Here is a 72,089-nt window from a genome sequence, read left to right as displayed (position 1 = left end):
ACCTGGTCTAGTAGAAAGTGTCCCTGCCCATGGCAGAGGGGATGTAACTTAAGGTCTTTAAGGTCCCTTACAACACAAACCCATCAGGTGATGATTCAATGAATATCATTAAGGTCCACCCTTCAACTGGACTCATCAAGACTGTCCTTGTGAGAGCAGGACAAAGCCCTTTGTTCATGCACTCTTTTGACACCTAACTACCCAGTGAGGAGCCATCTGAAGTAAGTGGCTGGGAGGGGTTATTCTCCAAATCTGTGGGAACTTGATTCAGAAGAATCCTCATCCCTTAACTGTCCCTTACACCTCTTCCTCACACACAGTCAAGGGGATCTGATTCCCCACGGGCACTGTCCTCTCTGGAAAGGTTCAAAATGGAGATGGAGGCAGGCAAGGAAAGCTGCTCTCACAAGTTCCTGGCAGTACTGCTGCAATCTGCAGGAAACTCCATAGAGCTGTGGAAGCAGAGTGGGAATCAGAAGGTTCCTTGCCTACAAGACAGGCAACGCAGAGGCCCTGTGAGACTGAGGATCATATACAGGAGGGAGCATGGGGAGAGAATACAGATGGGTTTTGTGAAGCTGTCCTCTGCTATTTAACAGCCTCTTCTAAACACTCTGTGCTTAAAATGTCCTTAAACTGGAAACTGTCTACCAAATGTAGCCTGAGGCAGCTCTCCGGTTCCTTGTAACACTAATCTGCTATCAAGACAAGGAAAACATATAAAACAGGTTTTACAATTAGGAAGGTAACAGCTCCCCCAGCCCCTTGTTCAAGTGGGAAAACGAAATAAGAGACACTGGTGGGCCCAGGCAGACGCTCCTGGCTGGACTGAGTTTCCCTCTGGGGTAGGGCTTGTGCCCAACAGCAGCTCTGCCACAGGAGAGGGGCACATCCTGGCCTCCTGACCCACGAGGGGTGAGCCTCCAGGGCAGCCAGGTTTCAGCATTCAGACATGTGAGCAGGAGCACAAAGAAGCCATTTATGCTGCTGCAATTGCAACATTAGATTTCAGTTTTATTCCCAAACATGAGCTGAGCTCTCAGTCATAGACAGGCTTTTTAATCAGCCCTGGCAGAGATGAAAAGCCCGAGAAAGAGAGGCAGTGTCTGTGCAAGAACAGCTCATTTACATTAAATAATTATCCTGGAGGAAAGAAACAGCAAGGGACTTAATTTTTTTTAATTATAAGGAAATAATTGCAGTATGAAGGAGCATATAGAGTCCTAGATTTCCCTGCAAGTTACCTGTTTGCTGTAAAACCCAAACAGTAGTTCTGAGAGGTAAGAAATATCTGTTCATTATTATTTTGAAAACAGTGTATTGTATGAGAAGAAAGACAGGGAAATACTTCTGCATCCCCAAAAGGCTGCTGCTTTTATAATGTCTCCTCTGCAGAGCAGGATAGAAAATCAGTATCACAAACATAAATGCTGAAAATACAAGAGCTGCCACAGAAACACATTCTGTAATCTGTTAGGAATGACTCTGTCAATGAATGTCTGTGTGTGTGTGTGTGTATGAGAGAGCAATGCAGTGGTCTCCTACAGGGGTGTCTGACTGCTGCACAAACTGCTTGTGCAACCTGCTACGGGCTTCCTCTTCTTCAATTTTGCTTATTTAGGAACAAAGAGAAAGGATTCAACTCCAGTATTTCCCCATAAAAATTACTTCTGAGATGAGATGAATCATAATAATAGTACCAAGTGTCCAAATTAGGAACTTTTGTTTTTATTGCCAGGAATTTACGATAGGGGCTGCAGTCTCTTCTGGTCTTTTTGGATTACTTCCCTGGATGGAGCTGAAGTCCTGAGCCTCCTGGCACATAGCTCAAGAACACCATTTTTTGGAACATGAGCATTCCACTGCAGGCTCTATTGCTTGCACTGAGGAAAGTGCCAAAATCTGTGAGATCCTTCCTGTTCCTCCTGCAGGATCAGGGCAGTGCTCAGCACTTCACTGCTGCTCCTCAGCACAGGGCAGTGAGCACGCTTTAGCTGTACCCGGGGAGCTCAGGGGCCAGCCTGGGGGGTGACCAGCAGTACATCCAGTACCTACGGGAGGGTGGCAGGGGAGAGGGAGCTCCTGTGCTCCCTGCCGACCTGGGCAGTCACTCTGCAGCACATCCCCGGCCATGCCATGTGCCTCAGGGCCACAAACAGGGACAGGCCTACAGGCACAGCAACCTGCAGCACCTCAGGGTGCCCTGCTCTCCCAAGCCTCTCTCCTGCCTGGGCTGGAAAGTTTGAGGTGTGCCAGATTTCTGCTCTGTAGGGATCTGCCTCCTGCTTTTATCCACTGCACCTTACTGTGCCTTCTCATCCTTGGTTAAAGACCTGCTTGGTAAATGTATATCTAGCAATGGTGGCAGCTTGAAATTTGAAAAATATTATTTCACTTTGAAAAGAGAGAGAGTGCAGTCATAGGGGAGGCCAGTAGAAGTGAGAGGCTGGAGAGAACAGGCATGGCAAGGGTCACTGGTGGGATAGGGCAAGGAAGGACTCCCAGAGCCAGGAAGATGGGCAAACAAACAAGGCTGGACTTCCCCCTGAGGGCACATGGCAGCTGCTGCTTTGCACCTTAACTTTGCCCGGTCACCAACACCAGCTGATGGCATGGTTTATCAATTCACATGGCCTGACATAAATTTTACACTGGTAAAAAATCTGAAATATTGGTTTCTCTCTGTAAGTGAGAGCAGGCTGTGAGCTGACAGTTGGATACCATCTTCCTGTGATGATCAAAATGATTGCTGCTGAGATCACAGCAAATGTAATCATTGCCGAGGTTTTGTGTTGCATACAATTGCATAAAAATATATCAAAAAATAACAATCTATACAATTATAGAATAAAATTTACTACATTAATTCCTTCAGATGCCAATTCTAAAATTTTCTTGCTGTCTTAAATTCCCAGAAAATCTCCGTTTCAGGCCCTGCAAGCTACTATGTTAGAAAATTTAAAGGCAACAATAGCAGATATAGAAATCAGCCTGTAGTGCTCATCTATACAAATGTCACTGGAACATGACCATCAGGAACACTGATTTGCATTTACAGCTCTAGAAAACTGATTTGGTATCATGCACTGTGTCAAGCACCCAAGACACCATAGCAAAAGTTAATGTGCATAATACATTAAGCTAATGGGATTCAGTCAAGGGTGAATATGTCTCTTTGGGCTAAGAAAGCATCAAGTCTGCTCACGTCTTTTGAATGCTCTGCAGCCTGCTGAGTGCTTCTGCCATGGGCATGAATGTGAAACCAGAGCAGGACAGGAAAAGACCCAGGGTGTATCTGAGAAACAGGGATGAAAAGATGTCAAGGAACACTACAAAACACCAATTCTCTTCAGCTGGGGAAAAAAAAAGAAACAAACCCCAAAAGTTTTGTTCATATACCTGTTTTGAACCAAATCCAGCCTTGAAAGGCTGACCACTGCCTCAAAAGAATATGCTCAAAATGGCCTTGTTTATGCAGAAGAGAATTTAAAACAGCAAACTCTTTTTGATAAACGTAAGTGAAAAAATATTTCCCTCTGCCCTCTGCTCCTTTAGACAGATAACTTCCTCCCACCTCTACCATGCCATGAAAATTAATAGGGAAGTAAGTTCAAATAAAAGACTTAAAATTAAATCTGAAGAGTAAAGATAAATACTATTGATTTAAAGGATTATATTTTAACCTCAATTTGTACTATTTCCACAGATTAATAGAAACAGCACCACCTCCCCAACCCTTAGCCAAGACTTCAAACAGACCCTTCCTTAGCTTTGTCCTCTTCCTATGAGGAAGCAAGGAAGGAAGAATTTAGCTTTACTTACAGGCAGCAGATGAGGCTGGTTCCCAAACACAGAGAATAGTCCAGGGCACAGCCAAGAGCTTCTCCTGCAAACTCTCTGCTTGAAAGGACTGAATCAGCACTTGTCTTCAAACATCTACACATCATTTTTAGGTCAGCTCTCAACACTAGAGCTGCTCAGCTGTTTTATATGTTAATATAGAAATATGTTTCCTCTGTGGCTTGGCTCAAAACTTTCTTTTATGGCAATGTATTTTATTTCAAGACTTCAGATTTTTCTATTATTCTCGAAGAAATCACATTTGAAAAGCTGAGGAAATTCTTCTTCATAAGGTGTGAGATAAACCATGGGTAAAACTCCCAGCAGAGAATATTCATCTAAATGAAGCCCCTCTCTATGTCTGTGTTTGTATGCAGGTGTCCAAGCTCACTGTGTCTTCAGTTCCAGCTCCTTGCATCCAAATTCTTCCTTCTGGGTATCTCATCTTTGTCTTGTTCACATCCACCAGCCCACCCAGATGTGCCTCTGCTTTCCCTCTTTGATTGCCAGCCTGACGTCAGGCACTACATTTACCTCTCCTGTGCCATCCTGCCTGGTGGAGCCTTTCAGGAAAGGTTTTGTCACACAGTGCCATCACAAAGACTTGTAGGATACACAGGACAGGAGAGTATTCTCAGGCACACCATATTCACTTTTACATCAGACTCACAAATACTCAACACAATGAAAACTGTGCAGTATTTTCCAGTGGACAGAGATATTTAGTGGGCAGTGTTTTCCTGAGTTCAAAAAGGCCAGAATAAATTAAAATATGATAATAACTCTAAGCTAAACACAAACTGGTCATTGGTCTGCAATGTAGTTGTATATTTATATGCTTAAATATTGGTGTAAAATAGTTTTCAGAAAACTGGTTTTCTCTGGAAGATGTAACACATTATCAGTGACCTCTTCAAGAACTCAGGAAAAGCTTGAAAGAATGATAGATCTAGCTTTGTGATGTAGCAGCCAAATTCTAGTCACATTTTAAGGGAAGATAGAGCTATCAGAACTGAGACAAGCTATGAAATATTCAAAATACTTGGAGGATTTGAGCAGTAAAGGTTCCTTGTCAGCAGAAGATATTAAATCATAAAGGTCCAGATTATGTTGCACAAAGTCTTGCCCTGAAAGAAGATACACAGAAATAAATTAAAGGAAAGTAACAGGACTATTCAAAGACTTCATTATTTTTCACCAGAAGGATGTCAAAATCTGGCCTCTAATAAAGTTGAATTCATTCCTTCCCCTTATTCCTGAGATTGTTTGCAAACTATAATCAATCACACAGGCCAGTGTTTAATTGAAACCCCAATATTGAGCTAATATGAATACTGGTCATGACCTGAATGGCATCAAAATCTGAAACAATAGAAGAAATGAACTGTGGTGGATTAAAAACCTGGGCAGAAATGGTAACCCCCAGTGAAAGCTGGATGCAGGAGAAAGCACCCAGGCATGTTGGCAGGACAGGCTAAGTTCTTGCCACTGGACTTGGTGAGCAGCTCTGTGTTCGGAGGCAGGCTACCCATCAGCTTCCTGCAATCCTACAGAATCCCTGAATGAAATTCAGCCCTAATTACAGGCGGTGGTGCACAAACAAAACCCACTGAAAGCCGGCGAGTAGCAGAAGATTTTTCCTGGAAGCACGTAACACCCTATTTTAGCGGCCCATTGTTGAGACCAATGCCTGATGGACGAGGAAATGAGCGTGAGATAACATTTTCAAAATAGCCCGTGGCACTTCTGCCGCACGGGGTCCGTGGCGTTGTGATGAGTAATGTCCGTGCTTATCAGGGACCTGGGCCGTGTGACTCAGGCCCAGGAGCCACGCAGGGCCCGGCGCCAGCCGGAGGAGCCGTGCCCGCCCCGCTCCACGGTGGCGCCAGAGCTCTGCCCCCTCAGAGGGCTGAATCCTCACAGCCCAGCTACTGCTGCGACCAGCACAGAGCCCAGGGCGGCATTCTTGGCCAGTTTAAACCCTCTGCCTCTGGAGACACATCAGCTCTTCCTCATCGCCAGGATGTGCGAGCTGCTGCGGAGAGAGAGGTCACAGGGCAGAGGCCTGCGGAGAAAGGCAGCACGACTGGAAGGGTGGCTGCCATGTTCAGCAGGATTTTGTTGTCCTTGCACTGATAAACTGCCTGAAAGGCCTGGCACCAAACCCAGCTGGCCCCATATGAAACGTGTCTTCAGGAAAGGCAGAGCGGTGCCGAAATACTAACAGCAGCCCACATTCCATGCCGTGAATGGAGAGACAATGATTCAAGATATGAGAAAAAATCATGGCATCTTCTGATTAGAAAGATATGATTCGTGTTTTCAGTGCCACAGTATATGTGTTCTTATTGTCAAAGTTTACAGTAGCAATAGCAAAATTTCTGGCACCAAAAAAAATTGATAGCTTACATCAAAATAGTTATTTCTTTTCTTATTAACATCTTTTTTCTAAAAAATCCCAATTTTTCCTCACTCAATCCTAGCCTTTTCTTCTCCCATTTCCCTCCCATTTCCCTATCCTCACAATAAAAAAATTATTGTGGAGAGTAAGGAAAATCAGGTAATGTATATAAATAGATGGACAGCTGCTCAGACCCTTTCTCAGCCCAATCAGGATTCTGGAGTAGGGTGGAGGGGGATGGAAGCAGTTCAGTCCAGGTTACTTGTGTCACATTAAGCTCAGGAATTACTTTTTTCTTACTTGAAAATAGTTATGAGGTAAAAGGAATTTCAGGGTATACCCAGAGCCTTTACAACCATATACTGTTCTTCATGAATCATTTCCTCTGAAGTTAAGGAGATGAGGTACACAATCGTATCATTGCACATGCTTGTATAAAAGGTACAAAAGGCCTTTTCTTTTAAAGTTAATAGCAGGAGAATGAAATAATCTCTTCCTTTTTTACAAGAGAATAGTTTCATTGTTCTGCCCACACACTTTATTTGTTGATGTGACATCTGTAATAGTGAAGTGGAAGAGGAAAGGGAAGCGGATGAGAGAAATAAGTGAATTAAAATATTTGGGATAAGCTTTTGGAGAACACTATACGACTATGCTTGAGTAAACTTGACGTGATCGAAGTAATAGCACAAATAATCAAACACTGAAGGAAAAAGTCCACTCTGATCTAGTTGCAAACATTGACCTCTCCATACCATCACTCCTTCCTAGAGTGTTATTCTAATTTGCTTCCAAGGCTGTTCCCCGAAGACCTAATTCCCCTTTGTGCATAGACAAAATTTCCACTGCTGCCTCTGAGAGTTGTTTTTTACTATGATGTGTTTGTTTCTGACAGCAGTTCCTTGTGCTGAGTTAACTCTTCCAACTTAAATTTGGTTCTTGGTTTTAGATGTCCCATTGGGTTCACACCATACTGCTGTGGAAGGTGCTGAAAATATCAATTCCTTGGCAGGGCTAGGGAGTCTTGTCTGGAGTCCAGGTGAGGGACAGCCCCATGGCTTTGCAAGGTGTGAAGCAAAATGTGGGTGGAGGGAGCCTTTACATCTCACTTCTGCCAGAGAACACCAAAGCTGGCACCTCCAAGCCACCACAGGCAGGGGCTGAGCACCCTCCTTCAGGGGAATAACTCAGACAGAACGGGGCTGTCTGGAGGGCTAGCAGCTACCTGACTTGGTAGCCCTACTCCTGTCACTAGGCAGTAGAATTTGTGCTGGAGAGGAGGAGGAGACTGAACTACATAGGAAAAAACATACCCCAATATTTGCAAAGTTCTGCTGGTGAAAGCAGCAGTCCTTATATTCCTTCCTTGTGCCAGGGACTTGTTGCTGAACCAACAAGACTAAGGACCTCGAATAGCAAGTTAGAAGAATTTGGCACGATGCAAGGAACCCCCTCAAATTTTGTCAGTATTCCTCAGCAATGTCTCTGCTTGTTAAATATTTTCTGGGTGTAATGGGAGGGATAGGTTAATTACCACGTACATTTTTATGTGGACCAGCTGTCTACTCTGTCTGTTGTCAGAAATGAAAAGTCCTCTGGGAATCCCTCTGAGAAAACACATTTTGTCTTCTAGGAATAGAATGGCTTTCTTTTAATATCCTCTCCAACTGTAACTCATTTAGCTTATAAATCTTGACAACAGATTCTGGCCACTGATGTACTGTTTTCTTATCTTAAGCCCTTTTTTTCTCTCCTTCCTCCTTGGATACCTTATACTCTGTGTTTAATGTGAGACACAGCTGTCTCTGCCAGCAGGAGTTCACATTCTGAAAATCACCAAGATTTATTCAACAGGTGTTCTATGAACCCACTGTAATAACATTTTCTTCATGCAATGAAACAATATACTGGGCTGGGATAAAAAAATAAATCAAAATAAAAGAAGAAAAGGTTTGCTGGCTGGAAATAAGATTTGGCACAACTTCAGCTTAAGAGCTGAGTTTTTCTTTTTGTCTTACAGGACACCTAAATAGCTTCCATATAAGTGGATGGGTGAAAATAGGCAGGTAGAATATAAGTAAAGGATTGACAACCATGGGACAAGGCTTAGTAGCAGAAGGATAATTGGGAAGAATCTTCTTTTAAATATATGCATCAGCTGCCCCAATGCCTCTTCTTTGAGTAGTCTGGGTACACTTACCAAGCAACAGAAAAAGGTCATAGACCAATGCATTTCAACCTCTTACAACTGTCAGTCCCATAATATTTTTTCAGTCCATGATATGTAGAGCCCTGTGTAGAAACTTTTAAGTCTAGTGGCTTTTGCTTTTGTCCTGTCGTCCCATTTTGAAGATCCTTCAGTTATCCACAGACCAGAGTTTAAAACCATTGCTTGAGTCCAACAAGCCTCATGGATGATATAAGCTCCTCACATCCCCAAAAAGCTGAAAACAGCTACTAATGGTTTTTAAATATATGCTGTGTGTGTATATGTATATATATATATATGTAGAATGTCATTTTATTTAGATATGTGATACACAATATTATAGCAAAAATGCCCCTGCCACCAGGCAGTTGCAGAGAGAGGAGCACTTTATGTGTTTTATTCAGTGCTGTAAAAAAGTATTCAAAATTTCAGTCAGTATGTCTGTAAGAGACAGAATGACACTTGGTACTCAAGCTTTCGAATGGATCAGATCAACTGTCCCTCAGGAGACAGAGTTATGAGCTCAGGAAATGCTTCAGCACTTATCTCTGGGCTTTGTTCTGACAATGTGTTGGGAGGTAGAAGGTGGGGACAGCAAGAAAAGCAACCATTTCACAGGGGAAATACACACATAAGTGGGTACTTCATACAGTACAGAAAATGGCACTCGAGTTCTGGGAGTAAGATCCTGCTCTTCACACCTAAAAGAAAGACAGATTTGATAGCTCAGAACCCTTTGACTTTCAGTCTGGGCACATCTACCTATCTCCTGCCTCTCCCCAAGGCCAATGCCAAGTGTTTGAATGGCCTTAATTCACACTCAGGAGAAGGACCACACACCCCTGAGAGAGAGCTCTGTGGTTCTAAAGACAGGTGGAGCATTTCACCCTGCCGTCCCTAAATAGGTTTATGACAGAAACTTCAAGCAAAGAAAGACAATAAGCCAAAAAATAAAGTTGAAAAAAGCCCTCTCATTGGCTTACACACACATGGGTAATCCAAACAGTGATGTACAGAATAGCTAAGTGCTGATCATGACTGTACATGTCTCCTCAATGCTAGTAACATATTTGAAGTACAAAGTCTTGAATATTTTGTTTAAATCAGGGGGTTCACTATCAAGGCATGTAAAGAAAAATGTGCCAAATCGCTGTGACTGGGGCAAAAATGAAGGAAGGATTTTTGAAGTCCAGGCACTTCATGCTACTGTCTTGCAGACACCCAGTGGAAGACAGTAGTGCCAAGAAACTGAGCAGAGTCCAACCTGGAAAAGCTCTGTGCATCTTCAAAATTATCTCATATCCCTTCCTAGATTACAGCTGATCAGTCAGTAAGACAAACCTGCTGCCTTTCAGTAGGCACAAAGGAAGCAAAAACCTCCGAGGGTTACTGTGTACTGAACAACAGTATCAATAAGCTCCTGAGGGGAATAAAAAGAGCCAGCCAAATGTTGACTGTGAGGATTTAAAACTGCTGAAACATGTGTTTCACATTCAGACCTTTCCTGTGAATTAGCTAGCTGTTCTGAAGGTACTGAAGATACATGAGAAAGACTTCAAGTACTAAACTGAATGGAGGGATTATATTTGTTAATACTCTTCCACAGTGCCCTGAATCCCTGAGGATGAACAATACCTGCCTGCATATGTGACAATTACTGTTGTGATCTGGGATTGACAATTGACCATTACTGTGCCTCTTTGGCAATCATGGTGCAGCCACCAGCACTAAAAGCATTCACCAGTGCTCTTGTTACTCATTCACTTGGAAAGACTGCAGTTCTTATTTTTTAAATTTGTTTTACATAACTGAATTAAGCTGTGACCTAAGAGTTATTTTACCATGTGGAACTCACATCAATGAGTAGCAGACCTTCGAGAGGAAGCAATTTTCTGCATATTGGAGGGAAAAAGATTAAATATGTTTCTGCATATTGGAGGGAAAGTCGTTAAATATGTATATGTCCTTAAAGATACATGTAAATACTAAAAAAATTATTGTGCTGGTAATGGTATTTGATAACCACCACCCCTAAAACCCACTCTCCCACTCCAACCAAAAACCCTTTTACACCCAGCTGAAAACCCTTTACAAATAGAACAGAAGCCCACAACAAAGAAAATCGACCCTTTGGGCTGAGTTTACCCCCCTACAGATAAATCACAGGAGGTAGTGTTAGTTGGGCTGGAGGCAGGAAGTATACAAATACAGTTAACATTTTTACACGAACCAGGGAGACTTTTTTGCTGTTGAAGATTGTCAGTAAATATCTTAAGGACAATTTGTCAATGTTAGAGTCTTTGTCACTGTTATCTCTACTTTCTTAGAATAACAGCTAATTTAATGCTTAATTTTAAGACTGTCTTTGGTTTCTAATATATCTGTGAGGTGTTTTCTGTGACTTACCTGGCCAATGCTACCTTGGAGAGCAAAGTAATCCATTTATTTGTTTCATTGCATTATTAAGACAACTATTGTGTTTCTGTGGTGATCAGAGGTGGCTATGGATTGCTTTCAGAGAAAATGATTGGGCCTTCAGATGTGTGAAATGCTGAGACCTCATGCTTCCAGTGTCAGTCACAGCCAGCATGGTGGCAGCAAGACCAGCTCAGCTGCCCAAGTCACAGTGGCATCATTTGCAGGAGGCCAGAGGTGGGTACCTCATTTTGTGCTTTCCATTGCTAAATAAAGCCTCCTTTCTCACTATGTGGTCAGACTCTCTGGAGGCTGCCACAGGCAGGGTTGCAGTGCCAACAGCCCATCGCCCAGCCGAGACTGCCGGCAGCCACGCTCTCCCTGAGGCCATGCTGGCTCGGTGGGCACTGTCCCTGCACAGGGATGTGCTGCAGAAGATGCCCAGCCAAGCCCTGCTGCAGTGGGAAAGCCACAAGCACCACTGTTTCCTGGCAGCCTCCAGCACCACCAGCTGACAAGGCAGGCAGGATCCCCGGGCAGGTTCAGCTCATGTCATCCCATCAGTAGCAGCGCAGACCCTCAGCTGCCAGGGTCCTTCCCCTGCCTGAGAGCCATCAAGATCATGGTAGATGGAAGCTCTTTGGCCAAAGATGAGTTATTCCTGCAAGTAATGTATTCCTACACAGTGCAAGGGCAGCCAGAGGTGCCAGAGGTTTCCCTACGCTCAGTGCAGCAAGCACCGTGCTTGGAAGCAGCTTGGCAGGAGGTCTGAGCCTCCCAGCCCTTGCACAGCCCAGCCCGAGCCCTCCTCTCACTCCCTTCTCTGCCTTCGGAGAGGGAGCACACCATGTGTTATCCCCTTGCAGCTCATCTCCCTTTTTAAAAATAATCTCCCTTTTAATTACATCTCCTGTCTTCAGCTAACAATCATTGCTGTACAGCCATGGCCTTGTGGTGGCAGTGAGAAAGGCCAAGCAGAAAGTCCTGTGTGGCTCCAGGATGATGTTCAGATGGATGCCCTGTCAGGGAAATGGCTGGGAATATAATTTGGAAGTGGCTCACCCAGGAACCACCACCAGCTGACATGCTCCCCTTCTGCTTTTAGCCCCTCAAACCTGTGCCCTCTGACTGGACAAGCAGGGAGATATTGGCTCCAGCTTCTGCAGGAGCATCCCACACCAGGGTGGGCATGGGAAGGACATGCTTCCCTCTCGGATGTCTGACAGCCAAGAGAGACCAGGCACCTGCAGCAGGGACAGTTCTAGGACTGGCCAGGCTCTGTTCCACCAAATGTGTCTGGACCCCGACAAACACTGGAGAAAACTCAGCCCTGCTCTCTGCACCTGTCCTGGCACTGCCAGCCCCCATGTGCCAAGACAAAAGGGTATGCTGGAAACCTCTAAAGGAGCTGGTGAAGAAGGAGCCTGACTCACCACTGCAGCTCCAAATAGTCCTAATGGCAGCAATAGAGAGCATGGGGGAAACAGGGCAGTGAAAATAAATAGCTCTACTCTGGAGGAAGTTCTGAACATTTTAGAGCTTGCAGCTGGGCAGCAATTCTGGAAAATATTTTAATACAGGGATCTAAATGTTTTCCCTGGAAGTCTGCACTAAAACTGGATCTCTTGAGTGAGAGGATGCATCCTTTGGGCAGTAATTTGCTGATGCTATTTCAAAAGTGTTGAGGTGGATCATGTACAGCTTCTCTCAGTATCTCAGTCATTCCATTTTTTATGCTCTGCATTGTGGGGATGGGCTTGTTCCAAGTTTTTGCAGCTCATAACACAGCAGTACTACACTGGTTTCTCAATGTTAATAGAAAAATAAAACCCTGCAGCAGAATCACTTCTGCACTAACATGAAAACTTCGTTCCAAGCAGTAATCAATCCAGCCTCAACCACTCTGTTTCATCAGGTCACTTCCCCTTGGGAAACCTCTCCCTCTCCATAACAAACAAAACAAAGTGATTTCAAACACAAGTCCACCTTTATAACAGATGAATACATGATAGGCTTCCTTCTGTCTTTTTGCCATGTGATAATTGATTAGCCATCGGGCAGTCATATATTGGAGTCCTTGCAATACTTCTGGAAGAAGCAAGATTTCTCACAGACATGGTAGATGATACCTACAGAGCATTTTAAGTAACCAAAGGTATTTGTGACTGGGGATGTGAAATGATGATGGTAACTTGGCTGCAATGTTCAAGGGTCACTAAGGATCTGAAGGTCTTTTGCTTGGAGATAGTTGCCTCTCCAGGCTGCTCTTCCATGACTCACTCCACAAACCAACCTCATTGCCACAGCCAGGAGGAAATGATTCATAAATACTGACCTTTCCCCTTGCCACCCCTGCAAAATGAGGTCTGTGTATAAGCACTCCCAGAGCTGGAGCCATGGGAATTACAACGAGATAAACCATCCACTGACGGCAACATCACGCAACCACTTCCTTGCCTCTGCTAATGGTGGAGATGTTTGCTGTGAGCCAGGCACACTCACAGGAGAACATAACTGGGGCAAAACAGACAAATTAGGCAAGGAGAAGGTGACTCAGAACAGGGAAGGTTGAAAAAGAAGGGTCAGAGCTGGATGAAATCCCTCAGTCTCCTCTTTGCAGATATGTGAAGTCAATGTCTCATAGAAAAATAGACATACTTAATAAAACTGATATCCTTCATGCCTCACCCAGTCTATGGGATTCACAGTGCCAGGTCAGCAGTCATTAAAGAATAATATTGCTTTGCTTTGTTATTATTTGCAACTTCCTCAGGACACAGGATGCCCAGCCTTGGGTTTGCAGCCTGTCATCGACCTGCTGCACAATCATGAAGTGATGAGGGGCTGGGACCCAAAGCACTCTAGGTTCAAGCTCCTGTCTCAGGAGTGGGTGCAGCAGATGGGAGGAAAATGCAAAAGGGAAGGATGGATACGTCTTTGTCTCCCTTGTGAACCATCCTCATGACCTAGGAGGTCCTCCCCACTTCTAGGCAGACCTCTCATTGAAACTTTCCAGTTTAAACATCCCAGAATTTATTTCAGTCCAAATACAAAGACAGACAAAAGGATTAAGACTTTTCATTTCTTTATCACACTATTTTGGGCTTCAACTCTGTTCAGCAGAGCATTATTCCAGGTCCTGCAACATGCCTCATACAGCTATCACCAGAAATGCCTAATTAAACTAGTAGGAATGTCACCAGGACCTGGCAAAAGAGAGTTGCTCCTTAGTTTTAAGTCCATACTTCTGTGAGGAGTTGCCACAGAGGAAGACAGTAATGGCAAACTGTTCACTGTCCTTTAGTGAGAGCTGCCTCTAATGGTACGGCATCTAGGTACCAGCTGCCCCTCACGTACCAGATATAACAGAACCTCCACCTTGGGACACAGGAGTGTGGATAGAGGACATAACAGCCAATGTGCACTCACAGGGAAAGCTGCAGGCTTTACAGGTGGGACTTCTCTTCAAGGTGAAGCATTAGGGTGGCCCTAGCTGCAGCACATAGCTGTGGCCAGCCTGCAGTGGGGTTGGCAGCCAGTCCCCAGTGTAGCAGGCTGCATGGGCACTGCTGTGCTGGAGTTTGGGGTGGCAGCCCCCCAGCATTGCCCTGGCTTGCCCCCAGGCAGCCAGCTCCTGACCACCCAGTCCTGTGGGTGACAGCATGAGGGCATGGACTTCAGCTAGGATGGGGCATGTAGGACCGTGCAAAGGCAGATTAAGGAGCTGCTCCCAGCAGCCTGTGACGAATTTGGACTTCCATGTTTTTCCCCCCAGCAGTGGCAATGTTTTTGCAAAGGAGGCAGCAGCAGTGAATCCACCCCAAGTGCGGGGTGCACAGGGTGCTGGCTGCCCAGGAGCAGGCAGCTGCCTGGCAGAGTATCCCCAGGCAGCCACGTGGGTGGGACAGTGCCACCTCCTCCCTGGCGTTCCTCGTGGCAAGCACCCCCCTGCACAGCTTTCCTGCAGGCTGCGTGGGACAGCGTGTCAGGGCTTGCAGGCAGACTCAGCAACAGCATAAATACAACTCTGGTTCCAAGGGCTGGCTCAGAGGCAGGCTGAGCAGCAGAGGAGAAGACAGCTCAGTAATTATTTATGCTGCACAGAGAAAGGAATTATTAGACAGCTGTTGGCAAGCGGGCAGAGGTACCAAGATAAGCCAGGCTTCGTGGTTTAAGAGTTTGGGGAACCAGTGACCAAGAGCAGCATTTCAGCCTCTTGGTGCCTTGTAAGCCCATCTCTGTCAATATGACAGAGGTTTACCTTCCTCTCTGATGTTCTCAAAGCATGTACTCAACTGCAGCATCCTGCAGAGAAATGTAAGTAAAGAGAAAGACGGCAAACTTTCCTCATTATTGAACAATACCTATTTTGTTGCCACTGACAAATGTTGAATTCCCAGAGACAATTGGGAAACTGGAACTGTGTTGAAATGGCTGCTGAAGAATTGGACCCAGGCCAGTTGTCCCTTCAAGGGTGCACAACTGGGTACCATGTGCCAATGAAGCTCTTTCTTCATTATCTAAACAAGCACTGGAGCTTCTTCTGGGACCAACAGGACTCATTTCTCAGAAATCATCTTATCAGAGGGTGAATACTCAAATATCTGGTATCTTTCCTTTTGGGTGCCTATATCTCCTCCCAATACCTGAGTAGCTAAAGCAAACTATGACAAATGTAACAATGATTTTTTTAAACATCTTTTTCATATCAAAATCTTCCCAAGAAACTTTTGATATGAAAAATCTCAAGCTTCCCATTTTGATCACAGATTTCCTGAAGAGGCAAGTCCTTCAGTGAAGTCAGTGACATTCTGACACAGATTTCAGCATTGCCATAATTACACCTCTTGAGTTTTATTCTTTGTTTTCCTGAATGCCCCACTCACTTTAGCTGTTCTAAATTTTTGGAACAGTTTAATCACTGCTGTTAGCACGGCAAAGGTGGCTGCACCAGAAACATGTTCACCTGGGGCTGAGGGGATCTCCATGGGCGGTGCCTGCCTGAGGAAAGCCAGGTCTGGTCTCCACTAAAGCTTCTACCAGGGTGTTTTGAAGTCTCTTAGAAAGACTCCCTCAGAAATGGGCACTATCTGGTTACGAGGCCAGGGAGGGGCAGGGAGAGGCCTTGGTGTCCCATATCCTGCAGACCTTTCATGGGGCCGCTGTGTTTGAGGTCACTGTGTCTTGAGCCATTTCACTAATGTGTCGCTCCCACCAAAGGCCCGAGGCCCTCCCAGTGCCCCTGGGTAATGCTCAGGCTGAAGGGCAAATGTTAAAGTATGGTGTGTCCTTCCCCTGGGCCAGCCTGAGATCAGATTGCCAAGGAGGCCGGGCTGTAAGTCAGAGGAAGGAGGGTGAGTTATGCAGCCCCTCCACCATCCACTTTCCATCAACATGTCAGCAACAAACCCATCCTCTGCAGAATAGCCTTGCAGGGTGCCAGGACACCAGAGAGGAGGAATCCTGATGTGTCTGTCAGGGACTCACCTCCTCTGTGGGCAGCTGGGCTCTGGCACCTGCTGTGGGGCCCTCTGTGCTCCATCGCATCCACGAGCAACCCTGGGGGTGCAGGCATTTCCACTCCTGTGCACGCCTCCATGCACACTGAAATACAGGGGTTAATTTCTCCAGCAGAATAGACCCAAGGGCTTTGCAATCATCCAATATGAAAAATTCAAACATTTCCTATGTCCTGAGCTGCAAGATGTAGAAATATGACAGCTTGTCAAGGGTGGGCAGTTACTGAGCATCTCTGGCTGCTGAATAGACTAATTTTTCCTCATTCCTAGCACCACACTTGCACGTGTTCTGTGAACATGAAGGAACTGAACACCCTGAGTAGGTTGTGTGCAAACCTGGGGGCTGAAGATCTCTTTGAAGCTGCTGACAAAATTAAGAGCAAGGTTTCTTGGATAAGGGAGGGGAAGTATACAAAAACTAAGCTTTCCTCTTCAAAAAGCTGGTAAAGGATGTAAAGGGCTGGAGAAAAAGAGACAGCATTTATAAAAGCTGAGGATTTCATGGGTTGAGAGTGGGCAGCAATTAATACAGCTCACTGCAGTTCTGAGCTATTTGGCCCACTGGCATTGTAGCATCTATAGCAACACTGCTTAATAGACCAGCGGTAGTAAATTTAAGATACAGCTTTCCAGTGTCATGTAGACAACATCTGGGAGCTGAAAACAGCTGTATCCTGGTATGTATCCTCCCCTTTGTTCACAGGAACAGGGGTGGCCCTCATGAATAGCCCTAAATCTGGGCTAACCCTGCCAGCTCCAGAGAATGCTATCAGTGCTATCAGAAGTTAGGCACCTGCATAAGAATCATACTAAACAAGACCTGGCCTGCATTGCATCACAAAGTGGGAATTCTGTGTTATAAAAGCATTCTTCTTTTCCAAGGGGTACATACAAACCTTGCCACCCTGACCTCTCCCAGGCTACAGGTCAGTGAGGTACTGGATTTTACAGCAGCTCTGTGAGGTCTGGGCTAGAGAAAGGCCACACACAGAGTATTGGAAGACCCATTAAGAGTGTCACATAAATACCCTGTGCCCCCAGACCATTCCTGCCTTTCAGTGCACCGTAACTCCTGCCTGCAGCAGAAGGGCAGCGGTGACGGCGGCAAAGGCAAACCAGCTTTCACCTTAATCAATCACATGTGGAAAGCAATGTGGGCAGCTGGGAGAGGGGGAGCACCATCCCATCTCCTTAATGTCTGTGAATGCTTTCCAGTGACTGCAGCAAAGGTGTGGTAATAAAAAGACCTTCCTGAAGGACACTGGTGCAGCAGTGCTACTGTCGGGCTTTGCCTACCAAGTACCCCTGGGCCGGTTCGGTGCAGACTGTGACAGCTGAATTCGGAGCAAGCTCCAGCTACACCAGAATTTCATTTCACAAGGGCAGATCTAATGGAGGATGGCTGCGTAGAGACTGAGCAGAGGACGTGGCTGTGGCTGCTCCAGGGTTACCCTAGCTTTAGGAGACACTAGCCTCATCAGCAAGGTGCACAGAGTGGGTGGGGCAGCGGCTGCTCTCATCGCGGGTCCCACGAAACGCTGCACGCTCAGAGATGAGGAAAAGAAAAAAGAGGGGTGAAGAAAGACAAAGCATATCCAGAGGTGAGCAAAAGTAAATTACTTCTCCCAAATTCAGCTTGATTTAAGGTTTCAACTTTGAGTGAAAAAATCCTTAAGTGAATATTCTGAAAATTAACCATTAAATCCACCTAGATTCAGTTAAATGAAAATATTAGGAAATCAAAGGCAGCAAAATGATGTTTGTAGCCATGACAGATTTGCAAATACATATAATCTTTACTTTTATGCAAGCTTTGCATTGTGTTAGATCTCTGCCATTGCCCAGACAAAAATGAAATATTACATTAAGGTTACCCGCATAAGCATTCACCCTTTTGCACCGTGTTTCAGCAGCAAAAGAGATTGCTGAGGATTTTCTACTGTCAGGAAAATTGATCAAGTTATTTAGAATTTCCTTTGAGAAGAAAATACCCTTTGGTAAATGGCTCTATGGCTGAATTAGGGAAAAACTAGGAAGACCCCAACCCTGCAAGTGAAGGATGGGTGCTCCAGTCCCACCCCTGGGATGACTAGCATCCAACCCACTGGGCTTGGGGACCTCTGTCCTCAAGGTATGTTTGCCTTTCATCTTCAGCTCAGAGCACCAACTTCCCACAGCCCAATTCAAGACATGTCACTGCAGCTGTTTCTGAGCTTATCAGCAGCAGAACTGCAGGGTTAAAGGTGTTCTGCAGAGCCCTGTGAAGCTTTCAGACCTCATTCAGCTGCTCATTGCAGCGTTAGAGCTCACAGAACCCTGGTGAGGAATGGCAGCACAGGTGAAGCTGCCAGCAAGCCAGTGGCATGACACAGCCCAGGGGGGCTAGTGAATGCCTTCAGTGTCATTTATGGCAAAGCTTGTTCTGTGGGGCAGCAGCCTTTGGAGCAAGTATGGCCCAGGAAGACTTGTCTGGTCAGATGTACCTAGCAGAAGGACAGAGGTGAGTCCAGAGCCCACCCATCTGGCTGCCCCAAGTCCCTCTGGGAGGCAGCTCCTGTCTGGGGAGCCCCTCCTCAGCCTCCCTCCCAGATGACTAAGGATGACGGCAGGGTGGCAGGCAGCTGATTGCCCCATGGCTGCAGTTTCACAACCCAGCCATCTGTGGGCCAGGACTGCAAGCTTCTTAAGCCCTCAGGAAAACACGCAGGAACACTTTCCAAATTGCTTGGGAGTGACTGTAGCAGTTTCCCTGGGGCAGCAGAAGCTGAGTGCTCCTTTGCAGCTGCTGCTCCCAACTGCCTGGGCTAAATCCTCAGCACAGGAACAGGCCCACCTGTCATCCTCTCCACTTATGCAAGCTACACTTTCCTCTTAATGAGGAGGGGTGTGGAGGGGGGAAATGGCTACTTGTTCATAATTAGGAACAATTATAGGAAAATAATGGCCTATTTCTAGGACCATTTCCTATGGACCATAAATACACAAGCATTGTGTTATGGTGTCTTACTGCCATCTCAGCCATCAGATACCCCTCTCTCTTTGCACTCAACAACTCAGCTCGTGCCTGCAGAATCGTAGTGTTCACTTTGGGTTCTGCAGATGCATAGGTCTGACCCTCCCTCTGACCAGAAAGAGGTCATCTGACCATCCCTCTCCATCTTCCTGAATTCTGGAAGGACAGGCAGTTTATTTTAGAGGCCCAGCCCCCACCCCCAAAACAGCAGCCTTTTCCCAGGCCAGCTGGGTGCCCTGGTGAGGAATGCTGACAATCTGCTGTCCTGGAGCAGAGCTGTCAGCATTACTTCCCTACTGCTGAGCCCTCAGTCAACACTCACATAAAGGATAAGTATGCAGCCCGCTGCCTTGTGACAAGAGCTGTGACTTTGTTTAGGAGCCAAGCACTAGGAAAGAGTACCAGGGAAACGTGGCTTAGTGGAACAGGAAATATTAACAATCTGTGATAAAAATGAAAAAAGCAGCCAGTACACATTTAACTCAGCTGGAGGCACAGCTCTCTGACTGGCTGTGAGTAGGAGCAGCCTCTGAAAAAACAATAAAGAATAGCTTTTCCAGTTCAAGGCTGACTTTTAAAAGAACAGTAATTTTTCATGTGTTCATCTGCATACAAGAAAAGCCCCTAAGCAAAGTCATCTGCATATTGCAGTAGCTGCTGGCACAGGAAAAGTCATGGAGTTTTCAGGTCCACAGATGGTTGAAGGAGCTGTTGTGAAAGCCCACAAAGACACACTCACACAGCCCCATCACGCTCCAGCAGCAAGCTAGGATAAGTGGGTTGGTTACTACAGCTTTGTCCAGCAGTCTGTTTAGGTTTTTCCTGCTGAAAAACAAGATTGGGATAAGTGTGTCTGACTAAAAGCTCCTTCTTTCTGAGTGAAGTGGTTAAATGACAGCAGGATAGCAGAGAAAGAAAATTATTTCTCCCCCCTTTATTTTCTTTTGTGTCTTTTAGTCAAAGCAGGTTGAAAAAGCTGCGTTACCACTGGATTCATATCTACAGAGACCTTTCAAGTTAATATGGGGCTGATAACCTCTCTTTGTCCTTGTAATCCACAGTAAATAGAGGAGCTTAATCCCTCAGGAAATAGGGAACAACTCACAGATCCCCAGTACACCGTTTGCACAATGCCCAGTGCTGGGAATAGCCAGAAGCTGATTTAATAATCTGAAGTCATCTAGGACTCTGCTAAATCCCAAGTGTTTCTGCCTTGCTCTTGTCTCCAAGGAGCAACTGCAATACAATGAATCTTTAAGGCTGGAACCTAGATGGCAAGGCAGTCACCCATTTAGGGCTCCATCCAAGGAGCCATAGCACTGGCAGGGGGACTGGACACTGCACATGCAGGTGATTGTAAGGAAGGTCTCTACCAAGCACAGGAAATGAAGCAGGCTCTGCTGTGAGAGGCAGCTCTTCTCACACAGTGACAGGGAGCCTGGCTATGGATGGAACACTGCTCTCTGGCTCCCAAGGCATGACCTTGGGCAGGCAGCATGGGCTCTCTGGTCCCGAGTTTCCTCTTCTCCAAAACAGAGATATGATATACAAGTGGGCTGAGGGCCTTGCAGAGAGGTGCTATCGCTGGCACAGAGAATTGTCATCCCAGGCCCAGCTCCAAGGCACACAGCAACATGGAGAGCTATTCCCTCAAAGGACCCTGGCTCTGGCACCCAAGCCAAGCACAGGCCATATGTGTTCTCTGAGCTGCAGGTTCACTGCTATACTTTTACCTTTGTAAATGACAGTAGGTACAAAAGGTCCTGAAGGCTGAGCCTCAAAACCTGACAAAAATGAACAATAATGAAATAATCTCCTCCTAGATCGTATGCAATCCAGCTCTTGAGCTTAAGTTACAATTGAAGCCATATGTACAGTCATAAATATCAGAAATATTTACAAAACACAGACAAGATCTTAAAAACAAAAGCAGTGATTTCTTCATCTCACTGGAAGCCTTACAAAACATGGGGTAAATTGTCTCAATTGAAATATTCTGCTGACCACAGAGGGCTGTATGCTCCATTGTAATGGTTAGTCACTCTATACATATTTTCTGGTCCAGATAATCTACTATGGCTGCTCACAAACCATTGCAAGGCAAAGATTAGGAAGCAGAGTCATTAGAAATTTTGTTTATGCGAAATCCACTGTGGTCATAGCACAATACAACACAAAAGGTAAATCTAACCCACATTCAAACAATCATTTCCCCAGCACTGGTGGCTGGCATAGCCAGAGACATCTAAGAGAAGACCAGGAAAGGCTGCAAGAGTGGCTAATTTAAATTTCCTGTGATGAGCCTCTACTGGGATACATATCTCTGCTTTGATGTTTTTCTAAAAGCCTAAACAACACCAAAAAAAAAACCCCAAGCACTTAAGCACAGAAACCTCACCGCTGGCTTTTTCTACAAGTCTCCTGAGGAAAATTTGTAGGTACTGCAATCCAACCAGGCTTTTGAGGCAGAGCACAAGATTCATGCAGACACCAGCTGGCAGTACAGCCTCACTTCCCAGGGCTTCATAGAGGAGCTGATGTCCCTTTCCTTGTAAATTCTGTGTGTACCATTAGGCCAAGACTCCACAAGTAATTGAGCCTCATGCTGAGGTCCCAAGCAGCTCCCAGCTCCTTTGGGAGCCAGGACACCTTGAGGATGTTCAGCTCTTAGCAGGCCCAAAGGCACCTCTGCTCCTCTTCAGCACAGAAGGCACAAAGCAACACTGTGAGAAGTGTGTACCAGGGTCCTTACCTTACACATCAAAAATCCCACACTGGAAAGACAGAAAAAAACATAACACCCATGGTACTGTTCATAACTTTTATTTTTTTAACACTTATTTCAAGTTTATAAAAGACTGAAGCTGAAAGTCTTTATGATGGTTGATTTTATTTTAAAAAAATATGGATAGGTGTGGAAGTAATTTGGCACTTTCTAAAAAGGACTGAGTTGTTCCTGATAGAAACAAGCACTCAGAGGAGTGAAGGCTTTCATTAAATTCTGGTTTGGGTTCAATTACAAAGAAAATTGTTCAGTTTGAGGTGTGCTGTGAATTCAGTGAAATCGCATTCTGGTCTAGATTTCATCTGCGGGAAGGAGGACACACACACATTTAGATTGGTCTTCTTTTGTATTTTGTTTTGCTCAAAAAGCATAGGCATTATTTCATCTTCCTCTCCTCATAATTTAATTGGGAAATATGAAAGGACAGAATGTCAGTGTTACCCTAATCACACACCATCAATACTGACACAGATCATGGGCAAAGGTCTTGCTTCTGGGGTTTCTAAATCAAAAGAGAAGCAGCCACCATTTGTGGAAAAGGCCAACATCTGTCCCAGTCTGGAAAAATTCTGGTTGATTTCAATGAACTTTGAATCAGATCCAGATTATCTCTCTGTACTCCACATTGTACTTCAGATGAGAGAAAACTTAAGAGAAAATGCTAGTAAGACAATATCCCCTGTTAGGAAAATAATGGCCTATTTTCTAGGACCATTTCATATGGACCATAAAAACATAAGCGCTCTTATTTCACATCCTCTTAATCAAAAGTTAAAGCAGAGAAGCATGTATTGATGCACTTTTGTGAAGATATCGCTATTGGTGCTGGAGCAGAAACAACCACCAGTTATAAAGCTCTTGTTCCATATTTATGTCCTTACAAAGACACTTACTGCTATTAAAAGCTTATAAGGGATACCTGCAACAGCTGTAAGGAACAGTGGGTCCTTGAATAGATAATAAATTTAGAGATGCTTAACTGACTTTTCAAAGCTGCTGAGCACCAGCGCTTGTGAGAGGTCAGATCTTTAAGCTGTAATTTGCATATCAATATTAAGTTCAAATGCCTATATTTTGGGGTGTTTGCTATTGAAAAGAGGACTTGTACTTGTTACAATAAAGGCTTTCTTATGGTAGAGGTTACTGACATCTCCCCAGTGAAGGCAAGCAGCAACATGTCTAGGTCAATGCACCCTGTGTCCCTGAAAGTAATACACCTTCAGCAGATGCTTGGAAATGAGGACCTGCTGCCATACCAATACATATCAGGGCAGTCCAAGACATCTGAGCAGCTGCAGCACTACAGAGAGCCCAAAGCAGCACATTTTTCTTGTTACACCTAATTTCTTTTCCCATGAAGCTAAAAAAGAACAGGTCGGAGTTTATGCCAGATGGTGGAAGTGGTTTTTTTCTGGATTAATTTCAGGTTACTTGAAATTCAATCATAGTGTTTAAGATCTATGAAAAAGAGAAACAAGGCTCATTTAATGCCTCCTAATATCACACAGAGCAAGGCATTTACAGGTAACAGTGATGAGCCTGAATTCTGTGCCCCAAAGAACTGCTGTACATGATTTGTGACACTGAGTGTTACAGAAATCAGCTACACTTGGTGTGGGTGCTCACACATCACACACTGCAAGAAGCAAAACTGAGGACTCTGAATCTCATAATGGTGCTATATATATAAAGATTAATTGGAGCATCTGAGTGGGTCTTCAGAGAGTACCTACCCAGGTTCAAAGTGTTCCTCTTCGGCTCTTAGATTGAGCTTAAGACATTGGAAAAGCTTAGACCAGGCTTTAATCATCACAAATAGCCCACCAAACAACCATTCTTCCAACATATGGAGACCTCTTTCAATAGATACCTCTTTATTTGAAATGGAATGTATCTTGAAAAATATGAAAAATAAATCACATCTCTCAGAAATCATTTATGAGTCATATTTACACACAAATTTTTTTTGACGACACTGGTATTTCTGCTCACAAGAGGATATGCAAGAAAACATTTCATACATCACTGCAGCTATAATTCAGAAGCTGGCATCTGAATATCATGAACCTTAAAAAAGAGGAATTAATTCAGGATGTCACAGAAACAGCATCCACTTGATCTTCCTTTTTCCCCCAGTTCCTAAATTGTCTTCATCACCACAGCTTGGATTTTCTTGATTACTTTTTTTTTTTAAATTGCAACAAGTAATTTTAACCTTTTTATGAATACTGTCCCCACTTTTGCTATCTATATCAAGCATTTGCCTGTGTGTGTTTTATCAGCATTTTTGTTTATTCTGTAATGAATTTACTTCAGTCATGTGCTATCAGATTTCAGGGTTTTTTTTTTTTTGGAAGAGGAAGGACAACTTAATTTATTTATCTGCAAAGCTCCAATAAGATGGAGCATGATGTGCTGAACCTGTTTTCATAGCCATTGCTTACAATGCAGTAACAGACAATATTAAATCCAGATGTTCAAATGAAGACTATGTAGTAATAGAGGGGCAAGATGAAAAAAACCCCAGAAGTGCCTCTTATAACATCAAACAATTTCTTGGTCTAAAATTACTATCAGTCAAGGAAAAAAAAAAGTAAACTGAAACAAAACAACAAAACAAAACCAAAAAAAAACCAAAAACCAAACAACAAAACAAACAAAAAACCCACACACCATGGAATTCTGAGCGTGAGAAAGTTGTCAGACTGTCCCCCCATCAGACAATTTAGCCTTATTTATACTGACAGGGCATGAGCCACATGGTCCAACTGTCCCCAGGGGACCCCAGCCAATTTGTTCTCATTCAGTTTCTAGGAGACAGTTCGGAGACACGAGGGAAAAGTTTGATCCTTACACCCATCCCACCCACTCAGGCTGGAGGTATTCAAGGTAGATTTTGTGATGTGACCACCTCTCACACTAGGAGACTGGCTGACACCAAAATTTCTAAACAGGTAACACAGCAGGTAATGACAAGCAACAAGAGTTTGTTGAACTACATCAGAGCAAAAGGTTTTTTAGACCAACTTAAAACAAGAAACATAAAAGTGGGGTATTGACCTTGAACCAGTGAAAAATAGCAAATTTGAAATGAACGTAGTTTCCTCATACCTTCATGTTAATTTTCTCACTAAAATTATCATCTTTAGCTTTCAAAGTACAAGTACTTCCAGAAGAACAGCAAAATTTCAGCTTTAGACTACATCCACAGATTTTTGTGGCATATAGAGGCTTGCATCCACCGAGGACAAGAATAACTGCCTCTCAGAGAAATACATGTGTCTCTGATCAAATAGGAATTAATTCTCATCAGTTACATTTATCCTTCAATAGGCTAAAATGCATTTTAGTAGTGAGATCAGCATTACATCTGTATACCTGAAAAGGTGGATTAGTTTCTCAGTAAACTGTAGTTAATCACTCTAAAGAGAGGAGCCAAATTACAGTCTATTTTGTGAGTCTTTGACTAGCTCATTAGAGAATCCCCTTGCAGCTCTAACGTCCAAGTGTTAGCAGAATGATCATGGCAGATGTACAGAAAAGTGGAAATTCAGTGTTATGATTGCCAAGCCAGGGAACCTAATCCTAGAAGATGCGGGGCACCTTCAGATTTCAATTAATGGCCAAACAGTGACTTTGTTAGTTAGGACAGCTGTAATCCACCACCCCAAGTTCACCACGCAGCCCTGGCGAGGGCCAGGTCAAAAAGAAGCGCTCAGGAGTAACTACAGAGCATTGTCGGGGCTTTGATCTGCACCATACCATGCTTTCCTTGTCTAGATCTGTGACTCTGACACCTGGGGGAAGGAACAAAAGATGAGAGCTAACACAGACCTCAATTTACTCCTTACAGGACTGAACTTGATCTTAGAGTGCAGAGGAAGGGACCGACGGACGCTGTAGTGAATTCTAAAATCTCCCTTTGAGTATCACTTCAGCTTTCTGCTTTAAACACTTACAGAAATAAGCTTGCGCCGAGAATGTAAGGCTTTTGCTGTCAAATTACACCTCATTTACACAAAAAGCCTTGGATGTGTAGCTTTAAAAGATTTTGTTTATATTAATGTAAATTGTAAAGGGGCTAAAAGCCATTTTCCTCACCACACTAGCTAAAATAAATATCTCCACGGCTTTGACATTTTACCTTGGACCAGAGATAATGGGCCACATTGCTCTATCCCACTTGCAGCTTCCCCCTTTCATTTAAACCCGAGAACCTGGGCGGTAGCAGCACCCAAGGTTAAGCAGCCACTGCCAGAAGGGCCCTGTCCTAGAAAGCTCACTGCCCATGCCCGACTGCCTCCTCTGCACTGGGCAAGGAGCTCCGACCCGCTCCCGCCAGCATCGGCAGCCCAACTCCCACTGACTTCTAAGAGGCAGAGAAACACACACCAGCTGTGCAATTAGCCCTTTGTTTTCCAACTTCATGGCTTCATCAACGTTTTTAGAGGCAAGATGGCACGCCTCTCTCAACATCTGACAGTGCTAAACACCAAAATTAATCTAGTTCATCTCAGCTAGAGAGCAACTTTCAGCTTATAAAAACTGTGACCAAAATAATCCATTTGCACGCTAAAACATACATAAAATTTTAAACTACAGACTGGTTTAATGCAAGACATTAAAAAACCGCCATGAAAATGCAACACAGGTTGAGAGTCCAGATCACTTGAAAACTGAGCGTGCAGAGGGAGCCCTGAACTTGGAAGCTAAGAAACGTTCATGAACACTTCCCAGCCCTGGCCCACCAGCCTAGGAGCAAGCACACCACACAGATAGCTGGAGTCCAACTCAGATTCCTGTAGCACAAAAGAAGTTGGTCAGATTCCTTCCGCTCATACACTGAACAGGTTGGTTTCAATCCCAGAATGACAAGCAACATCGCTTTTTTGAATAGCCAAACATGAATAACTTTTTATCATCTTCCACCACGTTTAATATTAATAAAAAAAAATCAATTAAGCCCCAGACTATAATTGTCCTCATTAGAGAAAATAGGTTTCATATGCAGTACAGGTTTCAGCCAAATTTTGAAACACACATCATATTTTCCATGCTGGTGGAATACGCTGTATTTTGGGTAAAAAATTAATAACTTTTTTGTCAAATTGCACACAAAGTACCCAGAACTTCTCCATTCTTTCAGGGAGCTAACATGCATATTGTTTTTTCCTTTACTTTTTTGATACGGCCTACATTAAGAAATGTCTTGCAAATAAGCCTTAAAAAAAATAAAGGAAAACAAAACCAAAAGAAAACAACGCTAATAAATAAAAAAATACATTAAAATAAAGTTACAGTACATCATGTCTCCTAGAAGTCCCATCGCACCAAAGGATCCTTTCCAAGGTTCATAAACAATGGATTTGAAATGCTTCTCGGCACCGAGGGCGGCAAAGCAGCAGCAGCAGCTGGCTGAGGTTCGGGCTCTTGAGCCGCTTCTCTCCGGTCTGCCCGCACCTCCGGCGTTTGCCCAGTTTCTGAGCCCCTGGAGCAGGTCCGCCACGAACGCGCTCTGTCCCTCTTCTCGGAAGCGCTCCGTGACCGTGACCTGCAGTGAGACAGAGAGCACACAGGGCACCCGTCAGGCGAAGAGGCGGCGGCCGGGGCGGGCAGCCCCGCGGTGCCGGAGCGGCGGGCGCGGAGCCGGGTCCGTACCTGCGCTAGGCGGAGTTGGAGGCGCCGCGGAGCCGCGACCCGTGGGGCGCTGCCAGGTGCTGCTGCTTCTGCCGGGTGGAGCGCACGGCCAGGATGGCCTGGCGGTTCTTGTACTGCACCATCTGCAGCGTGATCGCCGCGTTCCAGCCCTGCTCCTGTGCGCACCGAAAGTCGATCTCCTTCCCCTCGGCCATCACCACCGTGAAGTACACGTACTTGCCCTTCCGCTCCACGCAGTCCACCGTCTTCATGTTGGAGAAGTGAAGCTCCTTGATCTTGGCCGCCGGCTCGGCCGGCGGCGCCGGCTGCTGCTGCTGCTGCGGCGGCGGGGGGTGCTTGGGAGGGATGAGTTGCAGCCCCTCCTCGGTGAGGATACAGCGCTTCTTCTTCCAGAGCTGCAGCAGCCCATCGCTCCTCTTCTCCAGCATGCCCTCCTTCACCGCCTTACAGCCGCTCTCCAGCATCCTTTTGGAAGGGTTAGACGGCCTCCGCCCGCAGGGGCTGGGCTCGGGGCGCAGGCGGCACCAGCCGAGCACTCTCCGCCGGGCGCCGGCTCCGATGCGGAGGGCCGGGAGCGCCCCGGCCCGCAGGAAGCGGAGCGGCTGCCGCCCGTGCTGCGGCGTGGCGAGCGGCGGGCGCTGCCGGTGCGGGCGGCCGGGGTTGTCGGCGGGCTTTTCCCTCCCCTCCCGCTTTTGAATGCGCCTCTCCCACCCCAGAGTGACACCCAGCGGAAACAGCCGCTCCTCCCGCCCGCCGGCCGCGGGGAAGCCCAGCGCGGTGAGAGCAGCGGAGCCGGAGGCGCGGCGGGGCCGCCCGCCGGGCGGGGCGGGGGCTGCGCTCCCCGCGGCAGCGAGCCCGGCCCGGCTCCCCGCCCCGCGCCCCAGGCTACGGCACAGCACGGCTGCGGAGGGAAGGGGTTCCCCGCCCTAGCTAACCAGCGCTAGAATGATACACGGACAGTACCAGGACACGGCAAATGCCCGAAAGTGCTCCTTTGCCTTCCTCGGGGTGTTCCCGCACTATTTAGTTGAAATGTAGTTCCCCATCCTGCCTCCTTGGGCAAGAGCAGTAAAGGGCCCTCTTCTGCATACTTTCGATTCAAAGCCCAGTAAAAGAGTGCCAGTTTCCAGCGGAACGCTGATATTTAAGCGATCATGGCCCCATTAAACAAAAGAAAGCCTGAAAGAACCGGTACAAGAGCTTGATTCCTTCCCTGGCCTGGGGAGAAGCAGCTTCAACTGTATATATATGAAATAAATCTTTACTTTCTGCAGCAGTTTGAATAATGTCTAAAGAAAGACATCTGTAGCACTGCCCTAAGGAAACAGCAGGACCTCAGTACATGGAAATTGCAAAAGCAGACTTGGGGAAAAAATAAACCAACCAAACAAAATCAAACTGGCAAGCAGCTAGGAGCATTTTTATCACTCTGCTTTTTTTGGATGATCCCCCGAGGTTAGCTTTTGAATAAATGAGTAGAAAAGTAAAGTGACCTAAGGTTAATATGAAACTATTTCATTCTTAATCGTCTGATGTATTAGATGTAGATCAAAATCCCACATAGCTTAATTTGGCTGACAAGGCCAACGTAAACCGAATGCTAGAAGTTTCATACTATGTCTGAGAGCACTGTTTTTAAACATACATCTATCATGGCCATAAAAAAACTCCTCACATCAATCTTGGCAGCTAGGAAGCAGATCATGCAGCAGCATGTGCTGTGTTCTAACAGATTAGAGAAAAAAATAAAGAATGATGATAGCTTTAATGGAGTTTATCTCTGATAACATTTTAAAAAGGATTTCCTCTTATAATCTTTTCCTCTTTAAGTTCAAAGGTAATTTTGATAAATTGCTGAGGGGTAAACAATTTAAGGCAATAAAAGCAATTAAAATTTAGCTGGTTTACCCTGGTAGAAAACACTCAGTAACAAAGGCAACTTGACTAGCCATAAATTAGGTGGAAAAGGAAATCAATATCCTAAACCATCCATTTATATAAAAAATAGTCCCTTCTCCTTAGAGCTGGATGGATAGACTGTAAGATACAGTTCATTCTCACAACCATTTTATGCCTATTTTAACAGAGACACATGCTAATTTTCAAAAGATCTGAACACCATTCGCCAATTGCCTCCACCAGCAGTTCACTGCCATTTGAACCTAAATTCCTTGCACAAATATCTGTGTCTCCAGCTGATTGTGCAAATACAAGGTGTCTCAAAACCAGCTTGAGCAGTGTAAGAGAATTCCTGCCTTTTCACTTGTGTTTTGCACTGATTTCTTTGCTCCTGATGAGGTCTCTGCTCATGTGACACACAATTTTGAAACTCTCCTACCAAAGCAAACTGGTTAAAATGGATTCACCTATATAAACCAGCTTAATAAAATACTGAGTTTATGTAAGTCATAGGACACTAGGCTAAACCTACAGAAGACCAATTTCTAACAATTCACCCGTTCAGTTTTGGTTGCTGCTCCACTGCTGTAAGCAAACAGCCATTTGATTCCAGGTAAATGCACTAACCAGTAGTGAGGAAACTCACATTTGATTTGAGAGTGCCATGTTACACTGTAACAGCACTCAAAAACTCTCTCCCCACCGCACAACACTGCACTGTAACACTTAAGGACATTAACACACAACCGGTATCTGTATAATTGAAGGTGAGTTTTTTCTCTTGTTCTCAGTACTGACAGTAAACTGCAATTAATCATATGAAAAAATGGAGACTAGTGTGGAAGGCCAAATATTTTCATCAAACATACAGGAGAAAGAGACTAAATTCATTCTACTTTGCCTTTCCATGACAAAGCACTGAATGTCAGATTTTGAACCCAACTCCAAACACTGATGGACATACTCTAATATACAGACTCACAGCACTCTTTATTCCTGGTGAAATTCACCTAAGCATGTGGTCAGAAGCAAACGCGCAAAACATCCATTTAAATTTGTACTCTATAAGCCAACAAATATTAACAGCCATTTAAAACACACTATGTTTGACCAAAAATCCAGATCAGTCAAAAGCTACAAGACTAGTGCAAGATGAAATACTGATAGTTCCATGATAAAAGAACAAAATATCGTGCACAATTTGCCAGTAAAGGATAACAAACTTAGTTTTCCTTAGTTTTCCTAGATGCAAGTCAAAACTGAACTTCGGCAAATGTTTCTTAAATTACTATTTTGACAAACCACATTCAACAGTTAGGCACACTACAGCATCACACTGAGATTTTACTTTACTTTTCTGGAAATACATATTTAAACCACTGCATTTATATAAAATGCTTCACATCTGCTACCTAGTATTGAAGTAAATACTAGGCAGGTTCCGCAGCCATTCCAGAAATAGCTGATGTGAAGATGCCTCCTACTGTCAAACCTGAAACACTACAGTCTGAAAATGTGACCTTGGGTGCAGACTTTTCCTGTCAGCAACTCCATCTCATAGATACCTGTATATACCCCTCAGTAAGTGAAACAGTAGTGAAACATTTACCATAACTACCAGGCCTTAGCATTCCCTAAAACCCCTGGCAGTACCAAATAAACTGTAGGCAATTCACCAGCTATTGGCATAGCAGCTTCTCCAGCCTGGCTATTTCCAAGTCCTTTGCACTTTCAAGGCAGTGGTTTTCCAAAAATATTCCAACTTAAGCTCACACATTGTAGAGAAAAACTAGGCTGTAAAGGAGCTTTTAAGGGTCTCAGATTTGACCACTGCAGTAAAACACCTATGAGTTCAGAACAGTTTCTCCACTACAGGGCAAATGTAAATTTGAGCAATTGCTTGCCAACACTTGAGCACACAGAAGCAAAGCTCATAAGAGAAAGTTCAGGACTCAAGCCCCTCCTGCAGCTGCAGAGCCAACTTGTGTTGACAATTCACAGGCTTTAGTCAGACACCTGCGAACACAAGAGCCCTTCTGCCATAGCCTCTCAAACCTTGTGTGCCTGTCCCTGGTGTACACAGGCACAGAAAAATATGGAATAAACAGCTTATCTGTACCTGGTGTACCCTGTCTTGTCTGCTTTACTTACTCTGATTTTCCTACAAAAGCTGAGACGCAGAGCACACGTGGAACACTACCAGGCCTGAGCAAAGGTCTGACAAGGGGATTTTAAGAGCAATGAGACAAATGCCATGTGGACAAACTTCTACCTCCTCTTGTTAGTGTATAGAAGTAAGACTTTAATATTTTCAGTAGATAATTTATGCTCAATTTAGGCAAACATTACCAATTAAAAGTCAATTATCTCAACATCCTCTTGACATCTTGTGGGGAACCTTAAACAGGTTACTGAGCAGCTATTAAGAAATGAAAATGGAGATGTGATTGCAACTTCTCTGACCTGTAAAAGTCTTGGATTAGAGAAGACCAAATCTGTACAGAAAAAAGGAGAAAGCACTGTAGAGCTGAGTCTACCTACTCCAACATCCATGTGGCTCTGGACCCAGCCTAGCAGACCACCAAGGCTGTTCATGCTTTCATTATCAGGCTGTCCCTTTTGTACTGAAGGGTGTAGCATTTTGCTTCCTTAAGCTGCTGAGAGCGTCACAGCACAACCCTCTGCCCAAAAGGCAGCATTTGGTAAACAACTGCTGCGTAGACACCTTTGGAAATAGGAAACCTTTAGCAGAAAGGTCAATCATTCATCTGCATATAAGTTTCCTATCAATTTCCAAATCAGGCTGACAACAATGGGCCCTGAAACAGCGAGTTTTGAGTACCAGCTTGGAGGTGAACACATTAATTCTCTCCATTTTTCTACATTCTGCTGGCTTTTTCCACTTAAAAAGCAAAACATGTCAGAATTACAGTATCAGCTATTAGTTTCAGGAACATCAATTTCAATAACCCAGAAGAGCATCTAAGCTTATGAAGCTAGGAGACACTGGTAAGCAGTGTTGCTATGCCCAGTGTTCAAATAATCCAAGGTAACACTTCTAACTGCACCAAAAAGTAAACTTTAAACACTTCTAACTCCAAAAAGTAAAACTTTGGAATGCTAAGCTTAAATCTGGGCTCCTTTATTTGAGGAGCTGTATTTTTTTTACTTTTTTTAACATGAACAAAGTTGTATCAAACAGGCAAACTCTTCAGTTCTAATCTAATCTAGATTGCTAAAAGCAATTATGAAAGAATTGCAAAGCCTCCCTCTCCATCAAACGTAAGCCCTGAAACCCCTTCCCTGTCATCCCAAGTGTCACTTAATTCTCTCCTCTTTCCTCAGCTACCTCCCACTTTTCCCCCCAAAATAATTCTCCCTTCAATACAGCAAACAAAACTGGACAGAAGACACTATTTACACAGCTGTTAAATTATGGTATATTTCTGCAACTGCTGCTAAAGACAGCAGTTTCTATTTCAGTGACACATTTTCCCAGCCAGACCCTGTTAACAAGGTAACTTACCCTCCTCAAATATTAACGGAGGAGATTCTCTACACCTGGTATAAATGAAAAGTGAAAAGAATGAGTCACAACACTCCAATCAATGTTGAAAGTTTAATGTTCCTGCTACATACTGCCTTTCAGAACTGCTAAACAAGAGTGTCATTAATAACAAAACTACAGTAAGCACCAGAACAGTTTTAATTTAACCAATGCCATAAGAACTGGCACCTCATTTATATTCTTCTTTTTGCTGCAGTCTGGAGAGCACAAGAACTGCTGATTTAGAACTAGCATGTCAATCTGGAGAGAAGCTTACCAAAATCTGTCAATACGATGTATTCATGACCCTGGATCTTGCAGGCTGCAGGTGTGCATCTAACAACTCCCCTTTTCAAATATTGTATCCCATTGTATGTTATGAAGGTGTTAAATGAGAAAGTAATCAAAAAGCAAGCCAAATTTGTTAAGTAGTGAATTTTGAAACTTACAACTTTTAACAGTTCATTTTCTTTTAAAAATACAGTTACCAGATGCTGTTAGCAAAAATGGGCTAGATCTAAGTAAGGACTTCAGAGACTTCACATATCCAGATGTATGAACTCCAAAGCCCCATCTTAATGACTTCTCAAGCTCAGAACATACTATCACAGTTTGGTCTCTACAAGTCCTCAAGTTTAAACCTAATCTTGGGAGATGTTTAGAGAAGAGACCATGTGAAACCCAAACACCTGGCAGGGTAAGGGATAAAGGATAAGCATAAGCATATTCTGATACCACAAAAAACACAACCATATCTACTTTAACACATAGCTACTGAGAGTATTTGTTAACCTTTCATAACTGCTTTTTCTATGCTATGATCTGTGTTACCTAAAAAACACCTAAGATCACAGCTTCAATGGTCCTGCTTTACATACAGCTATAGACAATGAGCTCCTCCCAAATCCACAGATACCTGGAGAGGAGAGGCCTGACAGGGATTCTGACATGAAGCAATGTGGTATTTAGGCCTTCAAGGAATTAAAAAAGAAAAATCAGTAACAAAACTAAAACGTTTTAGTCAGAGGACACTAGACCCACATCTTCTTGAGGGGGGCTGAGGATTTAGAAGGGCACTTGGGATAAGCTTCATTCTGTATTACTTACCCTCCAGGGAAGAGACATGCTACAGAAACTCTTCCATCAGCCCTATCCTCACGTGGTCATTGCCTCCTCCTTGCCCTGCTCTTTTAAAACCTTTATGGCTAAGTGTGTAAGTGGCACAAAAAACCAGTAGCTACTGCAGAAATAGATCAATTTCCAACACTACAAGGACTATTCCATCCCTGAAAAAGCTATCTACTTGCTTAGAAGATTAGAATATATATTTAGTTGTGTGAAGGACAAGACAGCATGGGCTATGCTAGCATGCTACTGACTGGAAAAACTCAGAATACATCAGTTCACAGCCTCTTTCAGCTCAGTATGTTTAAATACACATCTCACCAAGCACCTCCGCTGCTAGGCTAGAGGCAAGGTAAGAATGAGACGAGAAAGATCTTCTAGCCCATGTGTTTCAACTGACAAAAATATCCAATATGGACAAAGTATGAACCAGAATGTGCAAACACAAGCACAGTGAACAGAACATAGGGTGAAGAAAGCAGAATTTCTTTGGGTTGGTTTCCTCATAGATGTTTGATACAGTGAGGACAAACTAGAATACAGCCATGTGTTGCCAGCACTCCCTTTGACTGCAGGGCATGCTTTGCTCAGGACCACCTAGCTCCATCTACACAGACTGAAAATCCAAGGCACTTCACTCCAGATTTCATACTAATAGGCAATGCCTTAGGGTCAGGCACAGCAACACTGAAGTCCTTTATCAGATCTAGCCCCACTTCTAAGAACTTGTCTTCTCTAAAATGGCAGTGTGGACCAATCACTGAAACATTGAGCTCAGATTCACAAGTATCACACTGCAAGTGCAAAGTATGGATCCAACTTTCCAAACTATTGTGTTTGTTTTTCAAATGCTATATAATTTACTTTTCAGTAATTATCAGCTTTTTTTTCTAGTAAAACGTGAACTGCAGCATGTAAGATATGCATTACCAGTTTACACATGCAGATACACAAGTAATAAAACAAGACTAGCTTCTGAAAATACTAGGTTTTATTCACACCCCTGTGGTAAACAATAACCTTAATATGATGACTAGGTTTCTTTTGTAGATCACTATGTCACATAAAATACAAAACCCATAGCATAAACAAGCTGACAGTTATGAATGTTTAATGTGGTCTCATTAGGAAATTAAACAAGTTATACTAGTCCTCTCAAGTAGTCAAATTCAAAATGCATCATCATCTTCATTAGTACAAGTCACTGCCATTTCTATAACAAAGTAATGAAGGCACAGCTAGTGCAAGCAGACTTAAACCCGTTCAGACTACTGGGCTGAAAAAATACTTTGGTTGGTTCTTCAGGAGAGAGTTTTCTCTAAACAAATATTGGTCTCAGTTAACAGTTCTGATCATCTTCACAGCTGCAGTCTAATAGCTACATGACAAAGACTTCACAAGAACCAAACTATGTAGCAATGAATTAACATTCATGCTTTAGGGCATTTACTGCATTCTACATATTGGCAGAAAATTATACTGTTAAAATGCTAGGTAGATTGAACCTACATTTTAAACTGGTTCTTAAGTGTTCAATTTCTTTTTTTAACAAATCGGTTACTTAATTCTACCAAGATACAAAACATAAGGCTGTAAGTAACTAATAGTTGTGTTTAGGCTATTACAGTGCAGGTAATCCTCAAGGCCACAGACACACTGCTTCACTGCTGCTTGCATTCTGCTGGGTTTTGATCCTTCTGTTGAAAAAAAAGGAAATACAGTTTAGAGAAACAGTATTTAAGAAGAACTATCAATATTGCTAAGCATGCTTTCTCAAGCTGCAATATTCTTCCAAAGTTCTTCCATCTTATCCCTTGCATTAATTGTCTACCATTTGCAACACTACTGTCATTGGATGCAGCAATATCCACACTGCATTTATTTTGGCTTTGTTGGCACATCAGGATACAGTCCAGAATAAAAACCTCTTCAGAACTAAGTGTGGTGAAGTACTCTAAAAGACACCGTAACTGGAAAAAGGAGAAGAGTGAGGTGCAGTAACAAACAAAGAAGCTCAGAAGAAGCATGCAGGCCCTCTTCACAGTTTGAGACAAAATAAACTTCCTATGGGTGGTAACAAGAGCATGGCCTTATGCCAGAAGACACTGTACAGCAATGCAATGAAATGCCAAATCACAGTTCCTAATGCTCTGGAAGCATCTTTTGCAATAAATTCTAGTTAAAAAATTCTAACATGGAAAACTTCTTCTGTTCGTGAAACAGCCATTAATATGTCGCAGTAATATGGGAATTCAAGAAAGTTTTCAGGAGGGGCAGAGTTCAGTTGCAGGTTTTACTCCACCACCTTCCTTGGTCTGGATAGCTATTCTAGGAGCAGAGTGCCTCAATAAATTCAGCTGGCTTACAGCCTGAGATCAGCAGGTACACCACTATAGCACCACTACTATCTCTAGCCTTTGAGCAGCTCTCTGAGCCTAGCCTAGCCCTTTCTCAGTTCTGTTTCACTGAGAAAAGCAATCTGAAATGGTGGAAATTAAGTCCAACTTGCAGCTGTTTCATTTGGATTTCAAAACTTTCTTGACAGGAACCAATTTGAATACACTATAGCAGATCAAACATCACCAAGATGGCTGTACATTTTGATCACAAGTTTGTACCCTGCCTTTCTATGTACAATGCTAAGATTAATGTAATTTTCTCAACAGTACTTCGATAGCAGCTCAAGCCATTCCTACTGAAAAAACACTCATTTGAAATGACAAACCCTTTTAACAGCAGGCATTTTGGAGCACTTCACAGACTTCATGACTGCAACTTTCACCTACCACATTCAGATGCTTTCAGGTGGCCAGAGGTACCTTTCTCTCAGCTATCAAAAAGCTATGAATTGAGTGGCTCACAATTGTTTTTCCAGCCTGATTAGTGATTTTTCCCTTCTCATGGAATAAGAAAGCTTCCAGTTGGCTCTTGGCTGTTCACATTTTAGGACTTGGCTGTAGATGCATTGCTGAACCTTGACTTCTGCTACCTCAAACAATGAAAGATTTGCCATTTACCTAACACGAAAGAGCGTATTTTGTATTCTGCTGGGAAAACCTGTGCCAGAGCCAGCTTGTAGCAAGTCCCCAAAAACTGAAGCTGGATGACACAATTCTCTCCATGTCCTTACAACCATTTTGCAATGTTTATTAGGCAGCAAATTGGTGCAAGACAAGTTTATAGAAAACCAAGCCTGACTAACCTCAATGCTCAAAGCCAAAAGTTACTTTTACAAAATGACTCCTGGAGAAAGAACTTTTACAAAATTTCTCTACCAATTCTACTCTGTCAGAATTAGGCCCAAAACAGCCTCAAAAGCAAACATGCTCACCCATAGGAACTATTGGTTAAATACTTAATCTAAAATCAAGATTCAACATACATAAAATTTTAAATGTCTCTATGCATACACAAACTTTAAACATTCATTTTAATTCCTTACTTTTGGTTCATAATCAGGATCATTTTCTTCATCTGCTTCTTCTTCTCCCTCCTGAAAAAAAACACTTAATATTTCTCTAGCTTATCCACATTCAGCTTCTGGAGCCATTTTCATGAAAATTAAGATTAAATTGTAGTCAGAAATACATCCATTACCACTTTATGTTATACATATTGTATTACTTTATCCTCCATAATGTGCATCTTTTGACATCAGTGGCAGCTTAATTTTTAAGATACCTTGAAGGTTGCCTTAGCTTGGTTTGGGGTTTTTGTTGTTGTTGTTGTCTTGCTGGTTGTTTGTGTTGTTTTTTGGGTTTTTTAAATTATCTTCATCTGAGATCCACCAAACAGTATGTTCTATCTTATTTCAGAGGTAATTCTTAGTGTCCACAGCAGTCAAAAACTAAAGGAACACTTATTCTAGATAACAAACTACAACACGTAAACTATTTGAATCAGGGGCATCTGTCATCTTACCTCATCATCTGCCTCTTCACCTTCTTCATCATACTAGAAAAGAAAATAAATAGTTTTGATAATATCATAAATGCAGCCATCTATAGCTCAAGTAGATGCCAGAGACCACTCCATATTGTGATCTTAAGAGAATCATACAATGGTTTGGGGTGGACAGGGCTTTGAGGGTCATCTAGCTCTAACCACCTTGCCATGGGCAGGGAAACCTTCCACTAGACCAGGTTGCTCAGAGTCTCATCCAACCTAATCTAAATCTAGTCTCTTTTAATTTGAACCAAGAAGCTCCTGTGTCTGTCAGATTTAAAAACACTTTTTGCATCAGCATGAGCAATGTTCAACTCCCCCTGGTGAGCTCTGGCAGAGCAGACCGTCCCCCTTCCATGCAGCCCGGGAGGAGGTGATTACCCTGCGGTACCACTGGGGGACAGCAGGGGACAGCGGAGCCCAAAGCAGCCCGTCCTGTCAGTACCTCCCTCCTCCACAGCCCCAGCCAAGCCTTTGCAACAAGGGCCAACAGTTTAGATTCTAAACATTAAAGACAGCACATATCTAAGCCATCTTAACAGTCAAACTGTCCTTGTTTAGCCGAGGCAGCCACAGAAAAAATGTTTTACACCTGTATGAAGTTCTGAGACTTCATGTTTTGACAATTTCAAGCTTAGCTCTTTTAAAACACTTAAGCTTTTGCAGAACTTGCTTTGATTATTTTGGCATGCTTTGAATGTGTTTATCTAGCTTTTTTTTTTTAAAGAGAGTACTTTTGAAAGGATGAGACTTGAAAACTTCATAGCCCAATGTCACTGTAAGCACAAAGAACAGGCTTAGCAGCTAGAAAAAGTCTCATTTGTTCTCTGGCAGCTCATTACAGTTCCACAAAATATTGGGTACACTTCTCTAGGAATGCCTTAAATACAAAATGCTACTATGACATCCTCTAGATGATCAGCTTCTACCACTGCTTTTGCCACAAAACTCTGAAGTCACGACTTCAAAGAAGAATTATTTTTATGGGGCTCTTCCTGAACAATCTAGGAAGCTCTGCTGCAACTAACATCCCATTCTAAAGATACCAATGTAAGAAATTACCCAAGCATGAAACAGCATTATTTCAAGGATTTTAGTGCTCTGAATGAATATTATACTTACATCATCATCATCATCTTCAATAGCTTCTCCAGTGAAGTACAGTACTGACCGGGGCACTATACGTTCACGCAAGAAGTGACCTATTTCAAAGTCTGCAGCAAGGATTGCCTCGGAATCATCATCCTGCATAAAACAATATTATTTCCTAAACTATAAGATGGTAACTCCTTTTGACACATACACACAAGTTACATGGTTTTGATGTGGTCAGATTTGCACAGATCCCATTACTGATTTTTTTGTTCCAGGGGCTGCTTTAGAGAACTGAACCTGAGGAGCCAAGTTTTACACTCTGAACAGCCACCTACATTATACAGGGAGGAGCTGCTGCTTCAGAAAGCCTAATTATATACCATTCTGGAGTTTCTTTTATTCCAAGTATAAGGATTATTTAGTATCTCCCATAGACTTTCAGTTCATATGCACAATACTATTAAATAAGTGAACAATAGCCAGGTGAGCCTATCACAATAAAGATTTTACAATCTACTTCTGATTCCTACAGTGCATCCCCTTGATTCCCATTAGACAAAGCCAGTACTGAAGCACTTGGACACTTATAAATGCTCTCTGATCCAATATGAGACTTTCACTCCTCTTGTTTTCATACTAAGTGTTCTGCTGTCTCCCATCTGAGCAATTATTTTTTGTTTTTCTAAATGTTATGAACATACAGCTTTTGGTGTCCATGCCAACTAGAGTTCTAACAGCATGCCTCTGGAAGCTTTAATTTCATATTTCTCACTCAAACTGCATAATATATTCCCTACTGTTAAATATTTTTGGTAGTTTTTCTCGTTACAAAAACGATGGGTTATTACCATACTGAGCACACAGAAAAGCAGGCTCTTGCAGTTTTCTGTTTTATTACTTTCAAGAGTTAAAAGCTTGAGAAGTCTTTAACAGAATAAAACATAAACTGGCTACATTCAGCCATTAGATAAAATCATCCAAAGAACACCTGAAGAGAGAGACTTACACCACCCATTAGATCAAAGACTAATAACGTAGATCACTACATTTCTACAACTGTTAACAACCCACAAGGTAGCTTTCAGGAAGCATAAGCTATTAAAGTTGACTAAACTAAACTCTACCACCCAACTCAAACATTCCTCCTGAAAAAGAAAAGTCAAATACATACTAGTCTTCGTAAGTATTCTCAGTTAAAGACAGAAGCAGTTAAAGCTGAGGCTGTTTAACAAATTTTATAATTCCATAAACACGCCATCATTATTTTTTAAATAAGCCAACTTACCAGATCTCCACTTTCAGGAACTGTAGAAAAAAAAACCAGAAGAAACAAGTGAGTGAGATACATTCCACATCGAAAGTAAATACATGTATACTAGTGTTCAGCTTACCTTCAGGAGGACTGAAGAAGTTGAAGAAAGAGTCATTGGAAACAGTTTTTGTAACCGTCCTGACTGTTCCGCGGCCCTTATGTTTTTGTTTCTTCTTAATGGTTTTCAAAGTAACATTCTTTCCTTTTTTCCAGTCTATTTGGCAACTAAAGAGTAAAAAAAAAAACCAAATTACAGGGAAAAAACCCACAAACACCTGCAGCTTAATATCATTCCCCTGTTACGAGTATCTACTGAGACTATCACAACTGCAAGAATGCAGGGATGAAAGGATATTAAGCTAGTATTTATTTAGTCCTATCTTTTCCTTAGTTTATCGGTTGAGAACAAGAGTAACAAGGTTAATTTTAGGATTTTTTCCATCCATTAGTTTTTCCTTCTCCACTCAATCTCCGAAATGCTAATTTTCACTAGCTACCAAATAGTGCCTAGTTTTCTATCAACAACTAGTACTGCACCAATTTAGAGCCTCCCATCCATTGTAAAGCAATGTCATATTTGGGCATATTAGTAATATGCCCAAGTTCACCACACCTATCATTATAACCAGTAAGTCCTTAAAACAATGCATCAAACGAGCACATAGGTTTTGGCTGATTTTGAGTTGTTTGTGAGGGCTTTGTCGTCTTGTGTTATATTCATTTGTTTGGGTTTTGTTTTTTTGGGTTTTTTTAACTCTATCCTACTTACAGAGCAAAATCATGCCTCCAGGGTTCCCTAACAGTCAAAGCATTCTGGTGACAAGTAAATGAAAGTCACATCAGTGAAACTAACTGCATTTGCAGAAGTTCCTGGATTCGATTCTTTTACAGACTCAAAGGAATTCAGTGAGTTGCTTTGGGACAAGAAGGGGCTATTCTAGCTACAAGAGAAAACAAGGACTAGGAGTTAATAATTTTTATAGAAGCAGTGGCAACTCACACCAAACTCTGTCAAGATTCATGATTTGCCAATCAGTCCAAACTGGGGAAGACAAAACAGTTTAATCAAAGCTACCCAAGCATTTAAAATTAAATCTTACAGGACTTTGGAAAATATGTTAAGTGACTGGGAAATAAAGAGGCAAAAAAGTCAGTATGAGCAACTGGAGATTAATTTAAGAGTAAAACCAACACTGACTATGCAGTCTGTAACTTAGTTGTTATCACTCAGAAGAGCAGTCAGAACACTGGAGACTTGAACACAAAAGTTACTGAACAGGCCCAAGTGTACTCATAAGAATAATTATGTACAACATAGTTTTCTCTCATCCCTCTGTTCACAAAAAAGGGAAATGTAGAGGAAAAAATTACTTAACTAATTTAAAACAGAAGATTTCACTAAGAAAGCAGCGTGACAGCTTTTTAAAAAGAGTAACCTGGAATTATGAGAACTATTTTCCATTTCTCAAATAGACAGAAATTCAAAGGTAAACATTTAATGCTTATAAAACAAAATGGACAACTGCAATATAAAAAATAAATCTGAAATAAACTCCCCAAAATGCTGCGTGTCAGAAATACAAAAATATTAATAAAAGCAATCAAACAAATTCTAGCAAAAGCTATACAGACCTACTAAAAGATACTAAAAGATTTCAATTCACCTTTTGTGACTGCAGAACAGCATTTGTAAACAAATACTGACTAGATTTTTATTTATATGCTTATATAATATATATGCTTATAAATTATGCAATACAAATAATGTGGTTTTCTACATTGTATTGAAGTTATTGGTAACAATGAAAAAACTCATATCAAACCTAGCTGTTCCCAAGTTACTAGGGGAAGTATCTTTTCCAGCACCTCCCCAAGATGCTGTAAAACTCTACAGCTGGAAAATGCTAAGGGCAAAGCTGCTATATTGCCTTAATGGTATCTATTAGCACTTACCCTGTACAACCCATGATTTCTGGTCCGTCAAAGGAAAAGGGATCAGAATCATCTGGCTCTGACCTCATTCTATACGTCTTTGTCAACACTTCATTTGTGAAGTAGTCGTTTGGTTCAAAATGAAATTCTAATGTGAAACTCTTAAAAAAAAGAATTGCAGAACAGTAACTTTAGTTATTTACAAACACCTTTAAATTCTTAACACCTAAATCCAAGCACTACACATGCAATAGAATACACCTTTCTCCAATACATGCATAACTTATTCTAGAATTTTTGCCACCCAAGTTGTACAAAGATCTTCAAATCTTTTCATTCACTTGATCTTGCACTTTCTAGTTATTATACTGCTTGCAGTAATGACGTATCTCCCAGCACACAGATTTCCTGCTACTAATGTACAGGGAGAATTTCTAAATTTAAAAATATTATAACTTAGAAAACTGTCTGATTTCTGCCAGGGAAATATATGAAATTACAGCAGTTACAGAAAAAGTACCCAAAGGTATCAAAAGTCAATGGTGAAACCTAAGTTATCAGCTGTTAAGGCAAATCTCATCAGAAGCTGAAGGCTAAATTCAGTATACACCCATTCACAGGGTGATGCAAGATTAGCACTAGACCTTGTACTGCTTTCTCAGAAGCAGCAGCTGTATATTTTCTCATGATTTCCACAAGACAATTGGCTATCACAGACCATGTTGCTAAAATACAAATAATTCTTAAGATAACATAAAAGTAATCTTGTTTAATAAGTCAAACTAACCATAGGTTGTCCAACTTCTGAAAATTTCACTTTTATATCTTTTAAGTATTTCAGGATAGGTTCATCATGTTCCTGTAGAGAAAACACAGTGTATTTAATTTTCATAACATTCAATTACAGACAGATTTAAGGCCTCACAGAGATAAAAAGCCATGTTTAGAACAAGTTTGACTTAGGAAAAAAACCTTGTTACAACACTGAAATACTTCCATGAACGTGACCAGCAGATGGCAACAATGGCTGTTACAGAGTCCCCAGTACAGTACACAACCAAAACCCACACTAACACCACGTACAATTTTTAGACATGTCTAATACACTTTTAACACACACTTCTATAAGCACCAAAAATTCATTAGTATCATAGAATAGGTTCAAGAAATAAAACAGCAGGGAGGTATTTCAGTGCTCTGTACTCTCACTTGAAAAGTTACCAGAGATGACATCCAAGTAACAGTTCCATTATTGCTCTCCAACAGACATATAAAGTATCAAAGTGTTACTGCTTTCTTAAAGATACTTGGATTAATTACCAATGCAACTTTAAACAAAGCTAGACCACTGCCTACCTGAACCATATCACTGAGCAAGTCCACATTCTTGAATACTGTCAGCCAAAACTCAGGGATTCCTTTAGGGTCTTCTTTTTCTTCATCTTTTTTTTCTTCTTCAAGCTTAGCTTTCTCTTTCATTTCATCCTTAAGAAAATAAAAATATTGGGTTTCCTTAATTTTAAGAGGTTCATCATAAGGTTCATCAGTTCTTTGTTGATACCAGTGTCATGTGGATGTTTAAGCAACCATTAAGAATTAGCATCATTAATAGCAAGTAATCATTACAAACGTGGTTTTTTTTAAATTTCAGCTTAATGAATCTTGTTTCATGCTAAAGCTTGAGATTACTGATGAGAATTGATTAAGATACTCACTGAAATTTCTTCGTCAGCATCTGCTTTCCATTCACATTCTTCTTCTGTAGGTTCATAAATGGCATTGATGATTTCACTTCGCTGGAAGATTAAACCAAGAATATTTTCTAATTTCCTAGTCATTGCAATAAGCAATGCCCAAACCAATAAATTCGTAATCCTAAATTACACAATTAGTAATACATTAACTATCTACCTTTTCTTCTGGCTCTAGAAGATTGATACAGCAGTTAGGAGGTTTACAACACACTAAAATAAACACCAAAGTCCCAGAAAAGTTACAGTATCATCTGACATTTGCTCAATTAAAATGAGGTTTGATATACTGAAGTCATTTTGGTAACTATGGAACAGACTTAACTTTTCACTCTCTCAATCTTAGTTGATATTCACTTGGACGGCAAAATTGTATCAATTGAATTGAAGGGGCACATATGAGACCAAAGTCATTTGGAACATGAGTAAGTGTTCTGGTTTTTATAACCCCTTGCTGTATTTTAGATGGAAGCTTTAAAGTACAAATCAGAGTAGCACTAAAATACCTTGTCAAATAAGGGCTGATAGAGAGCAGCATACTTTCTTTCCAGCTCATGAACTTCCTCATAGAACTTTGCTTCTATCTGTGCACACTGAACTTGAAGATTCTTGAGAGCATTCACACGTCTTTTAACAACTTTAGGCAAGCTGAAAAATTCAGTGACAGAACTGTTACCAACGCTGCATTTTTAAGCACATATTGATCTCTCCTTAACCAGACTCCTTGCAAGTTAACCAACTTGTACCACAACACATTTTACACTCTGTTTTAAGCTTTAGAAAGTTTAAATCAAAGCTGCAACCACTTTCACCAATGACATTGAAATCCTTAGCACAAGCTCTTAAACTAAGGCTCAACCACAGTTAGAACCAGAGTATTCCAAGCACCTGGGTAAATCATGAGAGAAATTTGTGCAATAAATCTTCCTTCTAAAAACAAGTTCTACATTATTAATAAGTAACAAAGTAAAATCATAGTATTGAGTACAACTAAGAAAGGTCTCACCATTGATTTGTTTGGTTATATGAAAAAGTTCAAGACAGTTGTTATTATTTGCTTAGCAATTTAATCTTCAAAATTTGCTGCTTTGTTTCACTGAGTGCAGCAGCTAATAGCACCGTCTTTAAACACGCTGTCTGACCCAAAGTGAGCCAGAACTGGTTTGCTAAATGAGCCACTGTACTACAAATGTGCAAAAGGAAAGCAATTACTGCATGCCTCACAAAAGCAGATCAACTACAGAAAATTTTGGCAAGAATTAATAGCAAGTTTTGATACTGAGAAAACCACATGAAGTAGTGCTAATAACATTGCTGTATCAGCTAACGCTTACAGTCTAAGCATAAAATTACTATGCTAGAGACACCAGGCCTCCAAGCATCTGACCATAGTTTAAATAACTGATGTTTCATGATCAAGGCAAAGCCACAAAAGAGATTCCAAGGATCAGGAAAGTATCCTAAGAAGTGTGCCATACTGTAACTGCAGAGGAAAACATCAGCCACTAAATGCTAAATATTAGGATTCTTCATGAAACTTCAAATAAACTCTTCAATTCTGAGAGGCATTATGAACAGACTATATTAGTTTTTCTGCTATCTGAGCAGCGCAGTGGTTTATGACCATAAACCATAGACAACACTGTTCAGAAAACAAAAGAATCATTTTAACACTCTGCTCATACTAAACCAATGCTGTACCTTTCTACATATCCTGCAGATGTTCCTACCAGACCATCAAGTCTTTCCTGAAGGGCTGCAAGAATCTGAGGATTTTGCATCATCTGCACAGTCAACTGCCGAGCTGAATTAAAAAAGAAGATTAAGTAAGCACAAAGTGCATCTCTTAGACCAATCTTGAAAGAAAGAATTGTGCATAAAATAAAGAAAATTAGACAAGCAAGAATTACAGATGCAGAAGAACTGTTTAAAACTGTGTGAAGTCTCCCTAATACCAAAATACGTTTCTGATTTATAAAATCTGATTTCTGTCCAGGATTTCTAGAGTATAATTTCCCCTCTGATTCTCACCTAAAATAGCTGGGAAACCACTCAAAATACACATTTTTCGTCTCTAGGCTCCTGTGGGACACCTGGAGTACTTACCATTTAATTACTGTATGCCATTTAATTACTTCAGCTAATGAGTGTTCCCCAAAATTTTGCCATCCAGTTTTGAAAACGCTTCTTTCAATACATTAGAGAACTATAACATCTTGAGCAAAATGTTCATTTTTAATGTTATTCTGCTCAGGCAGACTTGAAACATGGCACTATCAGCAGTCCAAGTAATTTTATTGCAGAGATTATTAGTTATTTCTCTTTTGGCTAATTGCTCTTTAGATTCCATCTGTGCCCCCACACTTCAAATACAAAGCATGAGTAAGACTGTTCAGCACTGACAAAACTAGTATTTTGATATGTGCTTATGTTATTTGTTGAGGGGGGAATTAATAAAAGGATTTATTAATTTCAAGAGTGGTAACAACAAGCATGATTTGTTCTCTTCACTGTCAATTCAGCAGCAAATTATTAGCAACTAATCAAAAGTAAGAGATACATATACACACAATTTTTTTATACTCAAAACTTCACGTGTGTGAATTTTTTAAATAATCCTGTTACATATCCACAATAATCCTGTCTTTTCCAATTATACAGGTGGGCTGGCACTGCCTGAACCTGGTATGACTACAAAACATGACTACTAAACATGACTACAATGAGTAACTGCAAACAATTAATAAAAATCACTTAATTTGAAAGAAAAAGTCCTTGCTTCAGAACTTAAACACAATTGTCCATCTGAAATTGTTTTACCACCTCCTATTTTTTTTGCAGTAAAAACTTTTTAACACACTAACTAGAAAGCACATATGTTTAGAAACTCTTGCTTTCAACATTACCTTTGCTGTTGGCATCTTCACCAGTTTCTTCTTCTTCTACTTCTTCAACATCCTCCATATCCTGCTGATCAAGTTCAGACTGTTCTTTGCTATTAGAAATATTCAATAACAAGAAGTTAATTGAATCAAGTAGTTAATTTTATAATATACTCTAAGGTATTTAAAGAGCTTAAACTAGAGGTTATGTGGGTAGGAACAAACTGTTGCATCTTTTGACCTTTGACAAGCAAGTCTTAATAGACAAACAAAACCAATTTTGTCCTCACAGAAGTTTCACATTTGACAATCCCAGAACAGTTTACAGAATTAGCAACTTTCCAGAACAACAAAGTTTCTTTCTTAAAAAACTCCTTTATCTCCTGCTCTTATCAACCAGTCAAAGCCTCCTTCTGCTCCACATATCTTCCTTAAGATGTGCAGGCCTTGAGAACTGTGGGTAGGATCACCTACATTATACTTCAAATGCCACAAAATAGGAGCACTCAAAGTATAGAAAGAACCCTATGTGGAGTGAAACAATAGGAATCGGCAATATTATCTGGTTTTACCCTCCAGAATTCCAACATAGGAAGTTGACTCATGCCTTCTTCCACTTTCTTATTTACTTACAATTAAGATCACAAATCCATTTATCATGAGCAACATAAGCTTTTCTCCCACATGCTATAAACCTCAGGTCTTGTCACAGTGCTCAAGGTCAGTATCTAGACCCTGCCTATCCAGTATCTGGAGAGCCCAGCCATGTCAAGTACAGCACAGGACACACTCAGAGCTGCAGTAAAATCATTGACAGATTTTACTTACTTGTCTACGTCTGCCATTCTGCTAGATTTCAAACACTAGGGAAAAAAAAGAAAAAGAACACATAAGAACAGAAGCACTAGATTTCAGTTATAAACCCTATGGCCACATGCCATAATACTAAAAGAAACAAAATCATGTCAGCTTTATGAAACATGATAAATATATATTATAGTCTGAAGTGTGGCACATCTCCCTTGCACATTTTGAGCTGTCAGTCTTTAAAACATACAGAAACTTTGAAAATCTTCATTCTGGTTTAGAACCTATAGATCCACTCACATAAACTGAAGTACCAAATACCAGCAAAACGCCATGTTAAGTTTTGGATTGTAGGACTGTTCTAATATCACTGACTGAAAATTAGTCCTAAGTATAAAACTGGAATATAACCTGAGAAAAACTGAAGCAAAAAGGGCGCTGGGAACTGTTTAATCATTTCCAGCATGTGATTGCAGACAGAACATATTTACAGCTAAAACAATTTGAGAATGAAGATGCCTTTTTGTGGCTTCACTTTTAATCCCAACTTTACAAAACCAATCCAAGTAATTCCTCAGAATAGCCACAATATTGCAACATTTTACACACACACAAAAAAAAATGATGCCAGGTGCCAGGCTAAATTATTTAACATGACTAATTCCCATGCTCAGAATGATCACAATTTTCTTAAATATCTTAGTGAAATCATAAACATATTCCATACACAGTAACTAGAAGCATTTAATATTGAGACTATTGCAAATCTTGCATACCATCAAGAACCTATGTTCTCAAATATATTATAAAACAAGTAACATTTTCTACCAGCAAAACAGTACTTGGGAGTATATTCTCCAAAAAGATGTTTTAGGTAACTTGAAGTCTAACACAACACTATGCACAAGAAAACACAAGAAAAGGAGTTGGTAATAACTCCTGTTATTACCAACTGCCAGTAATTCAGGAGGCTCCAACTACCAGGAATAATTTGCTGGCCCAGAAAGCAAGGAAACAAATGCTTTAGAGTCTCCATTTTACCTGCTCTCCAGTAAGCTAAACAAATTGAAATTTCCTTCAGGAATTTCAACTCCCTACAATACATTCAAATGGGAATTTTAGCAAAGTGCTGCATGGATGTGTTCCAGAAAAAGAGAAAACTGCATTTGATCTGTCCGAAGTGTAACACAAAAACACAATCCCAGTAAGATCAGGATATTAACAGTCAGTCTGAAGAAACATCTTAGAATCTTCAGAAATAAACTCCTACATTTTATGTAAATATAATCTAAATATAGTTTTTCCGGTGTCATAAATACTTCCCAAGAATTACATGGAAAGAAGGTATTTGATGTCCTCCTCATTTAGGACCACAATTTCATAGTGCCAAATAAAGATCTAGAATGTAATAAAAAAGATTCAATTCCCTAATATGCAGAAAAACTAGAGAACCAAAGCCATCTATTTCAGAAAAATAATACAGTATTTGCTAATAAATAGGATGGCAGCACTGCTATAAACCAAAGAACATCTAACAATTCAGTAAGAGGAATTACAGCAATATTGACTCATTTTATTCAGATCACATTTGCTTGTCTTGTGATTTCAGTTTTATCCATGTAACAATCCCCTACAAAAATTCAAAAGACTCTCCTTTGAATATCATTCTCAAAGATAGCATACACTGAAGACCTACAGAAACAACATACTACAATTACAACTCTCACATACAGGTCCCTTTTTTACTTGAGCAATGTAACGATTAGCATTTTTTTTGATGTACACAATATTGCATCCATGAAAAATATACTACTTTTTCCTTACACACTTCCTCTTAACTTGTTTTTAATGCAGGACCATTTCAAGAAGACTGATAGTATTGCTGTGCAAAAGAGCACAAGATAGATGCACAGCTCACCTGACTCCCATACATTTCTCTGCAAATCTAACACAGTGATGTTCCTTGCAGAGACCAGCAATTCCTTTCTCTGTTCTCCCTATCAAAAAACGCTTTAATTTCCATAAAACAGGAGGTAGTTCTTTCAACAAATATGTGACCAATGGTAGCACAGACCCTGTGGTCTCTCCAAGTCAATGAGCTAGATGAAACAGCAGCTGAAACACATTAGACGTTTTCTGAAAGAGACCAACTTCCACAGTTCATTTAAACATTTTTTCCCAAATTAAGACAAGACTGGCTATGAACAAATGATGCCTAAGAACTTTTAAGAAGCATCCATCCCACCTCCAACAAGGGCCATTAGCCAATACCTTGGAAAAAAGCAATGACATGGTAAGAATTCTCCCAGAAACACTTATAGCTTTCAATTATGTTCAGAAAAAACACACTGGATCAGAAGTGCAGATATTTGACAATGTCATAACAAATTTTTATTTCAGAAACTAGTCCTCATTTTCCCCAGAACCAGCAGGTAAACTGATATCACTCAAGTTTCTCAGTTGCAATATTCAGCTCAGAGATCAGTTTAAAGATTTTTGTACACCATGTAACTGTAGCAGAGGAAGTTTCACCAGCAGTCTCCTGTTACTGAATTCCTCACTGGGCCCTTGTTTTCAGCTCTGAACAACTACTTGTCATCACAAACTTTCATCCATCCTTTCACTGTTCATCCTCTTTCCAAGATCATTTCTGACCATGCTAAAGGCATTCATCTTGCTACAGCACCCTGTGGGACTCCAGCATGTGCCTCTCTCTCCTCATTGCAATGGGCAGTTATCACCCTCTGCTTCCTGACTCTTAAAACAATCCCTGCAAGCACTGTATGGTTGTAAATTATGGCCCAGTTTACTCAAAGAGTTTGAATAACATTCTTCAAAGATTTTTTTGAAATTAAAATAGACTGTATCAAGCAGCTGACAGCTTCAGAGCCTCCCTCTAGTGCGTTTCTCTCTCTCTCATCCAATTTTTCCTATTCTCCTTGCAGCAGTCTTTTTCATGTCCCATCCTTTAATCTTCCCTCCATTTTTTACACAACTCAGTATCAGAATGTACACAGTTGCAAGAGTTCTTCTGCAAACTGAGAAGATACTAGTGTCTGTCATGACAATTATCTGCCAGCTCTAGACAACTGTTCTTGAGTAAGGAGACTACAAGGCACTGCCAAGAAAACTATGCTGGCAGACATTTAGGCTAATCTGTGCAACCCACTAGCATGGAAGAGATGTAGCTGCACCACATTTTGTTTACTGTCATTTACTTAACCATAAGTTTCTCTGCAAACACAGCTCAACTGGCTAAAAAAAAACCCAAACAGAAACAAAAACACTGCAAAAAAGCACTGAGAAAACACATTCCTTAAGAGCAAACAACCTCCACTATCTCCGAGCAATGCCCAGCTCAAGGTCCTGGTCTAGTCTTCAGAGTTTCAAATACACTACATACCACAATCAACAGCATTCTAATAAATTGCTGCAGTATTTATTTTGCAGGATCTCCCCACCAATAAATATTTAAATATAGAACTCCCATCAGTCCACTTTCCATAAGACACAGCTGTCCTTCCCAGTTCATTCATAGGTGCATTTACTTTCATAAACAGCAGCTACACCTTGGCATGCGAGCAACATAACCACTAGCATCACTCCCTGAATTAGTGCCAGGGAGATATCAGTTCACCAGTTGTCAATGCATGATTATAACAAACCTGGATACAGCTGGTGTATTACTTCAAGCCTCAGTGTCTAGGTAACTGTTTTGGACTAAGATACTGCTTGGAATATAGGCCTCCTGACTGCATGAAGAGGCTTATGAGCACAGGTAAAGGGTAGTCTACACCCCTGTATAAAGCCAGCATTCAAAAAACCTTAAAAATATAAATCTTAGTAAAATATTTTATTACCCTCTTACTTGAACAGCTACAGCCACTAACTGTTTGAATGCAGTAGATTGCATTATCATCAAATAGAGAGGCACCCACTGGCTTTACTTACAATGTTTTGCTGCTCATTGTAAAAATATGCAGAAGAAAAGCAACAGTTATCTTTTCAGGGCTTGAAAGAGAATGTGTAGGAAGTTCATGCTACAAAAAGAAAGCAAAAGTACAGAAAAGCAAGCTACAGTGCAAGTTTCCTATAGGTTTAAATTTAAAACCTCTTTCATACAGGTACCTTAAGCCTGCCTGCCATCACAAGAAAGCTTTATCAAAATCGAAAGGTTGGAAGACTTAATCCAGCACTACTTACCCACTGTTTTGAGTGTATACTCCAGAATTACTAAAAATTAGCAACATTCCCCTAAAATTTAAAACTTATCAAAACTGTGTGACAATTTGCTATTTTCAATAGGCTTAAAGGACACAATCTTGTTAAACTGTCATGCTTTTCAAGAAATGGAGTTTGATACAAGCAGAATGTTCATGTGTTCATCCTCAAGTAAGTCATGAGTGAGCTTCCAGTTTTTAAGGTTTTTTGTTTCTTCACTGAGTGATTTTGCATAAGTGAAGATAGAAATACAAACTCCAAGTGTTCAGTGCTTCCTAATCTTTCTTTTATCCACACAGAAACTAACCTGAATTTGCACAGAGGCACCAGCCATGTTACAGCTAGGACACAGGCTTTGGTGAGAAGCCTTTTCTTGTTCAGATCAGCTTTACACGTCCCAAGTAAGCACACCACTATTGGATTACCAGGACATCCGCTCGCCCTCAGGAAGGCAGGTCACATCGATGTGAGCTACAAGTCAGCTGAGGCAGCAAGACATTCCTGAGACACGGCTCCTCCAGCAAAACAATGGCATTTTTGCACAAGCCCCAGGGCTGGCAGGCTGACAACACATCTCAGCTGTTCAGCAGCTCTGAGCATACCACACCACAAACAGAATTCATACCCTCCCCTTTCAGGAAACACCTCTTCCCCTTCTCTAGACAAATTGCTCACACAGGAGGACAGCTAGTTGTACTAAAAAAAATCATCAGGATTAAGTCTGGTAAACTATTTGCACTGTGTGCAGAAACCAAAGGTGCCAGACAAATGACATCATACCAGTCAAGTTCAACTCTCACTAAAGACTGGGAAACTCAAGAGCAATACATTCACTAGAAGTTACTTCTAACTGATGTTCTTGCCTAGAATTCCAGGACTTTAAATTCTTAACTTGTAAGATTTCTCCTTACATCATCATCAATAAATACAGGAAACAAAAATTAAAATATTGTAGAGATCAATTAGAAAACAGCCTTTGCACATGGCCAAAACAATTGTCTGGGGTATTTTGCTCAAAATCTTTAACAGAAGTTTGTAACTTTAAAGAGCTCAGATGCTCTGCATAGTGATCTTAAAAGTCTTTTCCAACCTAAACAATTCTGTGAGAACTGAGTGACTGTTTAAAAAGTGCACAGTACATGGTATAGAGTTTCACACTTCAAATGTCTTGGGACTACAACCCAAAAAATGCATCACTCATTCCAAAACTGTTAGTAGAAGCTATGGTAGCAATCATGGGGTAGGGAAGTCATTATGAGAGAGATCATACAGTTCAATAGTAACTAGGAGAAAATTAAGCTCTTCTTCAAAAAGAAGCAATGGAATAATACATCAGGTTAAAAATGTCATTTTAAAAGGGAATAAAGCAGAAGACCGAGTGTTTCCTTTATACCTGTGAGATCAAATTCATGCATCCATTAACACTAGCATGAAAACTGGTCATGAAACAAAGGGATATTGTATCTATTACTATCCTGAGGGGAGACCTATCACTCCCTGCTACAACCCAAAAGCAGGCTGTAGCTGGGTGGGGAGTGGTCTCTTCTCCCAGGTTAACAAGCAACAGGATGAGAGGAAATGGCCTCAAGTTATGCCGGGGCATGTTTAGATGAGATATTAGGAAAACTTTCTTCACTGAAAAGGTTGTCAGGCATTGAAACAAGCAGTCTAGGGAAGTGGTGCAATCACCACCACTGGGAGTGCTCAAAAGATGTGTTGATGTGGCACTTGGGGACACGGTTAAGCAGTGAACACAGCAGGGCTGGGTTAACAGCTGGACTCAATCTTAGAGGGGAGGCCTTTTTCAACCTAAACAATTCCATGTTTCTATGATCAACACAGCAGATAAACATGGTAAACAGATAAACATGTTATCATTCATCTCAAGGAAAAAATATGCCTTCTTAGGAAAGCTCAAGGTCCAAAAAAGAAAATCAATCTCAATCAAATGAGCAGAGTAGTGCAGTGCTGGAACATCAACATATCACATCTGTGTAATGAAAGACTATCAGCCACTGAACTCTCCAGAGACAATTCCTTTATTAGTGCCACAAAGTTATTCTGTTAACAAAATATTTTTAACTGTTAATGTAGGAACAAAAATTGACAAAATTTATTTAAGTTTGCAAATCTAGAAGAGATAATTAAAACTGTCTGCCCAAATATAAGCACAGAACACAGGAGTATGATCTAATAAAGAATACTAATATAAAAGCTACTAAGTTCTGCATAAAGAGACTAAGGAGCTAAAGGTCAGTGGAAGCAAGGAACCCAGGTGCCTCAATACAGTAACAAGAAGGTGACACTGGACTCTTGCAGTAACTCAAATCCTTTCATTTTGACACAACTTATTGTGCTAGCACAAACTCATCCACTATGTACCATAGACATGCAGAGTTAACAGCAGAAATGCTAACTGGCGTGGAGATGTACAGGAATTCTTAGCAGAAGCTGAAGTAAGGTGTCCTGACAAAGCAGAAAAGCCCAAGAAATTCAGACAAGAAGCGGCATTTCATGAAACACACTCAGAACAACTTCTAGCTATGCACATGAGCTTAAATATCCGAGATGGGAAGCACTCATATCATCATGTGAGAGATACATTCCTTGCATAAAGGGAACAGCCAGTTTCTCTTCTGAATGATCTTCAAGTCAGAGAAAGTAAACCTTGCTGGAAAAGTTTATTATTGTAGTTCTTCCTCAGCTATGCATAACCCTATACCCCCTTCCTTCCATCAATGTGCGAATGACAGTAAAGTCAAAAACTGTTCAAAGCATTTCTTTGTACAGTGTTAGACCTTCAGTTACACGAGCATCAGCAGGGTCAAGAGACAGGCTGACACAGGCAAGTACCTTCTATAACTCATGAAAAGGGTTAGGCAAGTTAGAAGTTACTGTGACACTGTACTGATACATCTGGCTTATGATAATGTGGCAAAATCCAGATTCTGACTGTAGAGAACAAATACACATGATAAAAACATTAGGATGCTGAACCAAGTAACACAACACAATTGAAACTGCTCTTTCCCCTTCAAGTGGTATTATTTTGCACTCCCTAATAACTCCTGAGGTAAAGGCATCAACTTCATTTGCCAACGCAACTATTTCATTAGTCCTTGCAGGCCTCTGCACAATACACATATACATGTTACAGCATGAAAACACATTTTCCACATTTCAACTTAGAAGTGCTCTACACTTGTATGAGAATGCCAGTTGATGGGAAAAAAGTAAAATTCTGCAAAACAAAGTAAAGGGATCATATATATAAGTAATAATATTACTCAGCTATTAGTAACCTCAGGATTTGTTTTCATTCATGTAGAACCCCACTGTAAGCCTTCCCCTGAACTAATTTTTCTATCAGGAAATGAGGATTCAATCAACAAATACTGAACTCCTCTCTCTGTAGTATTTTTACTGCATTTTAGATAGTGCCTGTTTACTCCTTCAGCAGAAAAGAGCCTCCATACCAAGAAAGAGATGTACTACCAAATTACAAATTAAAATCAGGACTTAACTACATCTGTATGCTTGTCTATGCTGCTGACCTGAGCTCCGTGATCATGTTCTAAAAATAGGGTAATTAGCACACAATGTTGCCTTTGTTCCGAATGCCAAGATTCTTCAGCAGAAAATCTAACAATTTCTACGTAGAACAATCTTTCATTATTAGATAAGTAACAAGTTTAAATCCAAACCTGGAAAAATTAACAAGGATTTTTACTTTTTTTTAAAAACAAGCTACTTACTATAGCTTTTTATGGTTTTACTTCCCATCATGGATAATGCGAAGAACTGCAGCCATCCTAGAGGGCTGAAATCAAAGTCTTTACATATAAAGAAATATTTGAAATTTCCTAAGACCGTATTTCCCAATACAGTTCATGTTGGTGCAGGTATTCAGTTTTTTAAAAAGTGGCAAAGTAATAAAAAAAAAAATTGTGTTTAAACAAAGTTCTTCAGGTAGCAGGGTGCACTGTAACAGCTTAATAAAAACCAAATTTGTGTGTGCCACAACATCAAACAATGGGAAAGAGCATTAACTGGCTGCCTGGATGGCCACATAATCAAACACAACCATATTGGCAATTACATTGCTATCTGCAAAACTCACATGCTGCAGCATTCAAGTTTATCCAATTTGACTTCAAAAACATCTAAGCATCCTTCTGTGAAAAGAAAGTTACAAAATACTGAAAAAAATGTACACACTTCAGAAGCGTGCTTTTTGCTAGAACATCTGATGAATGCAATTTTAAATTCATTCACTAATCAAGAAGCCACTGAAATTCCTAAATGTATTTAGCAACTTCTTTGTTAGCTTCTGTTCAGTATTTTTTCTATGGAAGCCAGGCCACTACTAGACTACCAACTTTAAAGCACAGTTTTCAACCAACAAGTTAGTGTGCACTAAAAAAAGAACACAACCACAATTTTAACACATTTTGGAGGCTATTGGGATGAGATGTTACAACTGGCAGTAGAGACCCAACAGAAGAATGCCCATGGTTATGGTTTCAGCCAGTCACTTTCAAATGAATACACGTGCAGTTTAAAAAGCAATTGTAAACATGTAGTAGGGCTACAGAGAACTTGAACCATGGAACTTGAGCACTGTTTACAAAGTTATCTTCAGAAATACTCTCTTGTGAATTTCACTCAATCTGGCCTTTGGCAGGTACCACATACTTCCATATGTGGTACCTCCAAAACACTGAAGATAGTGGTAAAACTGTGTCATGAAGATCTCCCAGTTCAAACATAGCAAGCATGTATCTGATAAAGCCACCCTACACATGCAAGAAACAACATAAAGCACTATACCAGTTCATACTTCAACATTCAAAGATACTGCAGTATCGCGATTTAACAACTGCTTAAAAGGGTGACTCAAGTGAGGCAAAATAAATAGTATTGAAATCTAAAGTAACAAATAAAAAGAGGCAATTCTAACTACTTTAGAATTCAAAAGGTCAAAAACCTGCTACTTAAAGACATATGTAATGGCATGCAGTCCACTGAAGACTTCTACTCAACATGCAGAAATGGCAAGATCTGAAATGAATACATGGTGACTAAAACATACAATTACAAAATATGATCATCCTGCACTTCAGTAATGTATCCTTAATGAAAATACTGTATCCACTGCTCAACACTGGAGAGAGGAACTAGCTCAGTTAAGGGCCTATCAACATGAATACCTGAGCAACAGAAGCAGTTCACTTTTTTGTATTAATGGCATTTGAGTGAAGAGCAACAAGAAATGATACAAAAATACATACATTAACAAGAAGTTCAAAAATAATTGATTAAAACTTGGTTTCAATATGAACATTTTTTTTCACGTACTCTCCCTGCATTCCTCAACTTGACTTTTCAATGTCTATCAGGTTTAACGAGGGCCTGAACTAAACCAAAACTTTCCCTTGTGGGCAAGTCATCCCACAAGAAATCTGAAAGAACTGCTTCTCTGTTCTTTGAAACACTGCATATTAAACAATACCTAAATGAAGTAGTGGATTGAATCAATCGTAGTGCAGATGATCAGAAAAGATAACATTTATGTTTCTGTTGGGGGTCTTAGAAGTCTAGGGGTTTGTCCATTCCAGATTGCAGGCACCAACTTTGTCAAACCTCATAACAAGAATCTCCAACACTTGGTTAATTCTAGTATCTCTCATGTTTTGGGTGAAGGTTTCTTCATTGCTCGTTTGTTATTTGGTAGTGGCAGTGATAGTTTTTCAAATAAATGTAAAATCATCAGTTGAATGCTTCAAATCTACAGGTATATCCAAAACCCAGTTTTGTATCTAAAATTGGCTTTCATGGAACATAAAAATCTACCAAGGAGCAACTAGCAGTACTTTCTTCTATAGCCCTCAATGACAAGATGAAACAGTTGACGTGCAAACTGTCTTTTCATTGTGGCAAGTTAAGATTTTAACTGAGACATCACCATTGCAAGTCATGTCTGTGCAGATGTACATTTAAGCACACAGCCCCCAAAAGCATCTGTATTTTCCACTACTAAAAATCTAAACAGCTTTCTATCTAGGAAAGACCTGCAGTTTAACCTTTGACAAGTAGTTAAGATGCAGATAACGTCTCCATTTAAGCAGATGATGCAAATTCATTTCAAAGATTCATCTTTCAGGAAGTTCATATCTTAAATTATTTATATTTTTAAGTAATTCTGGCGTATCAAAGGTAAATTAGCAAACTTTTTTAATTGACTGCAGCTGAAGACTTAATCTGCAATATGTGAAGTCTTCCTGAAAACTTAAGGTCAAAAGTTATGACTGAACGCACAAGTACATCAATAATTAGGATTTTTACTTCTGCCTTAACTTTGCTGATTCAGAAAATAATATAATCATCTAGTGTAGGAAGCCCTCAAAGCCCTCACACGTTGCTTCTAAATAGCCTAATTTTTCAGAAGGTCATCAAATGATTCCCCAAGCAACTTCTGTGATGCCTTCCAGGCATGTCTGGTTTTCTAGACAAATGCATTATGACACCAGACCTACTCTCCAGATTAACAATGTTGGGTGATGAGGAAATGCACTAACCTCTGAGCTGAGTGAGAATCAGCTAGATTGAATTAGCTTTAATTATAATGACTTTTGAATGCCAAGTAATTTACAAATGAAAACTGACCTATAAGCATTAAACCCATCATCACAACCCCTCCTTGGATTAAACACGTACTGTGAAGTTCCACTCTTTTACTAGCCACCTCCCTAAGGAGAAGCTCAAAGGAATGCTGTTGCTCAGAGCAGTTCAGAAGACTCCTCAGCTGTACTAAAATAAAACCAGCATTAAAAAGTCTTGTTTCTGTTTGCAAAGCTGTGTCTTCTGTGTAAATGGCTATTTGTACCTCACAAATACAAAGCACTCCCAGCTCATGGAAAATCACAGAGCTAAAGTTGCACTGAATGCATACAGGGATGCAGAAAAACAAACAGGCATTGAAAGAACACCTGCATCTCCATTTTCTGTAACCTGTCCAATTCCTGCAGTTTCCTTTAGAATCAGATCCTTAGTTAGAGATATGCCATGTTTGCAGCTGTTTCACAAGAACCTGAATATGAACTACATTACAACTACATTAGCAAAAAGGTGAAGATACCAGAGACATATTCATTATACCTGATGTTCTACTGGAATAAACTGGCTTTCACCAAAGGATTGAATCAAAACTGAAAATAGAAGATAATTATCTTATTTCCCTCCCCTAAAATTTTTCACTATTGAAATTAATATCCTCAAGCTATTTTACTCCCTGAAGGAATACAATTTCTGCCATGATAGGTCAAGCTCTTCACGTTACCATTGCTTTAACTTTTAGGAGCCTAGTGAATAAACAGGTTTTTATCAAATGTACAGGATAAGCCAAAGTTTCCTCATAGATGTGGAGTTCTGTATTAGAGGACACGGCCTCAGCCTGGAAAATCCAGGTCTCACTCAGGGTTGTGAAAACTCTGGTAACAGAGGTTTATAACACCATGCCCACACCACCTTGGTTTCAGTTTCGCTTGTGCACACATGCTCAAAGCTAAGAAAAAAACCACACCACCCCTTTCCAGGGTGTTTAGTAAGCAGGTCACTATAACAAGTCCCCCATCTGCTCCCAGGAATAGTTTCTGAGTGAGGCAGGGGGTAGATGATGCACCGGGATGGTGGGAGCATTACTGTGTACATGTAAACAGGCAGCACTGCAGCAGATTGGGCACTTCTGGAACACTGGGCTGGCAGCACAGATGCAGCACGGTACTTCTGTGTGCTTCCAACACTCACCTCCTAGTCTGTCAAAGTCAGAGAAAGACCAGGAGCTCTGAAAAACACCAATCTACCACCTGTGCACATTCTGCCCTCAGAAATCAGGAGTACATGATATCCAAGACTTGTCACAAAGCACAGAAAAAGTGGAGGGCAGTAACACTGCTAAGATGTATCACTCTCACAGGACTAAGTGGAACACACACACACAAGCTCAGGTGTCAGTGGCCTGTTCTAAGCACTTCTATCAATGTTTCAGGTACTCAAAGCCTGAGCGGCCTCAACTTTTGTCTGGTACAGAAGCATCCAAATCACTTAAATTTCCATGTATGCATATTTTAAATACTATCTTCCTCTAAGGATTAATATAACTTCTGGATTTGCAAGAGACTGGAAACCACTCAGCTTGCTTCAATCAAGGTACAGTGATTCTCTCATTCTTTAAAGAGTACCACTGTAAAATGGGCTCAGCAGGAAGGCTGCTGAAAAGCTACTAACATGTTTGTCAAAACTACCTTCAGCAGTTCACAGCCTTAGGCCTTAACTCTTCCCTCAAGTTTCATTTCATGACTGTAATTAAAATTATCAGGCACTATCTCCTGCCTGATTAATGTAGCATCTACCAGCAGATGTTAAAATCCCAAGAGGAACTGAGCAAAGGAGAGTATTTGTCATACCTTGCAGACACTGTGCCCACTTCTCTTACCCTCCACAAATGAGTTAAAACACGAAATTCTCACTAGAGTGAGATACACTAGTCAAAGTGTATCTCAATAGGACTTCAAACACATACCTAACTGCAGAGAGCTTGGAGATAAAATGTGGAAGGTGCTGCTGTATTATTACTATACCAGTTGCTTGAAAAAAGGTTTGCGTTTTTTTCTGCAAGCAGATGAGGTCGGTTTTTTAGTCAATGTTGAAAGTCTCACAAGTATTGGCAGTGTAAGGCCCCTAAACATTCAATATGGAACAGAGTATGTTTTATACATCTAAACGAATGCTGAACACAAGATAGTAGCTCCAGTTGTAATTACTAAATCCTCCAGGTAGTTTCTCAGCCTTCCTTGGGGACACTATTTAGGGTGATACCAGCTAACAGGCGCTCGGAGAAGCGACATGTTGAACTCCCGGACACCACTGTACCCTGAGGCAGGGAGCTGCCCGTCCGCTGGCTGAATCTCTGGGTCCCCCTGCCAGCAGCAGAGCACAGCACACCCGCGCCGCGGCTCCGCACGGAGCGGGAACAAGGCGCGGGAGGCGGCACAAGGCCACGGCGCGCTGCCATCGCCGCTCCCGCTCCGCCATGTGCGCACACAGCGCGCGGGGCCCCTCGCCGCACCGGCACCGAGCCCCTCCCGCGCCCTCCCCGCGCCCGGCCGGACGCTCACCCGCTCCTCCCCGCGCCGCTTTCCGGCCCCCGCCGCCCTCCCGGTCCCCGGCCGCGCCGGGCGCGGCCCCGCTCGGGCGCCCACGTGTTGCGGGGCCGACCCGCCTCCCCCCAGCGCCGGCCACGCCACGGGCCCCGGCCTAGCGCGGCCCGGGCGCTCCGCGGGGCGCAGCGGAGGGACGCGCGGGAGGCGGCGGGCAGCGCTGCTCGCTGCGGGCCCGGGGGGCGAGCCGCGGCGCGGCCGCCCCGCGGGCCGGTACCCGGTGTGGCACGGGCACCGCCGCCCCCCACGTCCCGCCAGCCCAGGGGCCCCGCTAGGCCGGGCCGGCATCCACGGCCTCCCCGAGAGAGAGTGGGGGGCCCAGCGCCCCCCGCCTCCGTCCCGTGCCCCCCAGACCCCCAGCCCGGGGCGGCGGCGGCGGCCGCGCTCCGGCGGTACCTGCGCGGCCGGCGGGCGGCGGTGACTCAGGAGCAGCGAGGCGGAGGCGCCGCGCGGCCGGCGGTGAAAGGACCCGCGCTCCCGCCGCTCGCGCTCATATAGAATTAACGTCACCACGTAACCCCCCTCCCCCGCCGCCCGCGTCTCATGGCAACGCGTGCGCGCGCCCTCGCGCCGCCCGCCCGCCCCGGGAGCGCGCGCCGGCCGTTGGCCGAGGGCGGTTGGGCCCGAGCGGCGGCGCGCGCGGAGCCGCCCGCGCTGGCAGCCCCGTACGCGCGCCCGCTCACGTACCGCCCGCCCGGGGGAACGGGCCCCACGCCGCCGGCCAAGCCGCCAGGGGCTGCCCCGGCAGGAGCGGGGCGAGGGCGGGCCCGCCCCCGACCGCCAGTCAGGGTGCGATGCCACCCCCAGTGCTTCGGTGCTGCCTTAAGCCTGTACTCGGGGTTTCTGAAGGCACCTGAGCATAAATAGAAGTTAGTCGGGTAGGTAAACTGTATTCACACAGGCCGCAGGTACCACAAAACCACAGTCAGTACTAGTTTACCTTGAAAAACCAAGCTGGGCACCGCGGTGGTTCAGCAGTTTCGACCATTTCTGCCTCGGCTGGGGTGAACGGCCAAAGGCAGCAACAGCTCCAACCCTCCCATTTTGCTTTGCCCTACTCGCCTGCCAGAGACTTGGTTTCCTGCAAGTGCCTGTCATGCCTGACTTTGAGCTCCAAACAAAGCCGTTCCTAAAACGGATTCCTTTCTAGAGTTTGACTCCCATGCTCATGGTCTTGAGTAATAACATGGAGCACACTTGGAGAAGACATCTGTGATCTACATTAAACGTACACAAATGTAACTGTCTTTGAGACTTCCAGCTCCCCTTGGCTGGAAGGAGCCAGTGATTCCAAATACAATCAGGTGGGATGGCCAGACACATGGTGTGATGGCATTAGAGCTGTTTGCTGAGCATATACTGCCAAATACCTAATGTGTGTTCTTTGGAATTTACCAAATTCTTCCATCTACTTGTCTAAGCAATCTGCGGCCTGAATGTATCTATTTAAATAATAAAAATGACAACAGAAAGCAAAAGAAAAAGTGGTGGATCTGCCAAGTATCTGCAATACATTCTATATTAAGAACAAGGAAACTATAAAGGATTCTATTCCGTATGGTCCCACACCAGCTTTGTTCCAGTGTTTGGCAGTAAAATCTCAGCCCCCAAAAGCAGATGTCTTTGTGGCAAATAAATCCCATCTGCAAGACAGAAGTTTATGGAGAGAACTTAAGGATGCCTTCCTACTCCCCAGCACACTGAATTTTTGAAGGTGGGCTTCTTTATATCATTCCATTTTAAATAGTTTGAAACCACAAAGCTGTGAGGAAGAAAAAGAAGGATCCAGGACAGCACAGCATAGTCTGAGTGACAGGAATTAGGGAGAAACAGAGATGGGGATGCCACATGATTCTAAAATTAAAATACCTGAACCCCCACTTGCAGCCCTTTTAAAATTGTACTGGATACTAGTGTCTTATTTATCCGAGGTGTTTGGTGCTTGGGAATATGAAGAGGGCAGAGAAGTACAGCAGGCATGTGGTAAAAATGAGCAGTCGATTGCTATTATTGCAACAACAATTATGTGCCATTGCAGGCGTTCCCTTTATTCAATCAGCTAAAGTGGCAATCAACTGTAAATAAGTGAGTCACAAGGCAGTGGCTCGCCTTGCTTGTCTTTCTGAGATCTGCCACCTGGTGACATGCCGAACCCTGAGGTGACACCCAGTGACCCCTGTGAAGGGGCACAGAAGCAATGAGGCATGCAGAAGCCAGCAGTGTGGAGTAGAGAGCGTAAGGTAGTCAACAGCCACAGTTAAAGGCTGGGCACTAGTCTAAGCATGTCTAAGCTGGAAACGTACCTCTCGGTTGGAGGGAAATGCTTTTCAACCAGAATTCAGAAATGTCTTTTGGGGGTTTGAATTAGTCAAGTAAGTCAGCCCCTTCTCATAAGACAAAATAAAACCAAAGTCCTTAACCAAGGGCTTTTTAGCAGTTTTTGAAGAACAACAGGTATGGAAACATTTTTCAGTAAGAAGTGGTTTCTGTGAACAGCTAGAAAGGGACAAATGACAGGATATAAGGATACAGCTCTTGCTTCCACATGGCACCTGCCATCACAGATGTGTGGAAAGAGAAGAAAGCAAACTTACTTCTTACCTGAATTGTATGCACATTCAAGCTTTATAGTTTCCATTGTTTTGCTGTCAAATGGTTCAACTCATCCTAACATTTGTACAGTCATAAAAATTACATAAAGAAACGTTAGTAAAACTTGAGTTTTTAATGGCTGATATATTTTTCTTTGCTTTTTGTGTGTTTTGAATGAGTATGCTCTGTAACTTGTAGTTTCAGTCTGTCTGGATAGTTGAAGTACTGCCTTGGAATTGCACAGAACATCAAACTAATGCCATTTTTTGCATAATGGGAATAAAATCACCAGAGAATACCTTAGATATTGACATAGATATATTTTCCTTGTAAATGTGTTTTTGGTTTTTTTTTTTTTTAATATTACATCTTGAAGCTTTTTTAAAAGACTCAGAACATGTGTGTAAGATACATTCAGGTGTGGTCACTGAGTGCACAGAGACACAATGTTTTCTCCCGGCTGAGGCAAAGAGCCTTGACAGAGACACTAGGAGAACTGCCCTATGGCATAGAAGCTGAGATGTGTCTTCTGGGGATGGTGACTTGAGGTCAAATTGCTGCTCCAAATCAGCAGAAGAGTTTGAATCAGGCCCCTCACGTGCTAGTTGAGTGTTTAACACATGGAGCCACACAATAGCAGGGAATCTGACCTCTGCCTCAGTGCTTAGCACTTATCAGGAATTCTCCCTTCTGCATCCTGCCCCCCAGAGCTTGCATCACTGACTCAGTCATTGCCTGTGGAGGGGGGCTCCAGCAGAGGCTGTCTCCAGGAGCCTGGAGGGCACCCAGAGACAGAGCACAGCTCTGGGCTGGTACATGGAGGGCCCTAAAGAAGGTCAAGCACTGATTCTGTTGCAGAGGCTAAACCAGTATTTCTGTAACAGCCTGTTGCAACAGATGGGTTTGGCACTGAGATCCAGGCTCAGTCCTGCTAAGCACAGCATTCAGCGTGCTTGTGCTGCATTCAGGCTACAGCCAAGCTAAAGCAGCACTGCCTTAGCTTAGAAAAATGTGTTGGTCATGAAGCTTGGTATGCTTACTTCAAATCAGGAACTCCACTGTGGCAGGTGATTCACTGACCATTAAAGCTGCTTTCATTCTCTTTTGTACTACTTGAAAAATGCAGAAGGTCCTCAGTACAAACCTGGATGTGATTACCTGAACACTAGACACCCCTTCAGACTAGTAGGCACAGGCTTGGCACCTAACAAAGGCTCAGTTTTACAGGATTCATGTCCTGCTCAGCACTGCAAACCTGCAATGTATGAAAAACGACAACTAGGCATTCTCTTCTGATCATGGCAGATTCCAGAACAGCTTGCCCTGAGTGTTTTCCAAAGGACCAATTGTCCAAGGTTACCCTCTCCTGAAATCTGTTGGCAGATGTGGGCACTGAGTTACAGCAATGGATGATATGAGTGCTCCTGGTGTGCTTGTGTTAGCTGGCTGAGCTACAATCACCAATGAAGTTATCATCAGTCTCTGGAAATGAGAACACTCACTGAACTATTTACAGAGCAAAAACTCCAAGTGTCACAAAGAGATGCCTTTTCCTCGGTACGATCTCAAACAGCACTGAAACCCTGTGTGGAACTACTAGGTTTATCAGTACACAGTGAAAACAGAAAATCCACAGTATTCCATTAACGAGATGAGATTGCTTTCTTGTGGCTAAAAGCAATTCTTTCAACTCTCACTGGATGATTATTCCAAATTACATGGCTAGACAATGAATGACACACCACAGAGCTGGTTATTTTTCCGTAAACTATACGGAAAAACTAAGCTACTTGTTTGAGGAGCTACTTGTTTTATAAAGGAAAACACATCATCCCAGAAAGCAAGTCATAGTTTAGAAACAGTGCCACAGGCAGCATAGAAAGTTCTGCTGAGCTAACACATGGCAAATCATGCAAATCCCCCCATAGAGCTGAATGAACAGCTCTCACAGGTTTCTGGTTTGTACTTACTTCTGCTTTTGTGAAATGAGTGCAAATTTTCCCTCAGGGAACACAGGGGTAGGAGCAAACTAAAGAAATACAGTGTGTGTAACCTTTGGCATACTGTAATAAAAGACAAAGGAAAATTACATGGTTTGAAAAAAAGTGAAATGCTGAAATAAGACTATACACTTTTTGATACAATAAACCTTTAACATCTTTCATTTTTCAATATTTTTTACTGTCCAGGGACTAAATTATGACTTTTCCTTACATTAGAGGGATTGCTTATAGATAGAGAACATATAAATGAAAACTAACAGAAAGAAAGAAAAAAAAAAACAACCCAGACCTAGAGGAGAGATAGAGCAAAGAGGGATATGGTGTGTAGTGCTAAACTGGAGCAAAAAAAGTAAATTATTCAGGTGTATTGAAAACAATGAAGAAATGTATGTACAATTACTTTAGAGGTAGTACAGAAGTTAAAATCTTAAGTACAGCACACTTGATGTTTTTAGGGTTATTTCTGAGGGCTTGATTTGAACTTACTGCTCGTTTGGGTTCTCTTAAATATTGTACTTACTGTGAAATAATTTTATTGGAAAAAAATCAGTGCTAACTGAAATGTCACTGTAGAATAGACTTTTTAAAGAAGCTGTATGTGAAAAGTGATGAATTATTAAATCATTACCTTAGAAAAAATATTTTTATAATATATATAAATTAGTTTAGTAAGAAGAGAAAAAGAAGCTGTATCTCTTGCAGTGTCTGTGGTTGGTGCTAATGTATCTAAATCTAAGGCTAATGTATCTAACACTAACAGTAAATCTATGTCCAGAGGCGTTCTTGTTTCTAGTATTATTGGTCACTTCACTTGCTAAGATAAATGCCATGAAATGGATGGTTATAGTCAAAGGCTCTGCTTTGGTCTCATAAGGATGTCAGTAATATATTGCTTAAAGGGTGTCCAATACCTTGTACATAAAAGGAGCTCGCTCGCTCGCTTAAACTACTCTGGTTCTTTGACCTTCCCAGGTTTAATGGTTTGGAGTTGGGTTTGATTTTGTTTGCTTTTTTTCACAGTAAGAGAGTATACTAGCCATGCCAGAACTCTCTGCTGTTATTAAAGTGCCCACAGTAGCACCCCTGGATACATATTCAGCCTCACAGTGAGGGAGGAAATGGTTTGGAGCCATATTAAAAAAAAAATAGCATTCCAAATAAGGGGGAAAAAACAATAACCTGTTCTTGTGGTCTTGTGGGCAGAATTCTCTCCCTGCTTTTTCCCCCTCTAAAAAAAAATCACAGATAGAGCAATTACAAACATTCCATTCCGATCATCTTCAATCGTTTAGTTTTATTCTTACTATTTCACTATCTCTTCATTAGTGTTAATTCCAATGTTTGCAATTAAAAATCACAATAAAGCTAAGTCTTACATTTTATTATTTAAAAATATCAAAATATAACCGGCAATTTTAGCACTTTTGTCCCATACACACATCAAGTTGAAACATTTGCTTAGATGATTTGCTTGTCCTTTTTGCCAAGCAATTTATTTTCAATGAATTGACATTTACAAATTTAATCTATGACCTTGACCTTTAAAATAAAAATTCTCAGCAGCTCTAGTTAGAGCATGACCTGGCACAGGAGAGCTACTTCCTTACTCCCCTCTTGTAGCCTGATTTCTCAGAAGATGATGAACCTTCAATGAGCACAGATACAGACACTACTTGCTTTGCTCAATGCATTTTTATAAATCTTTATTTTCTTCAGCAACATGAGCAAAACAGGTGCCTTGGCACCACATAGCAGTAGAGAATACATGTGGAAAAATTGTACCTACTCCAAGCAGCAAAAAAATTAAGGATGCCTCAAAATTACAGTTCAAAACACAGCACTTCAAGTAGATGACATTCAAAGGTTGATCAGCTGCATGGCAAAAGCCACCTGAAGCATGTCAACTTAGGGATATGAACAAGCTTTATTAAGTAAATTTGTAAGAAATGGTGCATATTTTAAACTTTTGTATAAGGCTCATTTTCTCTCTTTGCTCCCATACTGCTTCCTCTGTAGCTTTGGCTTGGGGCTAGAGCTGAGAGGAGTCATAAGGAAAGGAAAGGTGAGGATATTCAGCTGAAGATCTTTTAGTCTGGGTAAATGGCTGCAGTATCTTGTATACAGATTCTTAGGACAGTCTGCCAGGGGCTGAAACCAGTTCTGTCCCAGAGGGTGTCTGGAAGAGTTTGTACCAATGAGGTTCTCAGATGCTTAAATCCTGTTTACTGCAATAGCCAAAGCACACTTTTGATTGAAACCAGCAGTGCAGGACTGAAGGGCACCTCGAGCATATACACCCAAATAAGAAAGTGCTAAGATAACAACATTATGAGGGACACTCTCACACTTTTCATGGTAAAAGGCCTGCTCAGGGACCCACTTAGATGAATCCCATAGAAGATAGAGAAGAGAGGTCCAGGTGAGTTTACTAATTTTTCAACAACTCCTTCCTCAAAGCTTAAGAGCAGTCCATCCTGATTTACAGAAAGCCAAACAAAGGTGGTAGGAGGTCTTCATGGACAATGAGCTCCTCAAAAACACTGTCACATAAAGGAAGCATTACAAGAGGTGGGAGTAGGGATAGGTAACCTGTGAGGAATATAGAGATGCTGTCTAAGCATGCAAGAATAGCATTAGAAAAGGCAAAGCCTCCCAGGACTTGAATCTGTTAAGGGACATGAAAGGCTACCAGAAGGGCTTCTACAAGTGTCTCAGCAGGAAGGGCCCTGTGTTGAATAGGACAAACAAATGACACAAAAATGGCCAAGATGCACAATGCTGCCTTTGCCTCAATTTGCACAGATAAGATTTGCCTTCAGGAGTTCCAGGTCCCTGAAGAGAGGGTGAAAGTTGGCACCCAACAGCCTCCTGGGTTTCGTCAGGTCTAGGGAGGTGTTCTTTCCCCTCTGGTCTGCCCTGGTGAGATGTATCTGTAGTGCTGAGTCCTGTCCTTCAGTAAGACAGGGATATACATACCAGCTCTGGAAAAGAGCTGTCCTGATTAGGAGACTGGAGCATCTGTCCTATGAGAAAAGGCTGAGAGAGCTGAGACTGTTAGTCTTGGGAAAGCTAAGGGCAATTTTATCAGTATTTATGCACACCTGCCTGGGGTTAATAAAGGAGACAGAGCCAGACTCTTCTCAGTGGTGCCCAGTGAAAAGACAACAGGCAACAGACACAAATTGAAATATGGTAAATCTCATTTAAACATATGAGAAAACTTGTTCACTCTGAAAGTGAATGGCACAGGACACCAGTTTGAATCCTTGGAGATACTCAAACCCCAATTGAGTACAGCCCTCAGCAACCTGCTCTAGCTGTTCCTGCTTTGAGCAGGAATTTAGACTAGATGACTGTTCTGTTATTCTATGATATTTACATAAAAGCCTTGTTGACATTTGATGTTCAAGGATGTAAGATGGAAAAGCTGGAAAAACACTCTCAACTAAAGTTTTCATTATGAAAAATGCAGTGTAATACCTTTAGTTCAAAACCACCAGAACAGTAGCACAGCATGCCTAACATACTCAGAGCTCACATGTCATCTGATTAATTCCAAAATGTCCATGAAGAAGGCAAATCAAAATTGTTCACTATGGCTTGCATGACAGATTTGCCTAGGGAAAGAAAGCATTCATACTTGGGGAAGTGGAAGTTGGCTGTATTCTGTTATTTATTAGGTCACTTTCTAGAAAGCCACGCAGAGTCCCAGTTATAAATATAACATTTTAGTGTTCTGCAGGAGAGCAGACTGCTCCTGCATCATTTGGCCTTATAATCTCTATACATTTCAAATCATATCTGTAGCCTAATTTAGGCTGTTTTCTTATAAAATATACTAGTATTTAAAAGCTGATGGTACTGCTAAAACTGCTTTGACTTTTTTGCTTGTCATTCTGTTTTGTTGCTTTATTTTGATGCTTTTGCTTTTCATCTTTCTCTATCTCCCACTGCAATGAGCAGACTTGGGATTCTTAAGAACTCTGTGGTATTGCTACATCAGCTGAAAAAGGATGCAGGGTAGAAACTAGGTAGAAAAATAAAGGGAAGTTGCAAAGTATGAGAGAAGAGCAAAGGAGAGGAAGTTTGGTGAGTGAAGTAACCAAAGCCTTTAAAAATAAGGTGGAATTAATTCCACCTGACTTCAGGTGCTCTCAACTCCAATATCTCCACTTTCCTGTGTTGCATTAATAATGGAGAAAGATAAGCCTTTGTACAGTATAACTCACCTGGGCTGTTTTAATTGTTGGAAGGTGGGAGGACTTATGCTCTAGAAGTGCCTTTTTTTGTCTGTTGACAATACAAGGTCTGAAGGATGATCTCAAATATAAGTGTGTGCATTTAATGAATCCACATAAATTCTCTAGCACTATTTTCCACACCTAAAGTGAAGAACAGAAAGCTGAACATTAGAAGCAGTCTGAGCAGCTTGTATTGCCAAAATGGAGTGCCCTAGAACACCTGGAATGAAAATTGCCCAGGATATTTATTTTGCAAGATTAGTATTGTTTTTCCTTTCTGTTTTGCACAGTGGTGTCTGGGTCTGAAATGCAGAGAGTATACATACAGTCAGTAGGTTTGGCTTGTGTTTGCATCTGTAAGCATCACATCTCTGCCCAATTTCACCTGGCTCCCTAAGTCCCTATTCCTCAGGTGCTCCAGAATTATTCTACTTTATGATGGCTGAAAAATTCCAGGTGTGGACAGATGTGCAAATATTATATGATGTGTTTCTCCTTTCCCTTACCACAGCTTTGTTGTTTTGGGGCAGATGTGGTGTTTGTCCTCAAGATACCTTTTCTTATTAGTTTGCTGCTCCAGGAAGCAACATATCTTAGTATTGTTGCTGATGCCAGGACACTAAAGATGGTCAAGATTCCTGGAAGGTCTGGATGACAGCCTATAACTGCTATGTGTATTTGTCCTTTGGGTGAACAAATATGCATTGAGGTAGAAATACCTGGTTATGAAGCAGCTTTTAAGCCTGGGGAGTTCATCCAAACAAGACACCATACAAGTAAAGAGGCAAACTGATGCAACAGTGAAGCTATGCAGAGAGAAAAGACAGAAAGCTGACTTGTTAATCCAAAAGTGCATCTGTTATGTAAACAACTTCTTGAAAAAACATCACTGTGGAATAGCTTTTTTTTTTTTCAGCTCAAAAGGAATAATAAATGGTAGATAAAATAAAATAGATAAAGATAAGATAAAATAACAAAGAACTCCAAAGACATGGTGAAAAGAGCCTTTCTGCAAAATCCCTTAAGGGATTCTGAAAAAAAAGTTTCTCCACATGTCAAAGGCCAAATTCTTTAATTTCTTCTTAACAGCTGATCATCCAGTCATTAATTCACTGCTAATGCACAATGAAAAATAATATGATTACAACGTAAATAATTTATAAGGATTAGCCATCACTGGAAATACAGACTTAAAAAAGAATCTTTAAAAAGATTCCCACCTTTTATTTAGGAATGGATAAGCATAATTACATTTGTTCTGTAAAAATCAGGTGTTCTATGTAAATTCAACAGTACACAATTAAATTTTATGACAACGGTGACAAGTTTTCAGTAAATTCTAGAATTCAGAAATTTCTAGGGAAGATTAGTTTGTTCACAAAATAAATTTTACCTTGGAGCTCTTGGGATTTCTCTACCAAACCAGTTTTACATTTAGAGTAACATATTGGTTTTAAATTTTCCATAGCTACCCAAGTAGTGGTATTTCACATATCAATATATGATGTACTATAAAATACGAATATAAATATTTACTATTATAAACTAGTACATTTTATTGTGCAGTCCATCAGTAAAGCATTTTTAAAAATATTGTTTCCTAGTAGATATTCAGACATGAATATATTCATTAAAATGTCATGGTATTTAAAATACCTTACATGTTACCTGGCATTTTA

The 72,089-nt window shown here is 41.7% G+C and overlaps 2 protein-coding genes across 3 annotated transcripts; both read right to left on the bottom strand.

The window, feature by feature from the left end:
• Positions 1–24,033: 24,033 nt before the first annotated feature.
• Positions 24,034–28,419, bottom strand: PHLDA1 (pleckstrin homology like domain family A member 1). Its single transcript, XM_066549965.1, has 2 exons — positions 27,841–28,419; positions 24,034–27,733 (listed from the first exon to the last, which is right to left on the bottom strand). Exon 1 carries the CDS (start codon positions 28,302–28,304, stop codon positions 27,846–27,848), a length of 459 nt encoding a protein of 152 aa, XP_066406062.1. The 5' UTR covers positions 28,305–28,419; the 3' UTR covers positions 24,034–27,733; positions 27,841–27,845.
• A 4,925-nt stretch (positions 28,420–33,344) lies between these two features.
• On the bottom strand, positions 33,345–62,082 carry NAP1L1 (nucleosome assembly protein 1 like 1). 2 transcript variants are annotated; one of them, XM_066549963.1, is made up of 15 exons: positions 61,971–62,077; positions 48,157–48,191; positions 47,353–47,441; positions 46,148–46,250; positions 44,953–45,094; positions 44,411–44,491; positions 44,052–44,180; positions 43,483–43,554; positions 42,717–42,856; positions 40,843–40,988; positions 40,737–40,756; positions 39,479–39,601; positions 38,333–38,365; positions 37,854–37,904; positions 33,345–36,108 (listed from the first exon to the last, which is right to left on the bottom strand). In XM_066549963.1, the coding sequence occupies exons 2-15, from the start codon at positions 48,171–48,173 to the stop codon at positions 36,073–36,075; spliced, it is 1,182 nt and encodes a 393-aa protein (XP_066406060.1). In that variant the 5' UTR covers positions 48,174–48,191; positions 61,971–62,077; the 3' UTR covers positions 33,345–36,072. The 2 variants fall into 2 exon arrangements, with proteins under 2 accessions (XP_066406060.1, XP_066406061.1); XM_066549964.1 differs by lacking the exon at positions 37,854–37,904 and having other exon boundaries at positions 61,971–62,082.
• Positions 62,083–72,089: the final 10,007 nt, after the last annotated feature.

Source organism: Molothrus aeneus, chromosome 5 (genome assembly GCF_037042795.1).
Source record: "Molothrus aeneus isolate 106 chromosome 5, BPBGC_Maene_1.0, whole genome shotgun sequence".
Classification (NCBI taxonomy): domain Eukaryota; kingdom Metazoa; phylum Chordata; class Aves; order Passeriformes; family Icteridae; genus Molothrus; species Molothrus aeneus.
The sequence above is the reverse complement of the archived record's forward strand: the minus strand, read 5'-3'. Positions and strand labels throughout refer to the sequence as shown.

Excerpts from the sequence above, each read along its gene's own strand:
- PHLDA1 (XM_066549965.1), bottom strand. The coding sequence starts at position 28,304 with ATGCTGGAGAGCGGCTGTAAGGCGGTGAAGGAGGGCATGCTGGAGAAG.
- NAP1L1 (XM_066549963.1), bottom strand. Across the intron at positions 40,989-42,716 it reads GAAATCATGGGTTGTACAGG|TTGCCAAATAGACTGGAAAA; the intron begins GTAAGTGCTAAT and ends TTTACTCTTTAG. Across the intron at positions 36,109-37,853 it reads ATCCTGATTATGAACCAAAA|AAGGATCAAAACCCAGCAGA; the intron begins GTAAGGAATTAA and ends TTTTTTCAACAG.